This window comes from Nicotiana sylvestris, chromosome 6 (assembly GCF_000393655.2).
Source record: "Nicotiana sylvestris chromosome 6, ASM39365v2, whole genome shotgun sequence".
Classification (NCBI taxonomy): Eukaryota; Viridiplantae; Streptophyta; class Magnoliopsida; order Solanales; family Solanaceae; genus Nicotiana; species Nicotiana sylvestris.
The window spans coordinates 211068961-211141049 of record NC_091062.1 but is presented as its reverse complement, the minus strand read 5'-3'; the positions used below and the strand labels follow the sequence as shown (position 1 = coordinate 211141049).

Below are 72089 nucleotides of genomic sequence, written 5' to 3'. Positions count from 1 at the left end.
TTGAAACCTTATGCTCGTATGGAGCTGCAAAGACAAAGGGTAGATACTTTGCCTAAGGCCATCCAAGTAGCGGAATACCTTGGAGCAAAAACGTTGAATGGAAGAGAGAATCGTGTTGTGAGATAGAATTGTGCTTTAAAAATTAGCACAATCTTATTGTGAGAGAGGGAGATATCATAGAGAGAGAAGGAAGAAGTATTTTGCTGAGATTTTGAGAGAGCATAACTGAAAGAAAGAGAGAGAAATAGGAGTAGCGAATTTAGCGCCTTAACGGTAGTATATACCATAAATACCTATTTTGCTATAAAAAAATGTAGTTATATTAAATAATATTTTAAAATAATTTTGGTTTATAATAAATAGGGTGTATACCTTTCCTAAAATTCCCTAATTATTTTTGGTATGATTGGTCAAATGTTTTAAAAGGCCGACACATAAAGTAGGACATAGGTACAGAAAAAAGCTGTAAAATAGCACGAGCTAGCCAGTTTTCAGACCGGTCATTCAAAAATAGCCAGCGTTTGCGAAGTCATTGAAAAATAGTCACTAGTTTGCTGCAACACGGAAAGTTCCAGCATAATATACTGGAGATCGGTGCACCTGTATATGAACTTCCAGCATATTACGCTGGAACTCCAACACACGAAAAGTTCCAGTATATTATGCTGGAGTAATTTTTCGAATTTTGAACAGTGTTTTCGTTCAGATTTATCTTTATATAAAAAGTTGCTAAATTTTGATTACTTTTGAAACTGTGGCTACTTTTGAATGACCACTTGTAAATATTACCAAGCATCTTTCAAAAAGTATTTAAGAAAATGATATCAATTCTTGTTTATTCCATATATTGTTAATACCCAATTTTTCCCTGTATATTTTTTATATACAAAATACCTTTCAGATAGCATATGTATGCATATATAAGTATGCCCAAGAGTTTTCTTATTTTTCTTTAATTTTTTTTAAGATTTTTAAATCAATTTATTGATCTATTTTATCAAGAAAAGCCCAATAATTATTCCCAAAATTATCATTTTGGCAATTCACTTATTAAATTCTCATATTTATACTAAAATAGCTAACATAATTTTGCATATTTTTACAAATTTATTTAGTATTTTAAGCTAAATTGCATATAATTGCAATATTAGCCTATTTTAAAGTTTAATTGTGTTTATAATTATAAAATTGACTACAGTATTTTTATTTTCATAATTATATATTATTAATCATTTTAGTACCTTTAATTTACTCCTAAAAATTATTTTACTATTTTTTATAAATTAAACAAGGGAAATGTGGCTATTTAAATGTTAGACCATTTCATTTCACTTCTGGTCGGATTTGGCACCCCAATTTCAGATCTCATTACCCGGCCCAATTCCTAAAATTACCCGACTCACGACCCTTTAAAATAATCCACCCGGCCCCCCTTTTTAATCCCAGCCGTTGATCTAACAAATCAACAACTCACACTCTTCCTTTCCTTTTTAATTCCCCAAACCCTATTATTTCTCACCGGTAGCCGCCCTTGGATTCCCCATCTCCCAAATTCTCACGTAGAAACCTTAGCCACCTCCCTCTATTTTCACCCTAAAACCACCGAAATCTATGGCTTCCAAGGCAACTAAAGTCTTATACCGACCTCTTATAACTCCTACATGCCGGGTTATTGAAGATTCAAGGCCTGACCACGAAGAAGCTTGGTCCAGGATTTGTTTGATTCGAGTTCTATGGCCGTCTCCGGTCTTGTTCCGGCAACTCATGGCTGTTTGAACCTGATCTCGACTTCTCCTACTCAGATCAACGACTTTCCAAGTCTTTCTCACCATTTGGGTTCCTTTGAAACCCTAGCTTTTGAGGTTCTTCTGATTTCTTCAGATCCGTTCTAGATCCGTGTTTTCCGTCTGCGTTTAAATAATTTCTCAAGATTTCTTTCAAAAACTAAGCTTTCAAACCTTTATCTTTCCGATTTAGGGTTTTGTTGAGATGCTTCTCTGATTTTCGTTAAGTTCTTGTGTGTTTCTTTTACTATTAGTTTCTTCTACTGTGTTTCTCTCCTACTGTGTTCTTACGAGTTCTTCTACTGTATTTCCTATGTGTTTCTTTTACCATGTTCTTATGAGTTCTTCTACTGTATTTCGCATGTTGTTCTTTTACTATGTTTATCATGAGTTTCTTTTACTGGAAGATGCATGTTAAAGGTCTCAGTTCCTTTCTGAGATATCTGAACTTATTTCATTAGTATTTCTGCCTAATTTACTTGTTTTCGTCTCTACACTCGTTTAATGGAAAAACCCCTAGAATTTGGGGGTTCATCCTAGTTTTGAGACCATTGGCTATGTGATTTTCTTGTTCTTCATCTCTGAACTTGTTTGATTTCAAAAACCCTAACTTTCTTTAGACCTATTTGAAGTTTTTGAAGATTGTTTCATCTGTTGCTCAAATTGAGTCTTGAAATCTTTGTTTAAACCTTGGTTTCTTTATATGATTCTGATTCCTTGCTAACTTTTCTAAGGTCCTTCTACTGGACCCTTTGTATGCTATTTGATACTCTCTCTTCTCCATTACTGAGTTACCCTGTGATTACCATGTTCCTACAGTCTACTACTTACTGATTGTGCAATTGCATGACACTTTTTCTTCGTCCTAAATTCAGCCTCGCATGCCTAATACTTGTGTACTCTTTATATGTGCTGAACTTCCCCTCTAAATGGCTTCAATTTCTTGAATGATTTCAGACTTCCTTTTGTATAAGTCTGATTGATTTCTTTCCTTGTTTGTTGATTGCCCTGTTACTTGGTTTGAGTCTAAAGCTTTCCTTAGCCTTTCTGACTTGGTTTATTCATGGACCAGTAGTTACAAATCTCTGATTCCTTGATTTACTGTGTACTAATTGATTCTTACCTTATTTGTTTTAACCGTGTATTTCACAACTCTGCCTTAATTAACTCCTATGTATTTACCCCTAATTGCCTATTTTGCACAAGATGCTTATTTGATTTCTTTCCTTAAATAACTTTTGCTCATTACTGTTTAAGTCTGAATTCCTTAATTAAAGAAAGTTTGATACTAATTGATTTTAATTGATACATAGTTACTTTATTTTCTTACCTTCTTTCCGCCTATTTTCACACTATAAATACTTGCTCTTCATTGACACAGAAAAAACACTCGTAGCTTTTTCTGAACTCACACTCACACTTAAAAGTATTTTTCTTGTTACTTGTGTCTTGGTTGCAAATCCTGATGCCTGCTTCTCTCTCTATTTGTTTTCTTTAAACTGATATGTTCTAATTAAGATTTAGCACCACAACAATGTGTTTGCTTTACATTTTTTCCTCCTGTCTGCCTACTGCTTGTGTTTAGTTCAATACTTATTTAGCATTCTCTTTCTGCCTGTGTTGCCTCTACTATGTATTCTAAGTGTGTTTGACAATGATGGTTGTTTGAGGCATGATGACATTAAAATATTGCTATCTATGACTCAAACTTTATCCCCTAAGATCATAACCTCATGCTACCATTGTATGTTATATATTCTGTTGGCATAACAACATTCCCTATTGTTGCGTATGCCCAGAATCAATTAATACCCAGGCACAAGGGCCCTCTGCAATCTGTTCCCAAACCTGAATCCCTTTTGTGTGAAGTTATTATTTCTGTAGCACTCCTTTCCCTTTTCCCTTTACTCCCCTAGTTCTTCAAGTTCTGTTTCTGCACTTCCACTCTCTCTTAGCCTTTAAGTTTTGCCCCCTCTTGTGAGCCTTGCCTTGGGACCCATTGAGCTCCTTATGAACTTGGACACTTGAGGCCTGACCCTTCCACACTGCACTGACCCCCATTCTGATAATGCAATTTGGGTGTGAGCATTGCCTGAAGTCCCATTGAGGCTCTTAGGGAACTTTGACACACTCAAATGGGAGAAAGGCTTTGGATCATGGTCTCTTTGAGTTGGTCTATCTCATAACTCAGAGAGGAAGTCAAGAATCAGGCTTCCTCTGGTTGTATTTTTCTTTATAGTTTCTGATGTAATTTTATTTATTTCGGGTTGTAATAATTTGTAATAAACTCTTGGGGATGGTTAGTGAAAAGGGTGGGTAACTATGTATGCAAAGGGTAGATACCATGTCTATAGGTATTTTGAATTCTGCATACTCAAATGCATATAGAAATCATGCCTATAGGTTATTTTGAATTATGCATATCCCAATCTCATATAGATACCATGTCTATAGGTATTTTGAATTCTGCATACTCAAATGCATATAGAAATCATGCCTATAGGATGTTTTGAATTCTGTATGTTCAAACTTCACTTAGAAATCATGTCTATAGGGTTCTGCATATTTAACTTCATATAGAAATTATGCTTATAGGATTGTCCAATTCTGTATATTCCATTACATCTAGATGCCATGCTCATAGGTTTAAAAACAAATTCTGCATCTAGATACCATGTCTATAAGGTTTGAAAAATCAGCAATGTATAGAAAGCATGCCTATAAGGATTTCTAATAAAAAATCTGATTCACCCAGTAATAATGGCTACTATCAGTCGTAGGACTTCTAATCAATTCATCAAATCCTGACTCTCTTTTAACAATCTGATTCTATCACTTAGTAAGTTTCACGAGTATGCATTCAAAATAATTTACTACGAGCCTTGTTGTTTCATTATTTTCTGAATCCAGTAGATACCATGCTTATAAGATCCTTGTCCAACACTTAGGAAAGCCTTAGGTTGATAATTATAAGCTGAATCTATTTCTGTTAATGATTACAACCAGCAGGCAGGCCTAATTCGGACTTCTTATCTGAGTTATGTGATAAGCTGAAACTGTCTCAACAATTTCCTCTCCCTCGTCTTTAATATTTTTTTCAGACCTAAAACAGTATGTGAAAGTCATGTTAATTATGTGCTTCTTTGTTCAAGGAGGCATATCTGAGCCTCTGTTTGTTATGTGCTTTTCCCAACTTGCAATACGCATTTTGTATGTCGCCTTAGAGTTTTTACCTTTGAAACTACAAATAATCCCAATATCCCTCCCTTTTAGGATTAGTAGTCCTAAATGCCTCCGGGACTGATAGGATTGGGACGGGTAATAGCATGCAATAAGTAAACAAGAGCAACCTGCGCTTTAAATACCTTAACAGGTGGGAAGGATAGATATGGATATGATGACCACGCAATAACGTCACGTGTAGCCCCTCATTGAGGAGAGATTACCGAACGTTGTGTGGGGTGATCCATATTTTTAGTAAACCTAGGAACCCTCCCCCCCCCTTTCCTTTATTCTTATTTCTTTAACATTTTCATTCTAGAATCTGCTTCCTCAAATTGCTCTTTTAAACTTTGTCTATTTTCAAACCTTTATATGTGAAATCCCCTCCTATTTGAGCTTTATTTGTCTATATGTTAATGTACCCTAAACTCACAATAATTGTCTGGCCGGGAACTACACTAGTGAATTCTGAGGGGTACCTAATACCTTTCCCTTAGAATAATTTCAAGCCCTTACCCAATCTCTGGTTACTCAAATCAAACCCTCTTGGTGCCCTAATGCACCCTAATCATTAGGTGGCTACTCTTCAAATTCAATCCCAATTCCCAAATGGAATGAGTTGTCCCTCCAAATGTCATAAACCCAATTCCGCAAAGAAAAAGGGGGCGCGACAGCAGGGCGACTCTACTGGGGGTTTTTAGGCTTTTAACATTTCAGACTATTATTATGAATTTATGCTTCTTTATGCGCAATTATCTGTTTATTTCTTTCAAGCATTCAATTTTCTTTTCGATTTCAAAACTGAGTTGTCTTTTTGTTTCTTTCCTTTATTACTTTCCTTTACTGTTTTCCTTTACTACCGCTTTAAGTTATGAAAAACTGTTATATTTACTGCTTTCCTAACGTGCAAATATGTGACAACCTGCTTTAATTGTTCCATAATCATGATCAACATCATATTTCACTCGTGCTAAACAAAATACCATAGCAATGCTTATAATGAGTGGTTGCGCTCTTCCGGTACTATCACCCCCTAAATCCGGAAAAGGCATATTTGCGGTAAAACCAGTCGATCAACGGTGTATTCGACGGTTCCGTGCCTTTCCCCCTTGAGTTATCCGCTCAAGGGTACTAGTCTAAAACCCCATAGAAACCTTACTCTGTTTAATTGTGCATGCATCATGGTCAAACCTAGTCGAGTCAGTTATGTTGTCCGCATAATGACTCTTTAAGATAGACTTATCCAAAGTTCACTGGATTTCCCCAAAACCCAAACAGACACTACCACGTTCTGTGCATTTATTTGGAGAACTAAAGGCTTTATGCTAATTGTTGATGTTAAATAGTCTAGTCTGGCGGGGTAAGGGCCTAACCTTATTTGTCTTGCAGAAAATGAAGAGCGAGGTCCCCAGTTTTGGTACGGTTAGCACGCCCCTACTCTTTCTAGACTGGTGGAGGAGTTTTCCATCAGATGACCAAATCAATGAGTGGAAAGAGAGGGCCACCAGAGCTAGCAAAAAGTTGGAATATTTGGAATACAGTTTGTTGGAATTAGAAGGAAAAGTGAGGAAGATAGTCACCGACTGCCAGAACGCTGAGGGAAACGAAGGAGAATACCTGGCAAAGTCATTTTTACTGGTGAACCTACGCGAACTGGAGGATTTGATCAACGAGAGATTCAACCTAAGGAAGGTCCTTCTGGGACCAAATAGATAGGAGTTTTTCTCTTGTTTTAAGAAATGTAATAAGGCCAATGGCCACTAGTGACTTTTATTTCCTGTTATTTAGTGTCGATTTGGGATTCGTCTATTTTTCATCAATGAGATGAGGCATTTAGCATTCCAAGTTATCCAAATCAACTTGATGCTAGGCCTACCTCGGGCACAAAGAGGTTCCCAAATAGGGCACGATTTTACATTCTTGCACTACGTGTTTAATATCGCAACATTTTCTTATAATCCTCACTAACTTGTTACCTTTTTGTTTTTATTTTTTTATTTATTCCCCCTCCCCAAAGGTTAGTTCGTGCACTCTGGCAACATCATCTTATTCTACGAGATCCAGGGGCCCTCCACCCCCTCCTCCTCTTAGTCCTGTCAGAAACAAGAATAAAGGGAAGATAGAAGATCTGAACAACACCGGAAAGGAGAGGTCACTCATGCCCATGGTACTCAGGTTTCCAAAGAAATGCATCCCGACTGGAACAAAAGCTGCTGAAGTTCCAAGAGGTACTTGATCAGGTTCAGAATCTCGCAAATATGTCATTTTCCCTCACCACTCCAGATGTCAACTTCCCAAATGCTCAAAATCCCACACCTCCACAAAATATCCCAAAGCCACAAAACCATCCCACTCCTCGCTACCACTGCAACACCTGCCACACTTCCAACAATACTCCACTGCTCATCCCGAAACCCCAAAACTCCACAAATGACCACTTTCACACCCATCATAACACCCCCATCTACGTGGAGACCATGCCACACTCCACCCAACCCATCTCAAGCGCACCCGAGTCTGATGATAAAGACTTGCTCATCAGGAATATGGCTGAAGAACTCAAGAAATTGACTAGCCAGATTCAAGGCGTCAAAGGAAGCAAAGGAATTGAGGGGCTGAACTATGAAGATCTTTGCATACAGCCCGACATCGAACTGCCCAAGGGGTACAAACCTCCTAAGTTCGAGATGTTTGATGGTATAGGGGATCCGAGGGTCCATTTGAGAACATACTGTGACAAGCTAGTCGGAGTAGGGAAAGACAAGAGAATCTGCATAAAGCTGTTTATGAGAAGTCTAAAAGGAGATGCTCTATCTTGGTACATTAACCAAGATCCAAAAAAGTGGTCAAGTTGGGTAAGCATGGCATCCGATTTTATGGACAGGTTCAGGTTCAACACGGAGAATGCACCGGATGTGTTCTACATTTAGAACCTAAAGAAGAAGCCCACTGAAATATTTTGCAAGTATGATATTCGCTAGAGATCAAAAGCTGCTAAGGTTAGACCTTCTTTAGAGGAAGAACAAATGAACAAGTCTTTCGTCCGGGCTCAGGACCCGCAGTATTATAAAGGGCTGATGTTTGAGAACCATAAATTTTTTGACATTATCAAGCTAGGTGAAAGGATTGAAGAGGGCATCAAAAGCGGTATGGTTACAAACTTTAAGGCCCTGCAAGCCACAAATAAGGCCTTACAGTCTGGGGTTGTGTCCAAGAAATGGGACATAGGAGCCGTCATGATGGCACAGGGAACCAAATCTCCCATCAAATACTAAACCTACCCAATGCCTCCACTCACATACCAGCCTACTCCAAACTACCAAGCACTCTCACCCTCTTACCAAACCCCATCACTCACTTATCAATCACCTCCACATCCCATATATCAGCCTACTTCACCCAGATATTCCCAACCCGCACATGTTTACCAAGCCTACAATGCTCAACCATCCCACTATCAATCACCTCCTACATGCCAAAACTTCCCAAAACCTCGACCAAATTTTGACCGTAGACCTCCTAAACAGTATACAGCCATTGCCGAATCCATCGACCAGTTATACGAGAGACTCAAAGCCGCTGGTTATGTCACCCATATCCTTGCCATAACCCCTGAGAACCCTTCTCAATGGGTCAATCCAAACAAATCATGTGCATACCATTCCAGCATGAAGGGACATACCATCGACGAATGTCGTTCCCTGAAAGATAAGATCCAGGATTTGATTGACAACAAGATTATTGTGGCAAAGGAGCCCGCTCCGAATGTTCACAATAACCCTCTGCCAGACTATAAGGGTGGAGACGTTCACATGATTGAAATAGAGGATGATTGGGATCCAGAGGGATTGATCGGTTTGATCACAAAAGGTGATGACCCAAAGAAACCAATAGTTACTCCTAACCCGATCGTGGTCCAGATTCAACCCTCTAGGGATGCTGAGGTAAATATGTCAGTAACACTAGAATTTGAAACAACGTCATCTGCAAAGACACCAATGCCAATTAAGGTTGAATTTGTGTCTCCAGCAAATGCACCTGTACTATTCGAAGTTGCAGTTTTACCACCCAAGGAACATGCTCCGTTCGGAGTGAAGATATCAACGCCGATCCCAGTGGCAATGTCGCCGTGACACCATTCCATACAAAAGCTATACCATGGGACTATACAGCCGAGGCAAGGAGGAAAGGCAAGGTTAGGTTCGAGGAAACTGTTGCCACATAGGGTATGATGAGAACGGGTAGAGTTTATACCCCAGAACATCTAGCCGAGTCAAGCAAGCAGGCCTCCAATCGGTCACCCATTATTGAGACAGGTCCAGACGACCTTTGGAGAAAGATACAGTGATACGCTCAAATTACACTTTAGTAAATAGTGTAAGGTGGTCGATGTCAAATGTAATAACCCAACAAGGTTGGAGTCGAATCCCACAGGGAATAGGTGTGAAAAAGTTACTCGAATAGTGTGGTGCTCGACTAAAGTCGTAATTCTATCCGGTTAACAGTAACAAGAGTATGTGTTAATGGTAACAAGAGTATGAATTGAGTTCGGTTTGAAGTGATAGCTAATTTAAAGGTTGAGAATGTAAATAATTTGATTAAATAAACCAAGGTTGTGTCCCCTTTAATGAAGTGTAATGCTATCGGTATTAATATGATATATTTCTAATAGAAGGTCCTTTTGATAAGCAAATGATGTCTAAATAACTACCCAATATTTTCCAATAGTTGGGTAGTATTTCCTCTTTGTGATTTTTTCAAATATAAAAGAGTTGCAATTAAGAACAATCAATATATATGTCAAATAAAACCCACGTATTCCTAAGAGATTCCATTAAACAAGGTTTAAAGCCTTGAGTCTTTGATATTTACTTCTTCCAAATTTCAACCCACTTTTCCAAGCAAAGAAAGGATTCAGTGGCACTTGTTAATGTTTGTAACCACAAACAATCAATAAAGAATGAGAAGTAAATAAATATCAACCATATATATGGTTGATATTTGAATATATATGTTAAACACCCATTAACATAACACTCATTTAGGGTCCACAACCTTAGTATTTAAAGTTAGCTACTCATACTAAAATACAAAAGCAAGAGAATATTAAATGCTATAAAGCTTACAAAGTGAAAGATTCTTGACCCAAAAGCTTCCAAAAGAGAAGAATATTTAAGTCTTGTATTGTAGCTCCCAAAATCAGACCAATTACTACTCACAAAACCCCAATAAATTTATTTATAGAGGGCCAAAATTCGGGATAGAGAACAGACAAAAATACCCTTTCCGGTCAAATATGCAACCGCATTTCTGTCGCATAACAGACATGCGGTCCGCATTCTCGTCAAGCCCATCGCACTTCAGAACCCTAGTTTCCAGGCCTCCACCGGATTCATGGTTTGTGGTCCGCATTGTGGGAATGCGATGGCATTTTGCATCGCATTTTCTTCCTTCAGCAGCCTTCATGGTTAGTTTGCATTCCATTCTGCGGCTCGCAAACAGGTTGTGCGATCGTAGACTGGACAGCACTCTTGACGTTGAGCTTTGCCCAAAAATCTATTTTGATCTGCGATCTCAGTGTGGATTATGCGGCTCGCATGTGGGTTTTGCGATAGCATATCCATATTTGCGATGCCTTTTTGCTCTTTTCTTGTCTTTTTTGTGGCTTTTTGAACTCTTTTCCATGCTCTTATGTCCTTAAGCCTCATACACTGCAAAAACACTAAGATTACATAAGTACAAAAGGAAATTGCATTTAAAACAAGCTAAAATCTAAGCAATTAGTATCAAATGTGCCTAAATTCTCCGGCACATCATATAGGCCAAAGAATACTCGGTCATCGGCTTGTTGAACAAAACACTGGTGCAGATCTCCATACTTGCTTTGCTACAAAATTCTGAGGCACACAAAATGCTCTATTGAGGGTGCTGAGTGAAGCGTACGTGCCAAGCAACATCACTGGTAGAGAAATGGCCAACATGGTTGGACATGTATTGAAAAGTCACAAAATTACTTTTCATGAGGATGAGCTACCGCCTGAAGGGTTGGGTCACAACAAAGCACTGCACTTCACTGTGCAATGTGAGGACTACTTTATCACCAGGATCTTGATCGACGGGGGTTCCAGTCTCAACATTTGTCCACTGGTAACACTCAAGAAATTGGGCAAAGGATTGCACGAGATAAAGGACGGAGCTATCAATGTGAAAGCCTTCGATGGCTCCGAAAGATCCACCATTAGGGAGATTAGTCTGTGTTTGCAGATGGGTCCAAGTTGGTTCGATGTTGACTTCCAAGGGATAGATGTACCGGCATCTTACAATCTACTGTTGGGATGACCATGGATTCATGCTGCTGGGGATGGGGCATTGACACTGCATCAGGCAGTGAAATTTGAATGGAACCATCAAGAGGTAATCATTCACAGCGACGGAAGCAATCCTATATATAGTCGCCAGACCATTCCGTCAATCGAAGGAAGAAGGAAGCTAGGAGGGGAAACTTACCATCACATCAAAAGGGTGAACATTGTTGACAAAGATAAATTGTGGGATAACAAGATCGAGAGTATACTGAATTGGTATGGGTACGAACCTAGAAAAGGGCTCGACAAGTATCTCCAAGGAATCGCTAAGCCCGTAAAGCTCAAGAAGCATGGCACTACTTTCGGTCTGGGATATGAGTACACCTGGGAGGAATTCAACCATTGGTCGCCACTATGGCGCGGTCCTTACTATTTGCTGGAGCAGCCAATACCACACTTGGAGCAGACTTTCCAACCGGCCGGTGTAATCTATGGGTCAGAAGAAGAAGAAGAAGAAGAAGAAGAAGAAGAAGAAGCACTTGCAGCGGTGAGGAATTTGTTCCTAAAAGATAATGACATGGACTGTTATGTTGTTCTCGAGGAGGAGGGGGAGGAATTCCCTTCCATACAGGCCGTAAGCAGAAGGGCACGCCTCAATAACTGGATCATCAAGACAACCAGAGCCCAACGAGTCTCGGGTAGCAAGGCTAAAACAAGCATCATGCACTATTTTTATTTACTAAATGATTTTCCTTTCGCATTTTAATTCCCGCAATAAGATCTCCAATGTTCAAAACGATTGTGCAATTTATCAAATCATTTTTGGCTTTCCTTATGAATCAACACTTATTACTATTATATTCTCTCATTACTTTACTTATACAACATTATATTACCTATCTTCATGAACCAATGACTATGACGTGCAATGAGACAACGCAACAAATGGATACAGATTCAGAGGAAGATGAAATACTAGAAGAGGTTATTAAGGAAGTTAAGAATTTTGAGAACAGACCTAAGTCCAACCTGGACGAGACCAAGATTGTTAACCTGGGAGATGCAGAGAACGTCAAAAAAACGAGAATCAGTGTCCACTTATCGCCATCAGAAAAGAAGGAATACACAGGATTTCTAAGGGAATATGAAGACATATTCACTTGGTCGTATGATGACATGACTGGTTTGAGTACATCTATTGTGGCTCACAAACTGCCAACCGATCCAGCATGTCCACCGGTAAAGCAAAAGCTTAGAAAGTTTAAGCCTGACATGAGTCTGAAAATCAAAGAAGAAGTCACTAAGCAAGTCAAAGCCAAGGTTCTCAGGGTAGTAGAATACCCAACATGGTTAGCCAACATTGTGCCAGTACCAAAGAAGGACTGGAAGGTCAGAGTCTGTGTCGACTACCGGGATCTCAACCGGGCCAGTCTGAAAGACGACTTCCCCTTGCCAAACATACACATCCTGATTGACAATTGCGCCAAGCATGAATTGCAGTCATTTGTGGATTATTTCGCTAGGTATCATCAAATCTGGATGGATAAAGAAGATGCTGAGAAAACGGCTTTCATTACACCGTGGGGAATGTACTGTTACAAGATGATGTCGTTCGGCCTGAAAAATACAAGAGCCTTCTCTCCCAACTGGAAGGGTCCATACATGGTTCACCGGGTTCTAACAGGACGAGCCCTCATACTTGCAGAAATAGACGGAGAAGTCTGGCCAAAGCCGATCAATTCAGATGCAGTCAAGCGTTACTATGTGTAATCTTTATGCTTTCCTATATGATATAAATTAAACTACGCCTGACCTGATTTCCATATAAGAGGGGATACGTAGGCAGCCCTATGGGTTCGGTCACAATTCAATAAAACTTTTATTTTCCTCCGCAATTGGAAACTGGGGCAGAATTTTGAGGAGGAACCTCAAAATTCGGAAGCTAATTTCAGCCAATCATCGCTAGCAGTTGTCGAAAGCATCAATCCATTAAACTGGGGTAGAATTTTGAGGAGGACCCTCAAAATTCCGTAACAAGAAGGGTTGCAATGTCTTGAACCACGTCGCAGTCATTGGTTCATCAAAAGAAAACTATTTTTAATTATGTATTTATGTACGCCTTTACTAAATCATGCATGTCAATTTCTGAAATTGCCTTGTTTGGCAATGCTACCCCAATAATATATGCAGTATCACCAGATCAAAGCCGATCAGGTCAAGCAGAGCCAACGGGAATACGAACTAACCTCCCCCCTTTACAAAACTCACAATTTTTCTTTGGATGCAGGCACTTGAGTTGCAAAATCATCAAATATACTATACACTCACGAGACTCACATTGCTCAGAAATACAACTCTCAGAACCGTTGCACTTACTCACAACTGCTATCCGCATACAGTGTCCCCAGCAGACACAGTATCCTCAGCAATCGCAATCCGCTATCAGCTAAGAAATCTATTATAATTTGCCCTTTTACTTCTTGCATAAGGATACCATTCTGCCTTCCGAGGTTAAACTCTACCTCCATCTGCATTTCTGCATTGCATAAGGCAACCATTCTGCCTTCCGGGATTAAGCTCTGTCTCCATCTGCATTTCTGCATTGCATAAGGCTACCATTCTGCCTTCCGAGGTTAAGCTCTACCTCCATCTGCATTTTTGTATTACATAAGGCTACCATTCTGCCTTCCGAGGTTAAACTCTACCTCCATCTGCATTTTCTGCATTGCATAAGGCTACCATTCTACCTTCCGAGGTTAAGCTCTACCTCCATCTGCATTTCTGCATTGTATAAGGCTACCATTTTACCTTCTAAGACTAAACTCTGTCTCCATCTGCATTTCTACATTACATAAGGCTACCATTTTGCCTTCCGAGGTTAAGCTCTACCTCCATCTGCATGGATGAAAGATCGCCACCTTATTTACATTTGCATGGCTAAAAGATCGCCACCTTTATTATTTGCATGGCTAAAAGATCGCCACCTTTATATTCGCAACGACTGAAAGATCGTCACCTTTATTATTTGCATGGCTGAAAGATCGCCACCTTTACATTCGCAACGGCTGAAAGACCGCCACCTTATCTACATTCGCATCGGCTGAAAGATCGCCACCTTTACATTTGCATGGCTGAAAGATTGCCACCTTATTTACATTTGCATGGCTGAAAGATCGCCACATACTGCATTTGCATGGCTGAAGGATTGCCACTTTATCATTTGCATGGCTGAAAGATCGCCACCTACTGCATCTCATGGGCTGAAAGATCACCAATCATCTGAAGGCGTCATCGTTTAGAGGCACCATTTTCATAGCCCGAGAACACCATACCATGGCCTGAGGACCCCTTTTAATCTTTTGCATATCATTATTCAAAGGCATCATAGTTCGGAAGCATCATTCTCATAGCCCGAGATCATCATTTCATAGGCTGGGGATCCTTTATCATACGCTTCATGGCCTAGGACATCATGGTCTGAGGACGTCATCCTAACTGTCTAAAGACAGCATTCATGGTCCGACGTGAACTTGCATCATGTTTAAATTTTCGCACAATATACGCTTGTATTGCTTATTTGCAGGTAAACCGGCAAGCAATGGTCATCTTAGAAGGAGCGATCCCGCTCCAGTTCCCGCAACCCTATTAAACGTTAACCATTCATCCCAACCTGAATATTGCGTCCTTTCTTGAAAGGTCTCCATCGCGTACTCCGTTAACGGATCCTGAACTACATATGACCTGATTCCTATAAGACCAGGTATATGTAGGAAACTCAGGAACCAGAGCACGGCCAAACCTCTTCAAACCATTTCATTCGGTCAAAATTGACCATCATATCTTTACCCGACAATTCTTTCATCCTTTCCGGGTAAAGAGGGGCAGTTGTTGATACCCAATTTTTTTCCTGTATATTTTTCATATGTAAAATACCTTTCAAATAGCATATTTATGCATATATAAGTATGCCCAAGAGTTTTCTTATTTTTTTTAAAGATTTTTAAATCAATTTATTGTCCTATTTTATCAAAAAAAGCCCAATAATTATTCCCAAAATTGTCATTTTTGAAATTCACTTATTATATTCTTATATTTATACTAAAATATAGATAAAATAATTTTTTCATATTTTTACAAATTTATTTAGTATTTTTTACGCTAAATTGCATATAATTGCAATATTAGCCTATTTTAAGGTTTAATTGTGTTTATAATTATAAAATTAACTCCAGTATTTTTATTTTCATAATTATATTATTAATCATTTTAGTACCTTTAATTTACTCCCAGAAATTATTTTACTATTTTTATAAATTAAAAAAGGGAGAAAGTGGCTATTTAAATGTTAGCCCATTTCATTTCACTTCTGGCCAGATTAGGCATCCCAATTAAACCCAATTTCAGATCTCATTACCTGACCCAATTCCTAAAATTACCCGACCCATGACCCTTTAAAATAACCCACCCGACCCCCCTTTTTAATCCAAGCCGTAGATCTAACAGATCAACGGCTCACACTCTTCCTTTCCTTTTTAGTTCCCCAATACCCCCCAAACCCTATTATTTCTCACCGGTAGCCGCCCCTGGATTTCCCCTCTCCCAAATTCTCTCTCAGAAACCCTAGCTGCCTCCCTCTATTTCCACCCTAAAACCACCGGAATCTATGGCTTCCAAGGCAACTGAAGTCTTATACCGACCTCCTTTAACTCCTACACGCCGGGCTATTAAAGATTCAAGGCCTGACCATGAAGAAGCTTGGTCCAGGCTTCGTTTTATTCGAGTTCTATGGCCGTCTCCGGCCTTGCTCCGGCAAGCCATGGCTGTTCGAACCTGATCTCGACTTCTACCGCTCAGATCAACGACTTTCCAAGCCTTTCTCACCATTTGGGTTCCTCTAAAACCCTAGATTTTGAGGTTCTTCTGATTTCTTTAGATCCGTTTTAGATCCATGTTTTTCCTGAGCTTTTAAACGGTGTCTCAAGATTTCTTTCAAAAGCTATGCTTTCAAACCTTTATCTTTCTGATTTAGGGTTTTGTCGAGATGCTTCTCTGATTTTCGTTAAGTTCTTGTGTGTTTCTTTTACTATTAGTTTCTTCTACTGTGTTTCTCTCCTACTATGTTCTTATGAGTTCTTCTACTGTGTTTCCTATGTGTTTCTTCTACCATGTTCTTATGAGTTCTTCTACTGTATTTTGCATGTTGTTCTTTTACTATGTTTATCATGAGTTTCTTTTACTGGAAGATGCATGTTAAAGGTCTCAGTTCCTTTCTGAGATTTCTGAACTTATTTCATTAGTATTTCTGCCTGATTTACTTGTTTTCATCTCTACACTCGATTAATGGTAAAACCCCTAGAATTTGGGGGTTCATACGAGTTTTGAGACCATTGGCTATGTGATTTGCTTGTTCTTCATCTCTGAACTTGTTTGATTTCAAAAACCCTAACTTTCTTTGGACCTATTTCAAGTTTTTGAAGATTGTTTCATCTGTTGCTCAAACTGAGTCTTGAAATCTTTGTTTAAACCTTGGTTTCTTTATATGATTCTGTTTCCTTGCTAACATTTCTAAGGTCCTTCTACTGGACCCTTTGTATGCTATTTGATACTCTCTCTTCTCCATTGCTGAGTTACCCTGTGATTACCATGTTCCTATAGTCTACACCATAAATACTTGCTCTTCATTGACACAGAAAAAACACTCGTAGCTTTTTTTGAACTCACACTCACACTTAAAAGTATTCTCTCTTGTTACTTGTGGCCTGTTTGCAAATCCTGCTGCCTGCTTCTCTCTCTATTTGTTTTCTTTAAACTGGTATGTTCTAATTAAGATTCAGCATCACAACAATGTGTTTGTTTAACATTTTTTCCTCATGTCTGCCTACTGCTTGTGTTTAGTTCAATACTTATTTAGCATTCTCTTTCTGCCTGTGCTGCCTCTACTGTGTATTCTAAGTGTGTTTGACAATGATGGTTGTTTGAGGCATGACAACATTAAAATATTGTTGTCTATGACTCAAACTTGATCCCCTAAGATAATAACCACATGCTACCATTGTATGTAATATATTCTGTTGGCATGACAGCATTCCCTATTGCTGCGTATGCCCAGAATCAATTAATGCCCAGGCACAAGGGCCCTCTGCAATCTGTTCCCAACCCCTGAATCTCATTTGTGTGAAGTTATTATTTTTATATCACTCCTTTCCCTTTTCCTTTTTCCCTTTACTCTCCTAGTTCTTCAAGTTCTGTTTCTGCACTTGCACTCTCTCTTAGACTTTAAGTTCTGCCCCCCTCTTGTGAGTCTTGCCTTGGGACTCATTGAGCTCCCTCTAAACTTGGACACTTGAGGGCTGGCCCTTCCACACTGCACTGACCCCATTCTGATAATGCAATTTGGGTGTGAGCATTGCCCGGAGTCCCGTTGAGGCTCTTAAGGAACTTTGACACACTCAAATAGGATAAAGGCTTTGGATCATGGTCTCTTTGAGTTGGTCGATCTCATAACCCGGAGAGAAAGTCAAGAATCAGGCTTCCTCTGGTTGTATTTTTCGTTATAGTTTCTGATGTAATTTTATTTATTCCGGGCTGTAATAATTTGTAATAAACTCTTGGGGATGGTTAGTCAAAAGGGTGGGTAACTATGTATGCAAATGGTAGATACCATGTCTATAGGTATTTTGAATTCTGCATACTCAAATGCATATAGAAATCATGCCTATAGGTCATTTTGAATTCTGCATATCCCAATCTCACATAGATACCACGTCTATAGGTATTTTGAATTCTGCATACTCAAATGCATATAGAAATCATGCCTATAGGATGTTCTGAATTTTGCATGTTCAAACTTCACTTAGAAATCATGTCTATAGGGTTCTGCATATTTAACTTCATATAGAAATTATTCTTATAGGATTGTCCAATTCTGTATATTCCATTACATCTAGATGCCATGCTCATAGGTTTAAAAACAAATTCTGCATCTAGATACCATGTCTATAAGGACTGAAAAATCAGCAATGTATAGAAAGCATGCCTATAGGGGTTTCTAATAAAAAATCTGATTCACCCAGTAATAATGGCTACTATCAGCCGCAGGACTTCTAATCAATTCGTCAAATCCTGCCTCTCTTTTAACAATCTGATTCTATCACTTAGCAAGTTTCACGAGTATGCATTCAAAACAGTTTATTTCGAGCCTTGTTGTTTCATTGTTTTCTAAATCCGGTAGATACCATACCTATAGGATCCTTGTCCAACACTTAGGCAAGACTTAGGCTGATAATTATAAGCCGAATCTGTTTCTGTTAATGATTACAACCAGTAGGCAGGCCTGATTCGGACTTCTTATCTGAGTTATGTGATAAGCTGAAACCATCTCAACAATTTCCTCTCCCTCGTCTTTAATATTTTTTCAGACCTAAAACAGTATATGTAAGTCATGCTAATTATGTGCTTCTTTGTTCAAGGAGGTATATCTGAGCCTCTGCTTGTTATGTGCTTTTTCCAACTTGCAATACGTGTTTTGTATGTCGCCTTAGAGTTTTTACCTTTGAAACTACAAATAAGCCCAATATCCCTCCCTTTTAGGATTAGTAGTCCTAAATGCCTCCGGGACTAATAGGATTAGGATGGGTAATAGCATGAAATGAGTAAACGAGACCAACCTGCGGTTTAAATACCTTAATGGGGTGGGAAGGGTAGATATGGATATAATGACCATGCGATAACATCACGTGTAGCCCCTCATTAAGGAGTGATTACCGGACGTTGTGTGGGGTGATTCATATTTTTAGTAAACCTAGGACCCCCCCCCCTTCCTTTATTTTTTTTTCTTTAACATTTTCATTCTAGAATCCGCTTCCTCACATTGCTCTTTTAAACTTTGTCTATTTTCAAACCTTTATATGTGAAAATTTGAGCTTTATTTGTCTATATGTTAATTGTACCCTAAACTCACAATAATTGTCTGGCCGGAAACCACACTAGTGGATTCTGAGGGGTGTCTAACACCTTTCCCTTGGAATAATTTCAAGCCCTTACTCAATCTCTGGTTACTCAAATCAAACCCCTTTGGTGTCCTAATGCACCCTAATCATTAGGTGGTGACTCTTCGAATTCAAACCCAATTCCCAAAAGGAATGAGTTGTCCCTCCAAATGTCATAAACCCGATTCCGCGAGGAAAAAGGGGGGAGACATATATAACATATTCTTTTACAATATTAGCGCATGATAAAGATTATGTGTACAATTAATGAGTAACACAAATTATGGGATCAGTTTTATCCTTATTTATCTTTTTACATTCTCTCCTACAATTTTCTATTCTATTTTAGTTGCTTGATTTAGCATTCAAATCTCTCTTCTTCTTTTTTATTCTAAATTTCTTTCCTTTAATTTAGCATGCAAATATTCTTTGAATATTTATATGAGTAGTATAAATAAAATATGTCATATATATTGTTTATACATATATTGTATCGCATATATATATTGTTTATACATATATTATATCGCATATATATATAAAATACCATGTATATATTTAGTTATCTACTATTATTCCATAAAACACAATATATACATATAATGGCTGAAGGATTCACTATACTCTGTATATTAATATACTAAAAATACCATTGTAATGTATAAACTATTTAATACCATCATTATACTGTGTAAAAATTTATTTTGATATATAATTAAAAATAAAACTTTATACCAATAGTATATAAGAGTATAATTTTACCATTTAATTCGATATTGTTTGACAAAAACTTGTGCAGTCGTGTTAATCTGAACAAGTAAGATATATAAAAAAAATTCGAAAATAAATGTACAATATGTTTTCAAAATGTATTAGAGTCCATTAATCTCATATATGCACGTAGCAATAGAAAATGCATTAATCTCTTCATTATTGTTCGGCGATAATTTAGGAAGTGTATTCACTTAAGGAGAATCAGAACTGCTTTGGAAATTTTTAGGAATTGAATGCTTTGAATTTTTTGAAACGTGATTCTAGGCCCATATTTATAGCTTGCTGCTAAGAATATAAAAGAGAAATTTTCATAAAGCACTATATTTTAGTAGTAATTAGCCATCTATAGATATCATTTGCTATATTATGTTTCATAGATACCTTTTACATGGTTATAAAATGTATTTGATGTATGTAACCTAATGTATTCATGAATATAGTAGCAAAAATATGCGTGAATTAGGGAAGTCCAACTAATCTTTAGATGTATTCAACTATATTTACGAGGTGTATTAAAAAATACAGTAACATTATTAGCGTAAAATATGGACCTTTCAACTGGTTTAAAACGGAAAGGAAATCAATTTACCTGATATTCTCCTAATATAACTCAGCTAACACAAACTATTGCACCATAAATCTGTATTCCTCCATTCACGAAAGTTTTTCAATCAGAAAAAATAACCTAAAGCAGAGCAACATCTAGATTTTAAGTTCTCCCTTTTTTTTATAGTTCCAGTGCGTACCCAGTTATCTTTTCAACAACAAAAAATTGCGATTGATACAAGTGTATACATATGGCAAGTTTAATAGTGTTGTTGCAGCATTCTGGCAAGTGGAACAGTGAGAGCAATTACGTTGATTATTCAATTGAGGGAATACTGATAAAGGAGTATGCGTCGTATAATGATTTGGTTGCGTCAATCTCTAATCAACTGGGCATAGATTTGAGCTCAAAGTCCATTAAAATTCAATGCAAAGTAGAAGAAAATTGCACGCCAATGGAAATACACAATGATATGGGTTACAGGGAGTATGTAGAGTTAAAAAAAAAGAACAGAGAACTCAGGATGTATCCTTTGTGCATAACAACGATTGAAAAAGAACTTGTATCCGGGGGTATTTTAATTCAAGGTGACATTGTGCAAATAAACGAAGCAGTTCAAAGGTATGATTCCGATACAGATGATACACTTGCTCTAGAATTTGTCAATTCAGGACAAGCAATTGGAGTGTTCGAACTGGACAAGGATTTGATAATTTCAAAAACTAATCAAAGGGAGGCTATGGCTAGACAAGTATATAAGGATAAGGCTACATTGAAAGAGGTGATGAAGAATTATGCTATATGCCAAAGGTTTCAATTCGGGGTTGATAGGTCTAATTTTGTTAGGTTTGAGTGTATTTTATTATTCTTTATTTTTGTCGTATTTTGTATTTGTGGTTGGAGTTGTAAGTTATATGTTGATGTGTTTATGCATATTTGTAATACAATTGATCTTCACTTATGTGGTTAACTATTTTTTATGGTCTTCAAATACATGTATTCTTGTGTATTTTAATTGTATAAACTTATTACAGTGGATCTCATTGTTTTCCTCTTTGGTTTACTAGTTGTATACAAATGTATGCATATAACTATAAGTGTATTCAGTTGTATTATTTGCACAAATAACTATAGTCGTATTTGTATTCATATGTATATGAGTGATTTTTTTGTAAGCATTTATTCTAATCATATGTATAATGATAAATTCTTTGCAGCTATGCATTATTATGTATGTCAGAAGATTGTGAATGGAGGTTTAAGGCTTCGAGCATTAACAAATGAACTATTCAAAGTGAGAGAGTTCATTGATAAGCATACATGTCCATTGAAGGACAAGGTGTATGAGCAGCAACATGCAAGTAGCAGCCTTATAGGTGGTATCATTAGGCCCAAGCTTACTAATCATAAGAGAAAATACACCCCAAAGGATATAATTGATGGTGTGAAATCAGACTTAAGTGTAGATGTTAGCTAAATGTTGGCGTGGCGGGCAAAAAAAAAGGCAATGAAGTTTTTGAGAGGTGAACCGGCTGATTAATACAAAAAAATTACCAGGATACTTATATACAATGAATAAGACATATCCAAGTTCGCACGTTAGAATGGTAAAATCGCCCAAAATTGAGTTCATGTATGTGTACATATCTTTGTATGCCTTTATAAAGGGGTTTGATCATTATAGACCCACTGTGGTTGTGGATGGAAGTCACCTAAATTCTTACTACACCGGGATATTCGTCTCGGCCAGCACGTTGGATGGTGCAGGTGAGCACGTGAATTATAATAAATTTTGTTAATATTGTGAAGATTGAAATACATATTTTAAAAATATGTATATAATTGTCTTTACAGGTCATATATTGCCACTAGCATATGGTGTTATTGATTCAGAGAACAATGCTGCTTAGACGTGGTTCTTTGAGCAATTCAAGATAGCATATGGTGACAGGGAAAACATGTGCATCGTTTCAGATAAAAATAAGAGTATCATTAAATCTGTATCGAGAGTGTATCCAGATGTACCACATTTTGCCTGTATATGGCATCTATGGAACAACGTATATAAGAAATTCAAAAAGAGCCATGCAAAGTTGAGCGAGATATACTTCTCGATGGCAAAAGCATATACACAAGTTGAATTTGACAGTCTGATGGAGAAGGTGGAGAAGGTAGATATTAGTGTAAAAGAATACTTGGAGTTAGCTGGATACGAAAAGTGGGCTAGGTTGTATGCACCTGTTAACAGGGGATGGACCATGACGTCAAATATTGCTGAGTCAATCAATGCCTCACTAGTGTCAACAAGAGAATTGCCAATATACAACTTCCTCGAAGAAGTTAGGAAGATGTTTGGACGCTGGAATTGCAGTAACCGCAAAGAAGCTACACAGACTTACACAACGCTTGGAAACATATACCAGGAGATGCTGACTTTGAATAAGGCAATGTCTACACGCATGACTGTAAGTTTTATTTTAATATCATTGTATCATATATTTAGCTCTTTCTTTAGCTAGCTTAATTTTTTTATAAATAATTTATACCTTTTTTTAGATAAATGTATTCAGTTGTATTATCATGCAAAGCCTTATAATGTTTTTGTTTCTTTTTTAGCTGCTTAAAGTTAACTAGATTTTAGATGTATAATAGTGTATTCATAAACTAAGACGTAATTATAGTTTATAGTCTGTCGGTCTACATAAATGATTTATTTTTCTGTATTCAAATATTTCAGTTGTATTTAACTGAATAATTATGCATTATACATACAGAAATTCATTTGTTTAACTAAAATAATTATGCATTATGCATATATGATACATTATTTAACTTAATCATTCTGCATTATACATACATAAATATGTTTGTATTCAATACATATTTGATTTAATTCATACTGTTGTATATTTAATACGTCTATTCTATAGTATATAAATAAAAAAAAATTGTTTATATGTGCGCAAAACTTATAGGTCTATGTTTAAATGTAGGTGGTACCATCGACTGAATACTTAGATACAGTTACTGATGAAGGGAGGAATTACATCGTCTGCCTGTTAGAGAGAAAATACGTTTGCGGGAGGTTCCAAGTTGATGAGTTACCATACTCACATGTTTGAGCTGTATTGAAGAGCAAGTTTCTAATGCCAGAAGATTATTGCTCTAACTATTACAAACCAAATTCTGTTGTAATGACATATGATGTGCCTGTATACCCACTACCGGACAGAAATGAATGGAATATACCAGCACATGTTGCAGAGGAAGTTGTATTACCGCCCAAATGGAAAAGACCTCTTGAAAGGCCAAAGAAGAAGCGCGATAAACCTTTCAGTGAATTGATGCAGCCGAAAAATCAACATTCATGTAGCATATATGGGCAGGGAGGACATAATAAACGAACATGTAGAAATGCTCCATGTAAGATTTAGTTAACACTCTGACATGTATTAGTGCTCCAACGATTTGTCATTACTTCCAATGACATTATGAAATAATACATTTTGAACCTTTTCGTGAATAGATTCTGGATATAGTTAGTTGTAGTATTGTATTGAATACATTCGAATATCACCTTTCAACAAATACTTAGACAATCTATTATAGACAGTGGATGAGTTGTATATATATAACCAACCACAATACATCTGAATACAACTATATACTCAGTTATAATATAACAATTTCAATAAATACATATACAATCTGCTGAATATATAATTATAGCAATTGTATTATTCAGTCTCTGATTTGGATATACAATACAAATGTGAGGAGCTGATTACATACTAATATACAATGTTGAATACATACAAAAATACAAATTGTCTTATACATTATGTCTGCCTTGACTATACAAATCAAACCAAATGAATACAATTACTTATAGATTTGTATAAGTATGAATATAACCTGCTTAAGTAAAATAAATACATCAAGTTGAGTACATACATATAAACCTGTAACATACAATTTCTGACTTTGATATAAAAGCAAAGTGACTGAATCTTGATACATACTTATACGCCCTATTGAATACATATGAATATATCCTATAAGATACATATGAATAGGAACTGTAGACTAAGCATGAATACTTATGAACAAAACAATGAAACATAGATGAAAAGTTGTAATGGTTATATATGAACACTGTTGATAAAGTGATTAAAACATGGTTTTTTCTAACTGAATACCATCTTCACTAAAAAAACTATTCAAAAAATAGTATTCATCTAAAACAACCTTCCAAAACTACATTCACCTAAAGCTACTCTAACATTATCTTCAACTTTGAATCTGACTTTGTGATTTGCCTAGCAATCTTTGTGGGTGCTTCATTCGCGCCTATTGCATCAACGTCTATCTTCCGCATAGCATAGTCTTAGAGGAGAGCACCATATCTTTGACGGAGTAGATTGGAATCAAATGTTATTTGTGGAACCTCACCAAGAGTGCTCAGAAACTCTGCGTATGCCGCAACATGTACCCCACAATCCCTGAAAAATGTTGATTGAAACAATTAAAAATAATTCATACAGTTAGAGTTTTAAAATGATACAAGCATGATGATTGAATACATACATGCTCCCAGTTTTTTGTTGAGGCAGATTTGATATGAAAACAACTTCAAAAGGATCAGTATGTGACTTGTCAATGTATGTTGAGTAAGTAGACCAATCTATGCCTTGACTATCTTTGTATAAGCCACTGATTGATAGATACAGAGGTGCAAGCTTGGCATCATGACGTGCCGATCTATACGAGTCATACACTTTGATACATCTCTCCTTGAATGAGAGCACAGCCAATATCCAGTGTAGTTTGTCCTTCAAGTTGACTGGTATCAAGACATTTTCAACAGTATGCCTAGGTACATTAGCTAGCAATCTGTAGCCCTTTATGTACTCACATACCTCATCCTCTTCTTTGGCTACATTTGCATTACTATCTGTATCAGCATACCTGTCGAAGATTTCTGCGATTCTTGTCTTGAATATACAATCAACAATTGTATACTTGAAGTTGGTTGTTTGGTTATACTTTCCCTTCTTTTCCAGATAGTAGAATATGACGTCAATATGCTATATACAAATTTAATAACATAGTGTTAGTACAATGAATGAAATTAAGGAGAAGAAACTGAATATAATAAGTGAATACTTAGTTAAATACATCATACAGATATTGTTAAATAAATCTGTTATTAAAGCTACTGAGTACTGTTAAAATACATCTGAATACAGCTAAATACATTTGTTATTCAAGACAAATGAGGCCTTTAAATACATCATACATATTCAGTTAAATACATCTGTTATTTACAATTACTGAGTACTGTTAAAATACATCTTAATACAATTAAATTTATCTATTATTAAAGCTATTGAATACAGTTAAATATATATATTATTAAAGGTATTGAATACAGTTAAATACATCTGTTATTAAAGCTACTGAGTACTGTTAAAATACATCTGAATACAGTTAAATACATTTGTTATTCAAGACAAATGAGGCCATTAAATACATCATACAGATTTAGTTAAATACATCTGTTATTTACAACAAATGAGTACTATTAAAAATACATCTAAATAGAGTTAAATACATCAGATGTAAAAGATACATCTAAGTACAAATTTGTGTAAGAGATCAATTTATGAATTATATAATTAGAAAACCAATCCTAAAGAAATGAATTATAGTGGAGTTGGTAGGGTTAAAACTTACATTGTCATCCCATAGTTTATCGTCAAACTATAGAAGGTGTCACGACCCTAACCCGGACCTGGTCGTGATGGCGCCTCTCGTAAAGACAAGGCCAGCTGACACTTCCCAATTCAATTTTTAAGCAATTAAATAATATTATTCAAGTCTAAAGCGTGATAAAATAACCCAAGGTTTAAGCAGTCAACCGTACAAATATGCGAAAGAACAACCCAACACAGCCCGATACCGGGGTGTCACTAGTCATGAGCATCTAAAAGTTCTAATACAAGTCTGCGAAGTCTATAAACTATTACAAACTGTCTGATAAAGAGATAGAAATGATAAGGGGGAGAAACACGGGACTGCGGACGCCAAACAGCTACCTTGTGGACTCCGAAATCTGTCGAGAGCTCTCAACTCGCACTGGCAGGATCCGTAATGCCTGAATCTGCACACGAGGAGCAGGGAGTAAAGTGAGTACTCCAACTCAGTAAGTAATAATCATAAATAAAGACTGAAAGCAAAAAATCACGTAAGGCATATTGCATGCTATAATGAAGCAGTAAACCATTAAAATAGTGAATCGGTAAAGATATGAATAATCATATAAGTCAGTTAAACTTCAGGAAATACCTTTTCAACAATTAAACAGATAAATGACAGACAAATAAGACAGATAAGCACATAATGGTTTTTGCCCCTCGGGCACAATGTCAACAATACCAGCCCCTCGGGCTATCTCTCACATCATAATGGGTACCCACGCTCATTGAAGGTGTACATACTCCTGGAGGGGCCCCTTATGGCCCAAGCGCAATATCAAGCCATCTCGTGGAGTCATCACTAGGCTCTCGCCCTCATATCAACAAGCCATCTCGTGGCATACATATCTCAGGCCCTCGGCCTTATAATCAATATCAAATGTTTCCTCACAACATAGGCCCTCAGCCTTACTCAGTCAAAATCCTCACAAGCCACTCAAGCAATAGTAAAACACGATTCTTAGCCCAACATATCATTTAAAAGATCATTTAAGTGTTAAAACAGAGTAGACGTGGCGGAGTACGAAAACAGTGAAATATAACAAGACTGAGTTCAAGTATAAAGTCAAAACAGTGAGGAAATATCTGTAAAAGTCCCCGAAGGGTTCAAATAGTTGGCACGAAGCCCAAATATGGCATTCAGCGCAAATGATGATGACAGCAAATAGATTTTAGTCGAATACGCGGTAAAATAGTCATTCGGGATGGACTAAGTCACAATCCCCAACGGTGCACGACCCCACACTCGTCATCAAGCGTGTGCATCACCTCAATGTAGCATAACGATGTGCAAATCCGGGGTTTCATACCCTCACAACATCATTTACAATCATTACTCACCTCAGCCCGGACAAATCTCTAGCCTTTGCCCCTCAAATCGGCCTTCACTCGTGTCGAATCTATCCAAAATCAGAATCACGGTGTCAAAATATGCTACGGGAACGAAGCCCAAGTGAAAATAATCAATATACGACACAAACCCCGAAATTACCAAAATCCGACCACCGGGGCCACATCTCGGAATTCAATAATTTTTACATTAATAAATTTCTTATCTCCCCACGAGTTCATACATATCAAAAGTACCAAAATCCGACCACAAATGGTCCTTCAAATCCTTAATCAAAGGTCTAAGTTTTCAAGCCCTAGTTTTTCCCACACTTTGAGCCTTAAATTCCATTAATTACAAGCCTAATCCATGAAATAATATCATAGGAACGGGTTTTAGGTCCAAAATCCTTACCTTAATGAAGTTCCCTTGAAATCTCTCTTCAAAATCGTCCAAAGAGCTTTAAAGCCGACTCAAAATGGTCAAATAGCTCAAAAATCACGAAGGACATAATTTATACCTTCTGGCCCAGGAATTTTTCACATCTATGGCCAATTTACCGCTTCTGCGGTACAGCATTTGCATTCAAACAACTGCTTCTGCATTTTTTCACTTAACTTCCCATTTACCACATCTGCGATCCCATATCCGCATCTGTGACATCGCAGGTGCGGTCCTCCTAACCGCTTTTGCGGTTTCCTGCCTACTTCCCAGCTTCCGCTTCTGCAGCCATTTTCCAGCATATGCGGTGTCGCACCTGCAGTCCGCAATCTGCAAGTGCGGAAATACCAAAAGCAGAAAATTCTGCAACTTCACAAAATCTCAAACTCCTCTGTCAACCATCCGAAATCACCCCGAGGCCCCCGGGACCCCAACCAAAAGCACAAACATAACCCATAACCTTATTCAAACTTGTACCAATCTTCAAAACACCTCAAACAACATCAAATCAACCAATACACATTAGATTCAAGCCTAAGTTTCCAAAAATCTTCTAAATTTTGCTTTCGATCAAAAACCCAACCAAACCACGTCAAACTCTCGGAATTCCATTCCGACCCCTATATCAAAATCTCGCCTACCAACCGAAAATTGCCAAAATCTCAACTTCACCAATTCAAGCCTAAATCTACTTTGAACCTCAAAAACTCATTCTGATCACGCTTTTAAGTCCCAAATCACCTCCCGAAGCTATCCGAACCATAGGAACTCACATCCGAGCCCTCTAACACATAAGTCAACATAGGGTTCACTTTTCCAACTTAAGCTTCCTCAAAAGAGACTAAGTGTCTCAAACCTTCTCAAAACTTTTTCGAACCCGAGCCAACCAACCTGATCACTTATAGAACCGATAAACAAAGCAGTAAGAAGCAGAAATAGGGTAAACATAGCGGTAACTCATGAGACGACTGGCCGGGTCGTCATATCCTCCCCAACTTAAACAAACGTTCGCCCTCGAACGAGTCAAGAAACATACCTGAAGCCTCAAACAGGTGAGGATATCTACTCTGCATCTCCCGCTCGGTCTCCCAGGTAGCCTCCTCCACGGGCCTACCTCTCCATTGTACTTTTACTAAAACTATATCCTTTAACCTCAACTTGCGAACCTGACGCTCCAAAATAGCTTCTGGCTCCATATCATAAGTCAAATCACCATCCAACTGAACCGTACTGAAATCCAGAACATGAGATGGATCCCCAATATACTTTCGGAGCATAGAAATATGAAATACCATATGCGCACTCGACAAACTGGGTGGCAAAGCAAGCTCATAAGCCACCTCCCCAATCCTCCGAAGTACCTCAAAAGGCCTAATGAACCGAGAACTCAATTTACCTTCTTACAAAATCTCATAACACCTTTTATGGGTGAAACTTTCAACAGAACCTTTTCACCAACCATGCAGGACACATCCCGAACCTTCCTGTCAGTATAACTCTTTTGTCTCGACTGCGCTGTACGAAGCCTCTCCTGAATTACCTTCACCTTTTCTAAAGCATCCTGTACCAAGTTTGTCCCCAATAGCCTAGCCTCACCTGGATCGAACCAACCAACTAGAGATCTACACTGCCTCCCATACAAAGCCTCATATGGAACCATCTGAATACTCGACTGGTAGATATTATTATAAGCAAACTCTACAAGCGGTAGAAACTGATCCCATAACCCTCCAAAATCAATGACACAAGCACGCAACATGTCCTCCAATATCTGAATAGTACGCTCGGACTGCACGTCTATCTGAGGGTGAAAAGCTGTGCTCAACTCAACCTGAGTACCCAACTCTTGCTACACAGACCTCCAAAACTATGAAGTAAACTGAGTGCCCCTATCAGAAATGATAGAAACTGGGCACCACGCAAACGAACAATCTCCCAGATATAGATCTCTGCTAGCCGCTCTGAAGAATAGATGGTACACACAGGAATAAAGTGTGCGAACTTGGTCAGCCGATCCACAATCACCCAAATAGCATCGAACTTCTTCAATGTCTGTGGAAGTCCAACTAAAAAGTCCATAGTGATCCTCTCCCACTTCCACTCTGGAATATCCATCCGCTGAAGCAAGCCACCCGGTCTCTAATGACCATATTTCACCTAGTGACAATTGAGACACTGAGCTACAAATCCCACAATGTCTTTCTTCATTCTCCTCCACCAATAGTATTGCCTCAAATCCTTATACATCTTCACGGCACCCGGATGAATGAAATACCGCGAGCTATGGGCCTCCTCCAGAATCAACTCCTGAAGCCCATCCACATTGGGCACACATATCCAGCCCTGCATCCTCAACACCCCATCATCACCAATGGTCACATCTCTGGTATCATCATGCTGAACTCTGTTCTTAAGGACAAGCAAATAGGGATCATCATATTGGCGCTCTCTGATGCGATCATATAAGGAAGAACGAGAAACCACACAAGCCAATACCCGACTGGGCTCCGAAATATCTAACCTCACGAACCGATTGGCCAAGGCCTGAAAATCAACTACAAGAGGTCTCTCCCTAACTGGAATATATACCAAACTCCCCATACTCACCTCCTTTCGGCTCAAAGCATCGGCCACCACATTGGCCTTCCCCGGATAGTACAATATAGTGATGTCATAATCCTTAAGCAACTCCAACCACCTCCGCTGCCTCAAATTAAAATCCTTCTGCTTGAACAAGTGCTGGAGGCTACGATGATCAGTAAACACCTCACAAGACACACCATACAAGTAATGCCTCCAAATCTTCAACGCGTGAACTATGGCAGCCAACTCCAAATCATAAACGAGGTAGTTCTTCTCATGGGGCTTCAACTGACGGGAAGCATAAGCAATAACTCTACCCTCCTACATTAAAACACAACCAATACCAACTCTCAAAGCATCACAATACACGGTATATGAACCTGAAGCTGATGGCAGAACCAACACTAGAGCTGTGGTCAATACTGTCTTAAGCTTCTGAAAGCTCTACTCATACTCGCCCGACCATACAAATGAAGCACCCTTCTGAGTCAACTTGGTCAAGGGCGATGCGATAGATGAGAATCCCTGAACAAACCAACGATAATAGCCTGTCAAACCAAGGAAGTTGTGAATCTTTATGGCTGAGGACGGTCTGGGCCAACTCTGAACTGCATCTATCTTCTTTGGATCAACTTGAATACCCTCACTGGACACCACGTGCCCCAAGAAAGCCACTGAACTAAGCCAAAACTCACACTTGGAGAATTTTGTTGTCACGACCCAAACCGAAGGGCCGCGATAGGCACCGGTGCCTTACTCAATCGAGTACCAACGCAACATATATTTCTTATCATATTATCATGAGTAAATGAGCCAAAAAATCTGTCATGAGATAACAAGAATAAAACATAAGGGAATACTCAACATATGAAGACCCAACATGATATACAAACTTATATATGTAACATACGGGCCTATAAGGCCGACATGACCATTAGTAAACTCGAAACATAGGCCGAAAAGGCCATACAAGTATCCATACACCTGATATCTGTCTACAAGCCTCTAAGAGTACATAAAATCATAAAGGTCGGGACAAGGCCCCGCCATACCAATCAATATATATCCAAAGCATACTGACCAAATAGGCAACTCCGGAGCAAGTGGAGTGCACCAACACCTTCGCTGAGCTGATAGCCTACTAGGAGGACTGTCAAGCTATCAATCGGGACCTGCGGGCATGAAACGTAGTGTCCCCAGGCAAAAGGGACATCAGTACGAATAAAGTACCGAGTATGTTAGGCAGGAAAGCATAAACAAGAACAGTAATGTAAAGAGAGAGATAGAGGAGATACAACCTGTAACATCTGAGTGCCTCTGGGGTTACTGATATGAAATGCATAATACATATATATACATAAACTTTTTAAAACATTCGCCTCTGTGGGCATCATCATCATCATATCGTACTCGGCCTCAAAGAGGACTCGGTAAAAGTGTACCCGGCCATCATAAGGTTCGGCAGAATCGTACCCGGCCACGTGGAGCTCGGTAAACCAACTGATCAGTGGTTGCACAATAGGTGTCATACCCGGCCGACTATAGCGCGGCTCGGTAGAGTAAAATAGATACATATATATAATGCATGCTCAACTCATGGAATCACCTTCTAAACCTTTTGGAGTGACTTAAGAGCACTATGGACATCCATACCCTCAATATGAACCTTAGTAGGATTCAAGGATCATACACACTTGCTTAGAATAATTTTATAAGGAAAGAACAACATGGACAACCTTAGTTGCTAGGAGTAGATCCGTTATGAAGTAGCGTATTCATTTCACTTTAGATCATGCCAAAAGAAAGAAGAAAGTGCCTTAACATACCTTAAACCCGTTGAGTCCTTAATCACTTCCAAGCAACTCTTCAAACAAGTCAACTCAATCTATCATAGTATAAGGAGATTCAAAATCAGTGCTGAGCAAAGGCTAAGTCTATAACTTAAGCTAGTAGCTCGTTTACGTAAATTTTGGCAGCATCTCCCTTGTAACAAGGGCCTCCTCCAATACCATATACAAACAACAATGACCAGAGCAATCCATCAATACATAATTATCAATATCAAGACACCATATAACAACAACAAGTCACAACTACATTACGACGAGCGGCAAGCTCCGATTGGAATCCGTATACCCCTTATCAATCCTTATAGACTTCTTACTTCAACATAAAAGTATCATTAACTTGATAATGAAGTCATTAATCAATGATTCCAGCCTTATACCATATATTTATAACAACGAAAATAATCCACAACTTCAACTATCCCCAACTAGCAACTTTATTCACTAGTTCATGTCTAGCCCATCCATTTAACTTAATCAATATCAAGATAACCTTAGGCACAAGCAAGAACACAATATACATACCTCCTACAGTAACTTCAAGTCAAAATCCAAGTTATATTCATTTTACAACAACCCTTAATAGCAATACAACACCATAGAAGTGACTTAAGCTAATCCAAGTATTATCTTGTAGTTTATCATCCTAACAACTTAACCAACATACAAGAAAGCTTAAGCACAATTAGTAGGCTGTTATACTCACCTTAGAACGCAGCAACAACTTGTAATTTCATCCAAATACAGCCCACAACAATCCTCAATGACAACACAACCTCAAAGAGGTGTTGTTCTTCACTAGAACTAAGTTTTGATGTTGAAATATGGTGTAATCACTTTGGAATCACTTCAACCCCTTGTGGTATATGTGTTAGGAGGGTTAGGAGAGGTTTGGAGACGAATTTTAGTTGAAAATGAGCAAAAATAGGCATCCAAATCGTTTATAAATTGAAGTAGGTCAACCATCGCCTAAGTGGGTCCCATTGGGAGCTGCTTGCGCGGTCTCGCGAAAATGCAAATATCTCTCTACTCTGATGTCGTATTGACAAACGGCTTAATGAGTTAGAAACTAGACTCGTAGACCTTCAATTTGGTAGGTATAACACCCCATGATTCCAAGTATATTTGGAGAAATTATCAGATACATTTGACCTAAATTTCAGCAAATTTATGAATGTAACTTGTGATGACCTTTGCCAACTCTTGTTCCACAACTTGCTTGCCTTCAAAATGTAGAAAATGAATATCATACGACTAAAATAACTCATAGAATAACCTCCTTATCATGTTAATAACCCTAGTCTCACCCCAAAGTACATGTTATAACATTCGAAACTTGTCGACTTTCGACGAAACTTATTTTTTTCAATTGGTTTAGCTTCTAAGATTTCCAACCATCTTGGTAGTTATTCATGATCTTAAATATTTGTAACCTCCAAGGTAACATGATTAACTTACTTTATTTGATTCCAAATATAATCTCATTTCCGAGCTTACATCAATGACTTACGATGTACTCTCACGTATGAAAACTTGGGGTGTAACATTTGCATATAGCTTCCCCTCCCTCAATATCTGCAACACAACTCTCAAATGCTCTGCGTGCTCCTCCTGACTACAGGAATACACCAGAATATCATCAATGAAGACTATGACAAACGAGTCAAGATAAGGCCGAAACACACTGCTCATCAAATGTATGAACGCTGCTGGGGCATTGGTCAACCCAAAAGACATCACCAAGAACTCATAATGACCATATCAGGTCCTAAAAGCCATCTTAAGAATATCTGAGTCCCTGATCTTCAACTGAGGATAACCTGAATGCAGATCAATCTTGGAGAACACTCTCGCTCCCTGAAGCTGGTCAAATAAATCATCAATGCGAGGCAGAGGATACTTGTTCTTAATTGTTACTTTGTTCAATTGCATATAATCAATGCACATCCTCATAGTGTCATCTTTCTTCTTCACAAATAGAACTGGCGCACCCCAAGGTGACACACTAGGCCGAATGAAGCCCTTATCAAGGAGTTCCTGAAGCTGCTCCTTTAACTCTTTCAACTCTGCTAGTGTCATACGATATGGAAGAATAGAAATGGGCTGAGTTCCCAACACCAGGTCTATACCAAAATCAATATCCCTATCCAGTGGCATGCCCGGCAGGTCTGCAAGAAACACATCGGGAAAATCCCGCACAACTAGAATAGAGTCGATACTAGGAGTCTCAGCACTGACATCTCTCACAAAGGCTAGATATGAAAGACAACCCTTCCCAACCATACGCTGGGCTTTCAAGAATGAGATCACTCTACTGGGAACATAATCGGTCACACCTCTCCACTCAATCCGTGGCACACCTGGTATGGCCAATGTGACTGTCTTAGCATGATAGTCCAGAATAGCACGGCATAGAGATAGCCAATCCATGCCCAAAATGACATCAAAATCCACCATACACAATAATAAAAGATCCACATGGGTCTCCAGACCCCCAATAGTCACCACACATGACAGGTATACACGATCTACAATAACAGTATTGCCTACCGGGGTAGATACATGAACAGGTGAAGCACGAAACTCATGGGCGTACCCAAATAACGAGCAAAGTATGATGACACATAAGAAAAGGTGGAACTAGGATCAAATAATACAGAGGCATCTCTGTGGCAGACTGAAACAATATTTGTAATGACAGCATCTGAAGCAATAACATCGGGTCTGACTGGAAGTGCATAGAAACGGGCATAACTGCCACCTGATCGACCTCCCCCTCTGGGGTGACCCCTAGCTGACTGACCTCCACCCCTAGCTGCCTGCGGGTGGTGGTGAAGTAATTGGCGCTGAAGCTGATGACTGACCCCTCTACTGAGATAAACTCGCAAGACGACAAGGGCGCTACCTCCATATATTACCCATATCACCACACTCGTAACAACTTCCAGGTGCTGGAGAAGGGGATTGAAGGGAACCTCTCGCACCGGATTGACTAGCAGATGCACCTGGCATAGAAGAGTCCTAAACTGATGGAGCACGGGACAAACTCTGAGCTGGAAGGGCACTAAGTGATGACTGGACCTTATGAGAACTATGAGAACCATGACCCGATGATGCCCCATGATAACCTGGGCGAGCTGGCTGAGCATGCCTGAATGGACAGCCTCTGCCATGCTGAAACTAACCTCTCAAAGGAACACCACTATAGCTACCAGATCTTCGAGGCCTCTTGGCCTCCCTCTCCTCTCTCTCCTAGCGAAAAACAGACTCAATCTCAATGGCAATACCAGTCACACTCTCCCTAGTCATGAGAATATGAAGCTGATAAATGAGACCATAAAAAACCTCCTAATCCTCTCTCCATCTGTCGGAACCAACCAAATAGCATGACGAGCTAACTCGGAGAACCTCATCTCATATTGCGTCATAGTCATCTCTCCCTGACGCAACCACTCAAACTCCCTACGTAGATCCTCTCTGCGAGACTGCGGCACATATTTCTCTAGAAAGAGAACGGAGAACTGTTGCCAGGTAAGGGGTGCTGCACCAACAGGCCTACGCCTCTCAAAATCCTCCCACCAAGTGAAGGCAACTCCAGAAAACTGATAAGTAGTGAAAGAGACCCTGCTGGTTTCCAGAATACTCGTTGTATGAAGCATCCTCTAACACTTATCCAAGAAGTCCTGGGCATCCTCGCCTTCTGCACCACTGAAGGTCGGAGGCTAAAGTCTATCAAACCTCTCCAACCTACGTTGCTCGTCCTCTGGCATGTCAGGTACTACATAGTCCTGAGCAGTTGTAACCGGCTGGGCTGGATGTGCCCTCGGCATCTGAAGTCCCTACAAGACCTACTCAGGTGTACGAGCGGCAGGAGTCTAATTACCTCTCCCGCCCTGAGAAGTAACTGCGGCTGTAGTGACTGAAGACGCCTGAGCTAGGCAGGTGCAAACTAATAGAATCTGAGCCAAGGCCTCCTGAAGACCCGGAATCACAACAGGCACAGCTGGTGCTTGAGCTAATGCTGTTGGAGCGTCCACAGCTGGGACCTGATCCTGAACTAGGGCGGCTGGTGGATCTGCAATTGTTTCCCTAGCTACTGTGCGGCCCACACCTATGCAACTACCGCGGCGACGACCTCATCCTCGACTTCTGGTGGCCACAGCTGGTGGTACTGGTGGTTGTCTATCCTGGCCAGTAGCGCGTGTCCTCACCATCTGTGAAAGAATAGAACAAAAAAAGTTTAGTACTCGGATCAACAAAGTCGCATGACAAGAATTTCAAGAATATGAAGTTTTTCCTAAAGGTTCTGCAGCCTCTCTAGGATAAATACAGACGTCTCTATACCATTCCGTGAGACTCTACTAAACTTGCTCATGACTTGTGAGACCTATGTAACCTAGACTCGGATACCAACTTGTCACGACCCTAACCCGGACCCGATCGTGATGGCGCCTCTCGTGAAGACAAGGCCAGCTGACACTTCCCATTTCAATTTTTAAGCAATTAAATAATAAGATTCAAGTCTAAAGCATGATAAAATAACCCAAGGTTTAAGCAATCAACAGTATAAATATGCAGAAAAACAACCCAACACAGCCCGATACCGGGGTGTCACTAGTCATGAGCATCTACAAGTTCTAATACAAGTCTGCGAAGTCTATAAACTATTACAAACAGTCTAATAAAAAGATAGAAATGATAAGGGGAGAAACACAGGATTGCAGACGCCAAGAAGCTACCTCGTAGACTCCAAAATCTATCGGGAGCTCTCAACTCGCACCGGTAGGATCTTTAATGCCTGAATTTGCACCGGGGGTGCAGAGAGTAAAGTGAATACTCCAACTCAGTAAGTAATAATCATAAATAAAGACTGAAAGTAGGAAATCACGTAAGGCACATTGCATGCTATAATGAAGCAGTAAACCATTAAAACAGTGAATCAATAAAGATACGAATAATCATATAAGTTTAGTTAAACTTCAGGAAATACCTTTTCAACAATTAAATAGATAAATGACAGACAAGTAAGGCAGATAAGCACATAAAGGTTTTTTCTCCTCGGGCACAATGTCAATAATACCAGCCCCTCGGGCTATCTCTCACATCACAATGGGTACTCGCGCTCACTGGGGGTATGCAGACTCTTGGAGGGACCCCTTACGACCCAAGTGCAATATCAAGCCATCTCGTGGCGTCATCACTAGGCTCTCAGCCTCATATCAACAAGACACCTCGTGGCGTACATATCTCAGGCCCTCAACCTCATAATCAATATCAAATGTTTCCTCACAACATAGGCCATCGGCCTTACTCAATCAAAATCCTCACAAGCCACTCGGGCAATAGTAAAACACGATTCTCAACCCAAAATATCATTTAAAAGATCATTTAAATGTTAAAATAGAAGACATGGTAGAGTACGAAAATAGTGAAATATAACATGACTGAGTTCAAGTATAAAGTCAAAATAGTGAGGAAATATTAATAAAAGTCTCCAAAGGGTTCAAATAGTTAGTACGTAGCCCAAATATGGCATTCAGCCCAAATGATGATGATAGCAAATAGATTTCAGTCAAATACGCGGTAAAATAGTCATTCGGGATGAACTAAGTCACAATCCCCAACGGTGCACGACCCCACGCTTGTCATCAAGAGTGTGGTTCACCTCAATATAGCACAACGATGTGCAAATCCGGGGTTTCATACCCTCATATCATCATTTACGATCATTACTCACCTCAAATCGGACAAATCTCTAGCCTGTGATGCCTTTGCCCCTCGAATTGGCCTCCACTCGCATCGAATCTATCCAAAATCAGAATCACGGTGTCAAAATATGCTACGGAAATGAGCCCAAGCAAAAATAATCAATATATGACACAAACCCCGTAATTACCAAAACACGACCCCGGCCCATGTCTCAGAATTTGATAATTTTTACATTAATAGATTCCTTATCTCCCCACGAGTTCATACATATCAAAAGTACCAAAATCCGACCACAAATGGTCCTTCAAATCCTCAATCAAAGGTCTAAATTTTTAAGCCCTAGTTTTCCCCACACTTTGATCCTTAAATTCCATTAATTACAAGCCTAATCCATGAAATAATACCATAGGAATGAGTTATAGGTCCAAATTCCTTACCTCAATGATGTTCCCTTGAAATCCCTCTTCAAAATCGTCCAAAGAGCTTTAAAGCCGACTCAAAAATGGTGAAATAGCTCTAAAATTGCGAAGGACACAATTTATATCTTCTGGCCCAGGCATTTTTTGCATCTACGGCCAATTTACCGCTTCTGCCGTACCGCATTTGCAGTCAAACAACCGCTTCTGCTGTTTTTCACTTAACTTCCCATTTACCGCATCTGCGGTCCCATATCCGCATCTGCGACATCGCAAGTGCGGTCCTCCTAACCGCTTCTGCGGTTTCCTGCCTACTTCCCAACTTCCACTTTTGTGACTATTTTCCCGCATATGCAGCGTAAAACCTGCGGTCCCCAATCCGCAGGTGCGGAAATACCATAAGCAGAAAAATCTACAACTTCACAAAATCTCAAACTCCTCCGTCAACCATCCGAAATCACCCCGAGGCCCCAGAGACCCCAACTAAAAGCACAAACATAACCCATAACCTTATCCAAACATGTATCAATCTGTAAAACACCTCAAACAACATCAAATCAACCAAAACACATCGGATTCAAGTCTAAGTTTCCAAAAATCTTCTGAATTCCGCTTTCGATCAAAAACCCAACCAAACCACGTCCGAATGACCTGAAATTTTGCACACACATCCCAAATGACACAACGGAACTACTTCAACTCTCAAATTCCATTCCGACCCTATATCAAAATCTTGCCTACCAATCGAAAATCGCCAAAATCTCAACTTCATCAATTCAAGCCTAAATCTACTTCGAACCTCCAAAACTCATTCCGATCACGCTTCTAAGTCCCAAATTACCTCCCGAAGCTATCCGAACCATCAGAACTCACATCCGAGCCCTCTAATACACAAGTCAACATCTGGTTGACTTTTCCAACTTAAGCTTCCTCAAAAGAGAGTAAGTGTCTCAAACCTTCTCAAAACCTTTCCTAACCCGAGCCAACCAACCCGATCACTCATAAAACTGATAGACAAAGTAGTAAGAATCAGAAATGGGGGAAACTGAGCGGTAACTCATGAGACGACTGGTCGGGTCATCACAAAAGGTAAAACCAATGTTTTGAATTGACTTGATCAACTCCAAAATCCAATGGTATATGAAGTGTTGACTTGTTCTTCTTGTAATTGTCATCCAAATTACTTCTATAAGTATGATATAAAAAATTATTATATCCATTTTTAAATATATAAATACATAATAGACATACCGGGGAAGAAACTCACTTCTGTTCGTGTCTAGCGAGAAGACTATCACGAACCCATTTCTTGTATTCCTGAATGATCAATGCAGGATGTGGCCCCGTTATTGAATCATCCTCAAAGGGGGTCTTTTTTCAAATATGGAGGTCAACTTTACTGAGGTACCTGTTTTTTTATTGAATTCATGAATAGAGACTAAACATTATAAATACCATGGGGAAATAGATCATAAGTTTATAAAACACTAACCTACGGAGTCGAAGTTAGACTCGTAAGGCGAAGAATACTATCTACTTGGTCGCCGATTCCTATGAGATGGTAATGGGGTTGATTCAACATTTTTTGCACTATTGTGTATCACAATTCTAGTTTCTGGAATTTGACTTAGAAGAAACTTGTCGTCCAACTCAAATTGTGATACATAGTAATCTGTAGATACACCCTCTTGGCCTATAGGTGGTATGTTGCACAGCACCTCTAGTGAAGTATTCCCCTCAACTCTTGACTCCACACAAAGAGCATTAACCACTGTATTCTGTTAGACGTATACATCAATATTAGTGTATTATAAATGACCTATATACATATAGTAACTGACTGTATGAATACATATAAATACATATAAAGAGAATACATATTTGATCTTGAATTTGTATTTTCTTGAGGTTGTATTTAAGTGGAGAATTTAAATACATCAGACTATATGTCAAGAATATATCTAAATACATATAAATACAGTTGTTATTTGAGACAATATTTATATGCATCTAACTGCTGTGTAATAACATTACTATATAGAGGAAGCTTAAATATATACAAGTATCATATTTTAATATATATATATATATATATATATATATATATATATATATATATATATATGAATACATCTAGATACAACATGTGAAGATCACAATAATTATGTATAAATAAAGTCAGGAAAATACAAATGCATATAGGATTAAGATAATTAAAAATACTGAAATATTCTGTATATACTTGTATTTCATAATGTTACAAATTGTTTTATATATGATTAATCCGAATAAGAGCAAACAGGAGATATAAACATATACTAATGAAGTTAAAAAATGTTAAACCCCAACATTATCATCGACAGCTGTATCAGTATGTCTGTGACCCTTTGGAATATCTTGAAAGTTGGAATCATATGACATTTCAATACCATCATCACGTCTCCCTGTGGTTTCCTTTCTCTGGTGTAAACTTTTTTCTTGCTGATTGTCTTGAAGATGGTCAGAAAGCATCTTAAAGTTATCATTGATCAATGATCTCAGAGACTTGAACTCGCCCACAACCTTAGCAAGATAGAAATAATTAGAAAAGTGTGCCAAAAATATACGCATTCTTTGAATGAATTTAGGTCTTTCCTCAAAGAAGATACTTCATCATTTTTGGAATCTGCCGGCTGATTGCGATGTTCAACATTTTGTGCAATTTCAGATACGCCAATAGGAGGAATCTTTGATTGAGTCTCTATATTTGAGGGATAAATAATCTGTCATTTGCCTTTTTGTGGGGCGGTGATGAAGATGGACCAACACTTCCAGCATGTTTCTTCTTACACTAAAGATCAGGTGTAGGAGAAAAGTCATCTGAATCCTCTGCCGACTTGTCTGAATAAGTAGGAGTAGGACTGTTCTCAACAGCAATGCCTACTAGAGGAATCTAAATAACGGCAAGCTCTATATCAGTTGGATGTATGTCCTTGTAAACAATCTGAAAAACGAAATACAATCAAAGTCTTACTATAATAGATATATGCAAATATGGAATCTAAATGTAATTCATATTCAAATGAAGGCAGCAGTAATGATTAGTAAATTATATGGAACTGTATGCAGCAGTAATAATGAAGGCAGTAGCAACTGTATTCAACTTTATACAGATGTATGCAGTAGTAACTGTATGCAATAGTAATTGTATGCAACTGTATGAAACAGTAATGATTAGTGAATTATAAACTAGCCAGGATACAAATTGTAAATTACCATGTTTTCCTTGTCATTGAACATGCCGTTCATCAGATAAGCAAAGTTTGGCTGATTATTTGCACCATATATCAGTGTATATACTAACATATAAATACAACTGAATACAACACATATTTCATAGTACAACTAATATGAATACAACTAAATACAAACTGCAAAAATAAACTGGAGTAAGATATCAGTGATAGAAATATATGTACACATATAATGCATATGCATACAACAAATAAAGACATTGTAATTAGAATAAAACAGTGATGGGAACTTTGAAAATCCTTATAAATACAACTATATGCAATATGACAAGGTCAGTCTATTAAGGTAAAAAAAACAATGAAAGAACTATTTAAATACATCTAAATAAATCTAAAATGCATTATGCAACATACAATTCAGTAAAAGTGAATTTGCATACATCAGAATACATATACATATTTGTATCATTGATTTCTGTAAGTACAAAAATACATTGAATATCCTTTTTGAATAAAACTAAATACATGCACATGTATTTATATACATAAAAAACAGAGAAGTCAACAAGTTTATACATATAAATACAGATGAATACATCAACAATACAAATGAATACATCGGAAATTACCTTTTCTTCCAGTGTATCCGAGCTTTTACTTGCTTCAACCTCCTTCCCCTTGACAGATGACGCTTCAGAAATATGTTTTTTCCTTTTTTCCGCAATGGGAAGTCTTGTTTCTTTCAATGATTTCTCAACTTGGGTTTCTTTGAACTTGTCATGGCGAGATTTTGTTCTCTTCTCCAATGCCATATTTTTGGCTAAACCTGCATCCAATTCCCCTTGAGTGATTTGCAAGGAGAAAGTGAGCCCATCAAAAGTCAGAATTTTAGTGGGTATACCTCTGGTAATGAACTTGCGGGGTGTTGAATCAGACATTGTGAGGATACGATTGGATATTGTTGATTAGAGAAAACTTGGTGAGTAGACACGTTGAGAATAAACAAAAATAGCGTAAATCAAAAAATTTAAATACTTACCACACTAATTATAGAAACAAATGACAACAATAGAGAGAAAATTAGGGTTTACGTCGAGATTGGGAAGAAGGAAGTGGTGTGGGTGAGAGGTTTCTCTGGTTTTGGGCGAGTTTACAGGGAATGGGAAAGAGAATAAAGTGTATCAAAATAAGAGAGAGAAAGAACATGTATTGAGAAGTTTTAATAAAATACGGTAATTATGAGAGAGAAAAATCTAAAAAGGGAGAGAGAAAAATAAAAAATAACGTGTTTAGCGGCGTAAGTGTAGGAGATAACCAAAATTAGAAATTTTGCTATAAACCATAAATGGTATCTATAGAATATAATTTATTTAAATGGTATTTATTTAATATAAATAAGGTATTAACCTTTGCTATAGGAGATAAAAATTCCTATAATTATTAACTGTCTGTGCTGCTAGGTATCTGAAATTTTTTCTTAAATATTGCCTACTTATGCTTTTCCCTCTCCATTGGTTAGTTGCCGGCCTAGACCGAGTATAGTCCAGGCCCATTAATTCTCGGCCCAAATTGGCCCAAAATTCGGAGGATGGACGACTATATATAAGCCAGCTCACGAATTTAGTGCTCATTTGCTGAACTCACACAGAAACGCATATTTCATTCTCCTTTCAAATAGAGCAGTGATGAGTCGAGGAGGATTCAACGATTCGAGATCACTTTCAAATACTACAAGCTTATCGACTTCATGTATTTTCTCATTTTCTCGAACTCACTCTTTTACAATATATGTGTAACAAGGATCAGCAATTTGTTTTGCTTAAATATAGCAATTCGTATAGTTTTATAAATTTGATGTGATAAGTCTGAAGAATGATAACTGACTTTTTTGTTACGATGAATTTTAGTTTTTTTCTCTCTGTTTGTTTGAATTTTGTATGAAATACGTCTGTAATTTACGTAGTTCTGAATTTCGGGATTTGATTTAACGTACTTGAAGTAGAATTCTGTGTACTAACTCTATTTTCAAGTAATTTTCTTGTCAATTTTATTAGAATAATCTAAAATACATCTCAAAACGTGAATGTTATACTTCCAGTTATAAAAGTTCAAAAACTGGCATATTATTCTACGTATCTAATAAATTTGATTAATATTTTGGTTCGAAAAGTGGTGGATCAGCTTTAATTTTTAAATCTGGAATGATTTGTAAGGTTATATTCACTTTGTACATGACGCATTTTGAACTTGTGATATGCAGACTGGAGGCTTGATAAATATCGCGAACTACTGTGTTTTAGGCATTATTTGATGCATGTATAATTATTAACTGCCATAAGTTGCATTTTAGAAGTTTTTGTCTTAGTATATGTTAGGATGTTGTTGTATTGAACACTAACATCAATGTTTGGTGCTTAATTGTTTAGAGGAAAAATATTTTAACAGTAAATTAAACAAATTGCTTGAATATCTTCATTTGCTTATTCTTATCTTTGAATGATTAAGATCTATACTTATCATGTCCTGAAGAAAACTTTTATTTGCTTTCTTGCTCGTTCCATGTAAAACAATATTTATACTTCAACAATCTATGATGTTAAGGAGAATATGTATTTCACAAATAAGTTCTTACAAGGTTTTTGCAGTTCTTATCCCCAGGGAACAATATTTGCAGATTTATTTGATAAATAATATTTCCAGATGTTTCAATTGTTCTAGATTGTTGTTTTAACTGTAAGGATCAATGACACTGCAATTCGAAAGTAAATGTCTTACATTACCATCGACCATCAACTCTTGCAAGTTGCAATGGCGTTTGTGTGATGAGTAGCACATGGACGGGTTTGAAAGTAAATGTCTTACATTACCATCGACCATCAACTCTTGCAGGTTGCAATGGCGTTTGTGTGATGAGTAGCACATGGAGGGATGCACAGAATCTGTCCTTTCTCAATTTCATCTCTCGCTTTCTTAATGAAAGTTCTTTCCGTTTAAATATTCTTCCAATTGCACCAGTAACTACTCTTTTCAGCGGTGGTCTTCTTATAAATTCTTTTTTTCAGCTGTGGTGGTCTTCGTATAAATTCTTTCTTTTGCAAATGGCAGTAATAACATTTCCTATTCACAGGATTTTATCTTTATCTTTGGCGGTTTGTCAGTTGCTTTCATGTTTGTGACCAATTGGGATGTCATCGACAAGGAATCTGTCTTTAAAAAGTAAATGTGCTCTGTATCTCTCAAAATCCAATTTTGTACTTTATAAAAAATTGATAAGTTTGTGACTTGATGTAGAGCTGAGAAAGTGAAGGAGCAGTTTGCAAGCTTCTATGTGGTTATCACCCTCCCTTCAAAGGAACAGAATGATTCCTTCATACGCTTCTATTTCAAGTGAGTCAAATTTAACTTCGCCTTCTATCTGTAATCTCTATATCAAGGTGTTGCTTAATTTGAAGAACTTGGATAATCTCTTGATTTTTTTGAAGGTATGGAGGGCCAACATTTGTTCCTGTGCGAGACTTTGAGATGGGCTTTGAAAAAATTGTGAAGATAGCACATTCTCGTGGGGGTAAGATGTCAATTCTCCCAAGCTGAACAAAAGAAACTTAATTGTATATTTACTGCCATAAGTATCTGTTGCAGTGTGCAAACGACAGGATGTATTGGCAAAATTAAAAGCTGAGGTAAAGGGTTGATAGTTTTCCAGTCTTCTGACTGATAGCCAGGTGTTTTCTTGTGAACGTGAGACATTTTGCCTTGCTGTTAGAAGGAAAAATCAGTACAGGCAATGGAGATTTACAAACAAGTGGTTACATCAATCCCTGGAGTTGACAGCCATGATGCAAATGTGGTATTTTATTTAACGCTTTTCCCATTTATGTTCCATCTGATGTCTTGTACCATGATAAACCTTATTATAGCGAATCCTTTTCTCGATTACCTGTAAGTTTGTGCAGAATCATAGTATCACCTTTTCTCTCAATCTATGATTCATATGTTGAACTATACTAATTTGGCAATTTCAGAGTTTTCTTCCATATGTTTGTGGACTGTAAGGTCAGTTTTTAGGTCGACAATATCAAATATATGCCATTTTAGTTATTTGTCATTTATTTTGTATGAAAAGCCTGAGCCAAATCGAGGATTGTATCTATACCATCCAGGCGTGAAACATGCAACCGGTATTACTTGACTAATGAGTTTGAGTTATGACAACCTTTGAAATAAACCACAATTGGGTCAAATAAATAAAGTATTTAGTTTTTGAAATACCTTTTATCCTGTCCGTCTTACAAATTCTGATGCAAAAGCCTGAAGTAATTGATGTTGCTGCATTTTCACAATGATGCTGATACATGAATGAACACATCCCACTAATGATCCTTCTTGTCACTTCTATATTGCATATGTATTCTATGACATACCAAAATTATGGCACCTTTTCTTGTTTATAATATGTGCTTTAAAGAATGATAGTGTCGCATTATCAATTACATACATTTATCTGTCCAGATAGTTGTAGTCACTCTTTTCTCTTCTTTTGTCTGTTTCAGCTTTATCAAACTATTGGTTCAATTGAAGCAATAGCTAAGTCATCAAAGGAATACATTCTGGAAACAACTGATCTCTCACCCACGACAGCTGAGACAATCACAAGGTTTTTCAGGGATCCAAAGTTTTATCTTGGTCCCAAAATTGGCTGAGTTATGTTTTTAATTCTAGAGAATTCAGAGTCATGCACCCTGCAGAAGTGACTTTAGATATCTCAAGAACAACAGGTGGAAGTCGAAAGAATAGAAATCAGAAGGCTCTTCAAAACTTTCTTCTCTTACTTACGGAAATATGATCGTATATTTGTGTTAAGTTGCTCCAAGTTTACTGCAGTCCTTTAAAGAAAATCAGAATTGCAGCTGTATGTTGATGTTTGGTTTCTTCTGTGTTTCTTGTCTGATTTTCTGCTCCTTCCGTCCTTCGTATGGCTAAATCCCACGAAGAACCTGGTTTTAGTGACAGGTTTCAAGCGTTTATGATTAAGTTTCCCATGATACTGAAGGATAATCTGCAAAGGAAAAGTGCTGAACTTTTGTCCTTTTCTTTTAAAGGGGTAAATTCTGAAACCCCAGGTGAATTCCTTTATCTCGAGTCACCTCCACAATTCGGAATGATATTTTAACAAGTTAACACAGTGCATGACTTATAGAATGACAGAAAGGATCATTGCTTACTTTCCAGCCACAGATAGCCACAAATGTTTGTAAAGAACAATTGTATTTGGATTGGATGTTTGTCTGAAAGAGAAGTAAAGGTGCAATAACGCTTTCATCGCTCAAAATAGAAAGTAAAAATTACTACTAGGAAAGTGTATGTGAATATTTTTCAGACTGACCAGAACAGAAAGCACGTCAAATAAAATTACACACGTAGCTAATTCTCCGTTCCAGACCAGGTATAGGAAGGAAATACAGTCAAATATAGTAAAGCAAGGAAGTGCTACCCTTTGAAAAACTCATTACTCCCCAAAAAAAAAAAAAAAAAAGAAGTTATTGGTCTTAAATGGATTATTACCCCCCCCCCCAAATGACTTATTTTAAATTATAAACTAGTATTGTAATCAGTATAAAGCTGGTCCTCAGAGCCAATTATCTACAGATCTCCATAAGTTCTCGCGACTAAGTTATGAAGCAAAAGAATGCAAGGATACGTAATAATCAACAGTGGATACGCGCGCACACACACACAAAACAACAACAACAACAACAACCCAGTGTAATCCCACTAGTGGGGTCTGGGGAGGGTAGTGTGTACGCAGACCTTACCCCTACCCCGAAGGAGTAGAGAGGCTGTTTCCGAAAGACCCTCGGCTCAATAAGACAAAAGAAAACAATATTAGTAACACCACAGAAACAATATGAAAGAAATACATATATATATATATATATATATATGAAAAATAAGAACAACATGAAATCAAGAGGAATGATACCAAGCAAAAGCATATTAATCACAAAAAACATCAGCAAAAAGTTACACACAAAACAAAAAACAAAAAATCACAAAAGGAAACAATGCTTTTTAATTGCATTGACATACATCAGCAACCTGCTTAACTAACAGTATATCCTCTACAGGTACAGGATATTTCTATCGTGGACCATAATACAACTTTAGTATTATCAGAGTTATTCCTAAATAAGCAACCTATGAACTCTTCAATAGAAGTGAAGAGCCAAGTTACAAAGTGAACAACGCTATTAGTTACTGAAAATTACATATTAATCATGTAACTCTATAACGAAACACGGAATTATAGGAGCATGGGGCAAAGCAGGATACTGGTTTGCGATCCATGAATTATGAAGGAGCACCGAGATATGAGGCAAGTCGCAATATATCACTGAATATTCCACCGGCTGTCACTTCAGCCCCAGCCCCTGGACCGCGCACTATTAGAGGTTGCTTACAATATCTTTCAGTAGTGAATGCAATTATGTTGTCCGATCCAGAGAGTTGCGCAAATGGATGTTCCTTATTGTATCTCCGCAATTCAACAGTGCCTTTGCCATTGACAACATCCACTGCTCCAACATATCTCAAGACCTTCATGTATATCAACATTTTGAAGATGGATAAGCATAAATACAAGTACGGAAATATAAGCATTACACATGTTCTGCAGCTAAACTGGATTGAGAAAACATAGAGTTGATGCTTGTGACCACTCCAACAGAAATGAAGCACACTTCATAAATCAAAAGTTTTCTTAGCATGCTTCACAAAGACTTCAAAGAATCTATTTTTGGGAAGTAAGCGTATTTTGTTATGGAGCATTGTCATGCATTAAGATAGTGTTTGACATTACTAGTAGAGAAGTCCTCAGATGCAAAAGGATTATGTTGCATTGAGTATTTATCAGTTATCACATAGAGTTCGATCTAGAAAGACATAAACTCAGTACAAATGCACACAAACAGATCAGTCACTTTATTTTGCAAACAAGAATAAAAAAGATTGAAATCATATCAGCTGTCAATAATTAAAACGTTTTACCCAAAATGGGTAATCTGGTTCATAACCAATGACTACACAAATCAGTGATGTTCCCATACAAGATTTAATTGAGCAAAATGAACAATTCGTCCACACTAAGATACTAAGGGCTGTGGTTCCTATATATTATATTACTCCTATGCAAAATTAAATGTTTCATGTTACTTGGCAAAGGTACAAAGATGATGCTTGAAATTTTATTGTTTGACATGAAATGGGGCAATATGCAGAATGTAAAAAGTTACATTTGGTTGCTCAAAATATTCAGGAAAGTTCCAGGTGAATTGTAATTGTTATATAAGCGAAAGCTTGCATCAATCAACTATGCATCGACCCAAACTAATTTTAAAACTTGCGTGATTAGGAAAATTAAAGTAAACTTCAACAGTCTAAAAAGGTATAGAAAACATCAACTTCAATGGAGGGAGTATAGCAGGGTTCATTCAGACAACATTACCATCACAACACTCAAGCTTAATTTTATAAATTCGGAATACTCACTTCCCCCGCATCTTCAGCCTCTTGCCTCTGTTTAGACAACTCTAGATCAAATTGTGGCAGCTGCAGCAAAAAGTCCTCAGCAGATGCAGTAGCCTGAGAAAACCACCAAATATCACTTCACAGAGAACAAAATGCCCGTCCAACTAATGTTGCATGTATAAGCTAATCACTCACCCTTAATGGTTCTGGGACAAGGCTCTGAACCGGGATATCTGAAAGCTGTAGCTCTAATCCACTTTCTCTAGCAAGAATTATCACCTGGATCAGGAAGTTATTGCTTATTAAAAAGTCATTAAGCCATGATTTGTGTAGCATCAATTCCCAGGATGTTGGTTTTCTTGTGGAACTATTTAAGAGAGCAAAATGGCAGGGGAACCAGCAAACTCAAAATAAAATGTCTTTGTTTCTATGATGAGAGGTAAATCTGCACAAGTTAGCAAACACATCAAGGTGCGACCAGGATAGAAGTAAATTGACAGATGCTGTTTTGCAACACTAAGTCATACGTAGGGGTGGCAAATGGGTTGTTTGGGCTGTATTTCCGCAGGTCAAGATGAGTTGACTCATTAAATGGGTCATTGCCCAACCCTGCCTAAAGTTCACTTGGGTTAAGATGGGCTAAAGAATGAGTTGTAATCCACCCCCATCCCACCCCACCCAAAATGACCCAAATCTTTGCAATATTCTCAATTTTTAAACAAGCATATATAAAATATTCTCATATATATAACAATGATTTTTATTTTCATTTTTCGTAAATATCATTCTGGAATAGTTTATGATGATGAATTGTTTTTTCTTTTTTTTCCTGTTGTTTCTTGTCTTATGTTTTGGAATAAATGTCAATCCATGCCTAATGAATTATTTCCTCAATTAAGATTTTTAGAACTTTATTTGATAGTTATTTATCTTATAATACTAACAAAGATCAGAATAACAAAAAAGTAGTAAAATTAGAACTTTCCACCCACCCCGAACACACCTCCCACCACCCCAACCCCCACCCTACCCCCAAACCTCCCACCCTCACCCTAAAATAAAATATTATTTAGAGTACTTTGTTTTCATGTTGTAGATAAAGTATTTTCTTTTTCGTTTCAGCAAAATGAGTATTTTCTTTTTATGATGTAGAAAAAGTATTTTCTTTCATTTCAACAAAATAAGTACTTTCTTTTCATGATATAGAAAAAATATTTTCTTTTTCACAAAATGAGTACTTTCTTTTCATGTTTTAGAAAAAGTATTTTCTTTTATTTCAACAAAAAAAGTGTTTACTTTTTATGTTGTAGAAAGAGTACGGTTGTTTGTTTCAACAAGAAAACGAGTTTTTTCTTTTCAGTTATGAAGCTCAAATTCAAGGTTTTTCTTGTGTGAAAAAAGTAAAGCAGCACATTAGTTCATTTAGGTTTATGTCAATTTTTAAAAGAATAATTGAATTCTTGAAGAAAATAAAGTCCTGAAAACGTTGGGGAGGGGGGAGAGGGGCGCAGGGAGGGGGGGGAGGCACATGAAACATAGGGATTTAGGTGGAGGGGGTTGAAGAGAATAGCATAGAAAAATATTTTCAACTCTCTAACTAAGCAACATTAGAAAATATTTTTCGGAAAAAGTTTTCCACTCACCAACCAAACATGGTAAATTAAGTGAGAAAATCACTCATTTTCTAGGAAAATATTTTCCAAAAAATCTCCTTCATATCAAACACACCCTTAGAAGCTATAAAGGGCAATTGCTATTCATGGGTCAGTTTGGACTGAAATCATGGGCTAATTTGGGCTACTGAAAATAAATGGATTTAATTGGGTTGTGCCCAAACTTAGCCCATCATCAAAGTAGCTCATACCCAACCCATTAAAACCTGAGCGGGTTGGGCGGGTCAAATGGGTTTGGGCCACTTTTGCTACCTCTAAGTCATAGTTGGCATTTAAATCACTACTGGCGCTTCAAAATATTTTTGTCAGCTTCATGCAAACACTAAACCAAAGCAGTAAACAAATTGAAACTGAAGAATGAGATCTCGACTTGGGTTAACACTTGTAACAATGAACGAAACTTATCAGCAAATACCTTTCTGGCAACATCTGTCCCGGCTAGGTCATCCCTCGGATCTGGTTCAGTATAACCCGCCTCTTTCGCCTCCTTCACCACTTGGCTAAAAGCTTTTGTCCCCATGAAGTTATTGAATATGTAACTCAGAGTTCCACTGTCAAAAAAAGAAAAAGAAAAGAATACATGTATGAAATTAATGCAAAGAAATCGAAATACAGAGAGAAATTTTGCATTCGCTGGTGCATGTGGTAGCGAAGACAAGGATAGCGTCATTTCATCAATCTGCTACTTAGGATAGATGAAATTTATCCAAATACCAGAAAATGTATAATCTCAAACCTTAATATCAGTGATACCAACCTAAAAATACCCTCAATCCGCAAAATCTTGTCCCCGGTTTCAAGAAGACCACGTAAAGTGCTAATGATTGGTAGACCAGCTCCAACAGTAGCTTCATAGAAGTAATGAGTATATGATTGTCGCTGCAGAGCTCTCATCTTCAAGTACTGGAAACAATTGAAGGAAAATATGCAATAAAAAGGTATGAGTAGCTTCCTTTACCAGCTATCTATATAATTATCGACGCCTTAGTTGTCTTGTTTTGAGGTATTTTTCAAATAGAGATAAAACAGAAGTTTTTAAAAAGACTCATTTTTCCCATCTTTGATGAAGTGGAAAGCAAAATATAATTAGGAAATGGGGAAAATTTGATTATTGACTTAGTCGATCAAAATGCTTTTTTTCCCAGAGTATTAAGCACTTTTAAGAAGAAAAGAAAATCAAACATGAAAGTAATTAGTAACCTGGTCAAGCGGTCCTGAGTTAGCCTTTTTATTTGGGGTGACCACATGGATGCCTCTGTGCAACCAGTCATAGTATTGGCTTGCGATATGAGAGTCTGCAGTGCAATCCACCAAAACACTGTTTGGGATGAAATGATTTTCACCGACATGCTGAACAAACTTATTCAAGTCGGGCATTTCTCCGTTTTGACTTAGTAGCTCTTTCCATCTTGACAAATCAATACCCCTATGAACATTAACAAGAATGTCTAGTCATCGAGACCCCTGAAGACAGTTCAATAATATCTAAATGACAAAAAGCAGCAGTAACCAGCTGGAAAGGCTAGTGTGGCTTTTGGAACACAAAGCTTCAACATAGTAGCTAGTTGACAAGTTCTATAGCAAGAACGATGTAATGAACATTGGATAGGTGATAGTGAAAATTTGGGAGAAGGAAAGACCAGAAATTAAGTTCCTTGTTAACTTTAATTTAATCTCATTCATTTTCAAGAAAAAATATCTTTAATTTTTCAATCTCAATAGAAGATCTACCATGACTAACAGAAGATTGACACTGATTGAACCTCTGACTCATAAAAATCAGCAGCACAAAAGAAAACTTAGAAGTTCCTTGGTTGCATTGGAACAGAAAATGTCCAAGCTATAACCAAAGAGGACATGGGATCAGCTTAAAGGACCGGAAGAGAGGGAATAAATGTAGTAGATTAATGTGAGAGAGAATGATTGACACTCCCTCATTTCCAATGATTTTGTACAGTGTACTAGCGCATTCCTAGCTAGGATTATAGCATTGAAGAAGTAGAAATGAAGTATGAGTTTTGTTGTAAGGAGAATATGAGTCAACAGGCAAATTTCCAGAAGCAGATACTCCAGGCTTGTTTATATGAACCACAAAAGAAGTTTAGTTAGATGAACCCTTTAGGAACACCTCTTTTTTTATTTTATTTTTCATTTGCCTACTCAGTAGCTGCCCATGTGCTATTCTACTCAAATGCAATTGTTAATTTTATAAAAGAATTTCAAATCAAAAGTTTCCAATTAGCAAGTCCACCCTCCATTCCAGTTTCTGTGACTAACTTCCCCTTTGTCACTCGAAGAAGATCTATCCCTACAGGTAAAGTTACTTGGAAATTCATAAGTTGAAAGAAAAATAATTATCTCTACAATGATTCAACAGATTCGGATAGTTGTCCATTAGAATAGCAATTTTTAAAACCTTAGGTTAAGTTTCTCTGACTTTTTGCACTTTATTGTTTTTTCCCGTACCGCCTTAACGTAACGGGAAGGACCGCAAGATGGTTACTGCTTCTGTCTGAATTCGACATCACGTATGTAACCAAAAAGGAAGGGCGATAGCAGAACACCTTGCACCCTATCAAGGAGGAACATGAGTTTAAGGATTGCTTCCCAGACGAGGAAATAGCTGTCACAGAAGAGGAGGGCATGGAAATTTGACTTTGATGGCACGACTAATCAAAATGGGTACGGAGTAGGGGCATTGCTGATTGCACCTGGGACCCTCCAATAAGTCTATTGGAATTGGCTCTGTATCAATGGAATCTCATCATCCATACATAACGAATTGGTGTGGTATATTCATATCATAATATATGAACAGTAAGAACTAGCATTCTTATTGAGACTATAACTCATAGGGAAGAAAATCGATTTATGGATGGAATCAAATATGCAGTATTTACAGACAAAAGTATTCTGCTTCCATTCATTCTAAGCAGAAAAAGACTCAATCAAAAATTCAAAGCGGCTAAAGAACGCATCTGTCCGATATACATCACTGAGCATTTAGAAGAAAGATGGATTTTCAAGACTTACGAGCCGCTCAATATCATTGAATCTATTCCAATTATACCCATCACACGCAAGTCAATGTTGAACTTTTCCTTTAAGATAGCTGTCTGCCAATGAAAACAAAAGGTGTTAAAAGTGTCTGTTACAAAATTTCATTGAACACTTGCCAAAAACTATTCTTTTCATCATTAAACAGAAAAGAAAACAATTATTAAGAACATTGTTTCCCGAACCTCAAGAACATTCATCATATAATAGCAATAAAGTACCTGAAATTATAATCAACTTTACCAAGCAAGACGCTAGAGCTATCAGGAAAAAACGAGAGCACAAAAATTCAACACTGAGCTCCAGTGTGCAGAAAGGATCAATACATAAAAAACTTGATAAAATGATATACTTATGGACTACTAGGTATGCACTAAGCAATGCAAGGGTGGTAATAAAGAGTTTCTTAAACTTACACAATATAACCCACAAAAACCATGCTTGATATATCCTGAAATATATTTATTTCCGATTTTACGGTTCATTTCATTTTCGGATACCCTATGGTAAGAAACTAGTTATCAGTGGGTGGATAAGTCTGAGATCTGGAGAGTCGCTAGCTTTAGTGAACCCTAATTCGTCTGTAAGATGAGTACTACGAATTGAAATGAGAGATACCTCAATATATCAGAGCATACAAGGAATCCAACAAATTAGAGATTAAGCATGTTAGTTGATAATCTTTGTTTTCCTTTTCTCCTTTTCCTTTTTTAAGGAAGAATCAGAATGCATCACGAATTATAGTGCATCCCTTTGACAGCAACAAGTGGTTAAGCATCCAAGATAGCATTATTTACACGGCTAAAGAATATGAGTGCAAAAATTCCAGTGTTCTGTGTACTTGGTTTATACCACTAGTGACAAAAAAGAATGTGGCAACAGAGGAAAGTTCTTATATTACAAGGAGATGATCCATGATACAGGCAAAGAATCAGAATAGCCGACAAACATCATATATCATATAAAAGAAGGAAATACAAACGCAAGATGGCAAAATGTAAATGAATTTCTAGCAGCAAGGACAGTTCAAATAATTCCATTATCCATTATAAGTGGTAATTAAAAGTTGAAGGCGACACCTAATTATATCCTGAACGTTTTACCAGTATGATGACTCTAAAAGGTTGTGAAATTGAACTTAGGCTTTGCCTGGAGATGACTGCATACTTTGCTCCAAAAATCTACCTTTCAAATTGTGAAGGATATTTATATTTGGAAGGGTGGGAAATATTAATATGCTCTTCTTAATTTAACTTATGGACTTTAATAGGAGAAATAAATGATACCCAATAGAAGAAAGCATATTTAAAGTTCAATAGGTGTAGAGAAAACAAAATATAGAGATCGAAATAGCATTAACTTGAATTGACAGACCTGATCCTTGAGCTGGTCTAGCAAAGTACCCCCTATCAACCCTGGTCCAATAATGCCCACAGCAATAGTAGTTCTTGACAAATAAAATCTTGAGTGCACAGCACGTAAAGCCCTCACACAGTGTTCGCGTTTAACAACTACTGTGACGTTGTACTCTGAGCAACCTTGAGCTATAGCACGGATATTGATATTAGCCTGCAAAAATGAAGTGCTGAATCTTGAAGTTCTTATGAAATTCAAGAAACTAGAAGAAGTTGAATTCTATACTCATATTCCCCTCGTCATCTTTCTATGACTCTCGATTGACTTTTATCATGTCCTTTTTTGATGAAAAGCATCATACAAATTGCCAAAAGCAGCAGCAATCAAAGCCAAGTTAAAAGCTCATAAAAACTGAAAACCAATTTACATACTAACAAGAACAGTATGGTAGTTAGCTACGAAATCCACCCATGTGAGCTTCACATAGCTGGTACCAAATCTGCATAAAGGAAAAAGGGTTGCAGTAGGTTGACAACCTACATAAAAGTAGTCAAAATATCATAATCCTCTAACGGTGAAGTATTCAAATGAAATCGGCCCTATAGAGTGGAATGGATACAGAGATCAATGTAGTGGGCCTCAACTAATTTGGTAATCTTAAGGAGTAGTTGATTGATTGATATCGTAATTAGAGAATCCTTATGGCATAGATCTAAGTGCTCATAACAGTCGCAAAATAACTGTAGATGAAATGCAGGAGAACATTAACTCCACAGAAGATACAACCAAACAAATCGTCAAACATAAACCCTTTTTAGAATTTAATGTGGTTTGAAAATTTACCACTTAACTCTACACAAGACACACCTATATACAATAGATAAATTTTGTCTTTTTCAGTTTAAAAAGACTGAAAATTACCAAACCTTAGCAAGTGCACTAAAAAATGTAGCACAAACTCCAGGAGTGCTTGCCATTCTCTGACCAACAGCAGCCAAAATGCTACAGTTCGGAATCACCGAAATCTGGGAAGAAATGAAGTCATTATCACGGTGATCAAAGAAGTTCTTAATAGGATAGATGAAAATAATGTTAAAACACCAAGTAAGTGACACAGAGAAGCAGAAATCAATGAGCTAAATACGATATCTGAAATTACGATTTACTGTACCCAAGATCCCACAACTAATTTTCGTTAAGTATTTAGAAAGAAGCACATCACACTGCCCCAAAACCAAGTTCAAATTTCATAAAAACCTACACCAAAACCGGCTGAGATTTTTGAGATTCTAACAAATGGAAAGAGTTCTGAGTTTCCTTATTCGTCTAAGCTATGCTTTTAACAGAGGGAGGTTTGGTGAAGCAGCATCATGTGCAAGATTAGTTTCTTTCTTTGTTGCCTTTACTTTGTATAGTATTTTAAGATGGAAACACCTATGGAGTGTTTGCATATGGCGAAGTTTTTACAAGAATTAGCCCAGAAAAAATGTAGCAGTTCTGCCACGCGTTCATTTCTGAGATGTCTATGGGATCTGAAAGTAACTACCATACTTTTCCTCATTTCTCCTCCTCTTTTCTGCAATTATAAGTTTCACACAGTTCATGACTTCAAGATCCTCTCTTTGCTTTCAATTGCCTGATCATCCTGTCTTCATTATAGCAGCATCAAGCAGAGTTTAATGATTACATCACTGCTCAATGCTCATCAGCACCCTAAAAGCTGTTGTTCCAGTCATTCCTTTCTTATGTGCATCAAACCACCACTAGACTAATACGGCTTTACTAATTCTTAAGCTTTCTTGATTGAGCTTCTCAAGTCTTAAGTTGGAAAAACCGGAATCTACAGCCCCAAAATCCGTCTTTTCAGATCTGCTAGTTAACTAACTTGTTTAGTGCAACAAGAGGAACAACTTTCACGGATGTTCTATCTTGGATGGAGATAAAGGCTCAATCACAATAAGTGTTTTTTTGGTCTTTCCAATATAATTAGCACCATAACTTTTTGTGGAATTCTTCTGAAGTATACAACTCATCATCCCTATAGCTCTGAGCCACATGATGCGTACTGATCATCAACATATGCCCTAAAGTCTCCTCAGAAACAACTTCTGAAGCTTTGTCACAACACTTCTTTATTATGTATTTTTCTATTTGCCATTCTGGAACATCTAAAACAAACATGTTATAAGATAACAGGTATAGCGGAGCGTATATAGGGTTGACCTTGCAACCGCAATCAGGAAACAGAAGGCGCAATACATGCAAAATGTTAACTATAAGATGGTGACAAGAATTCAATATAACATCATTCCTGCTTCTTCTTTTTTTTTCCCTTTTGCTTATGCAGATCCACAACCTTTATAAATTAACTATACAAATTGAATCAGAAAACGCAGAATACCTGAGAAAGGCGCCCGGCACTCAAAGCCTGACCAAACCTAGACTCTAAAACATCAGCAACAGCTTTCACTTCTTTTTCAGGCACAGCAAAGCACACTGAATGCTCACTACTAGCCTGTATCATAGCACTCAATTCTATTTCATGAAGTTATAAGCATCATAAGTTTAACCCGCTATCAAAGAATTAATTTACCTGGGATATCATGATTACGTTAGCACCAACATCTTTTACTGCAGCAAAAATGTCACTAGCTGTACCAGGAACACCAGTCATTCCGGTTCTGCAGAAGGTAACCGACTTTGTGTAAACAAGGAAATTTGTGAATATTGTTATAACAAACAGTATGACTGGATCCAGTGCAGTCCTAATCCTCCACATTTCTTTTTGACAAGTAAACTAATAGTCCTACCCCTCAACATTCACTAGAGCCAGATTGTCAATTGTTGCAAATCCTTTGACAGGGAATACTGATCTCTGTCCATCCTCATATTCATTATCAGTGGATCGGCAGATCATTGTTCCAGGTGCAGCGAGGTTAAAAATATTTTTTATAACAATCGGAATGTCATATTGCATCACTGGAACAATTGTCCGTGGATGCAAGACATTTGCACCAAAATATGACTGCAAAAAGATAAGAAATTTGATATTAGAAAGTGCCCATGACATCTCTTGTTAACTTCAGCAATCCCATAGAATCACGACTTCACCATTTCCCACGCCTCTTGATAAGATAGTGTCTTCAGGATTACGGCCTCACTTACTGCAAATGAAATATTGTTTTAGCTGTCAATCATCGTAAACTTCATTTTGGAAGTTCATCATTGATTTAGAAGTAAGAGGGAATATTTGGGTAACAAATAGAGAACAATAATACTTGATATAATATTTAGCTAGGGGCACGTCTTAATATGTTTCAGATCGGGAAAAGCATGCAATGAGTGAGGAAAAACCTTTTCTTGGATCAGCACTATAGACACCATCAACATCTGTCCAAATTGTGACTTGACGTGCTTTAAACAATGCCCCCATGATAGCTGCAGAGAAATCACTTCCATCTCTTTTCAAAGTGGTAGGAATATTTTGGGGAGTGCTAGCTATAAAACCAGTTGCAATGATAGTCATTGATGGATTCTTAGAGTACCATTTCTCAAGTCTTTCCCCTGACTTTAGATAATCTGGATCAACTTGATTAGAGCTCGTTGGGTTCACAATGAGTACCTCTCTTGTGTCCATCCATTTAGACTCTACACCATTCTGCAAATATAGGAATTTGAAAATTTGCATCATAAACATACAAAATTTTAATTTGCATAACTAGCAGATACAAAGCTTTCTTAAGACCAGAAGAGATCAATGTGAGAATCACCATTCTGACAACGGATGACAACAACTGAGCAGACCATAACTCCCCATGCCCAGCAACAAAATCAGAGAAAGATTCTGTTGCATGACCAGCTGCAATACAATTAAGCTATTTTGTGTCAGTTGAAAGCAAAAGAAAGAGGTTTGGTTCAAATTCAGATACTTCAGGAAAAACCTAGTCAACTGAAGGAACTTTAGCATGGATACAATTAAGTTCTAGCAAAAACAAGAGACTGAAGAATGACCATTATGCCAACATTAGCTTCATAACTACAGCTCTGACAATAACCAGAGAGTGAAGCAAAGACCATATTGCACCATTTGATGTCCTTCTTACCCGCATGCAAAGTAGTGGAGGGAAAAGACAATTCAAAATACTCCAACAGAATCTTGTTTCCTTTTAAGTATTATACAAAAAATTAATAATATCTGACAATGGAGCTTTCCACGAGTAGTCTCTGTTAATAAGTTCTTTTTCTATTGATTTTTCCATATTTATGAGCATAGAGGCTCTGGCAAGTGTTTTTGTTGAGACATTCTACAAATAAAGAGGGAAAGCACAAGCTACCAATATATATTGCACGGAGCATGGCTTTTAGGTTGTTGATGTCATGATGAAGACGAGATAAGAAACTAGCAAGCTCATCCCCATCAAGTAGATCAATCGCAGTTAATTTGTGTTTTTCTAGAACAGCGTCCAATGCAGTTAGGTACGAGTCATCTCGTGACCGGGCCTTTTGAATCAGATCATACATCATATCTGTGACTTTTGACATTGCAGACACAACCACCAACTTTCTTTCTGATTGGTCCTGAACTATTACATTAGCAACGTTGCGAATTCTTTCAGAGGTTCCCACACAGGTACCACCAAATTTATGAACAGACCAGCTGTCACCTCTAGGAAGCTGAGAACTTTCTATAGCTCCATCCAATAAGTATTCTGCCAAAATATCAAATGGGAGAATGGGAAATCAATAACTGAAGAAAATCACACAAGGATGATACTCAAGGTTTCAACATATATTAACCTTCACTTGTAACAGCAGCACGTATGCCGAACTTCAACTCTGCTCTTTCCCATTTTGAACTAAAACACATCAAAACAAAGAAAGGCGTTAGCAGTATATAAAACATTAAGCTATAAGAAATTCTCAAAATAAAAAGAAAACTTGGCGATCATATCATGGGATACCCATTACTTACTGTTGAATCGTGTGTCACCTCACAATTGTATGATAGTTGAAAAGGAAACAGGTTATTATTCATCAGTTGCTCTCGGACTCAAGAATATGCTCGAGCAAAATTTTGGTTTTACGTCACAAAGAACAAATCTTTGTACTATCACATATAGAACATGGAATTAGGATAAATGAATATGTCTATTCTCATGCCTTAGATACCTTAATATGATTACCGTTGAGACAACTAATTAACTTGTTGAAACAATTTTTGTAACACTTCTCATTAGTTGGATGAAAATATAGATCACTTCATATAGCAATAATTCCATATACAATATTACAAAGCGTAATCTTGAAGCTTAAAAAAAATAAAACAAATAAAAACTTTAAACTGAAGTGCAACAGGGTAAAATTTTAAAGTATAGTCAAAATAAGAGGGATAAATTTGGTGCTTTTTCCAAAGTATTTGTGACACATGATATCTACAGCTCCCCAGTCGATGCTGGAGCTCCATTAAGGTTAAGGGCAACAATTGCTAATGGCAAAGGTACCAACAACCAAAAAGAAAAAACCGGTGTAATCCCACAAGTAGGGTATGGAAAGCAGAGGCAGTGCCAGGATTTGAAGCTAATTACTTAATAATTTGTGCATATTCAATGAATTTCTTAAGACAAATATAAGGTTTGGACCAAAACTACTGGGTTCGGCCGAACTGTAGCCGAAGGTCCAGCTCCGCCCCTACAGGAGATAATAGTGTATACGCAAACCTTACACCTACCTTGTGAAGGTAGAGAGGCTCTTCTCAATGGACCGTCAGCTCAAGGAAAGCATGGAAAAACATGGAAAAGAAATACGGCGGTGGAAAAGCCCCAAAATATAACAAAGTTTAAAATTAAGATACTTCATTTGAACTTTTTCTCTAAAATGTTCACAAAATGTGAGAGGGAATATATATATAAAAAAACACTAACATAAATACACGTAAAGTGAGTACCCACAAATACATTAGAGAGTTGAAAAAGAAAAATAGAAATAACGAAGTTTACTTGAGAAAAGGAGAGCATTGCAGTTGCAGGAGTGAAAATGGATGTGTCCTGTTAAAGGCAGCCATTTTCTTCCCCTTGGCCTTCAAATACGTTCGTCGTAACAATGGCGGATTTGAGGAGAGTTTACATGAATAACATGGCGAAATGGAGGATGATAACGCCATTGTTTTTGTTGATTGAGAAAAAAATGAGAGTGACAAGTACCACAGTGAGTGGGTCACTATATATATATATATATATATATATCCCCCTCTCCCTCTCTGTTTGTTATTTGTTGTATTATGTTACTTTAAATATAACATTTATTTTAATTGTTACTATTTAAATTTTATTGTATTATAATATTATATTTATTGTTACGTAATGAGGAAAAAGGAACGGTGTGGTCGCGTCATTATTGTATTTTTTCTCTTATCTTGCCCTTCCTTATTTAAATAATTCTATTTTATCATTTATCATATATTTTTATATAATAATTCTACCTCGTATCTTACTTTTTCTAATATTGTAAGTTTATTTTTTATATTATTGATGTTTGACATTATGAAACTGTTGGTATATACTATTAACCTTGCGGTTTAGACATAGTATTTTGTTTTATTCTTTATGTAACAATTGTTTATTTAATTCAATAAAGTACTATTTTAAATAGATCATTTGTTACATGTGTGTCCTTTTAGTTATGTAGTAGATAATTTAGTGTATGGAGTCTTAGCTCATGCAGAGAAGATTAAATTGTCGGTTCTCACAATTAATAAATTATGTTCACAATTAAAGATATTATTGTACAAAATATCTTGATGATTGTAGCACAAAATTATAGTATAATTTGTCTTTGATTATGGGAGTTGTTTTATTCCAACTTCTTGTGCTAGTATACTTAGTGTATATTGAACGGACCAAATAGAGAAAAGATAGTTTTGTACTAAATATATATAAAAATATTTTCTCTAATTCATTAAATGAGCTTATACTCTTAATCTTGATATAATTATTATGATCAATGTAATTTGTTTATTGTTTTAATTTATCAAAAGGTACGACTCTATTCAAAGTTAGTGTATGCCTAATAGATTGGACAATAACGAATAATATTTGTGAAATAATAATTAGTTGATAAAATCCATGATTCGGTTTTGAGTTTGATGATATCCATTTATGTAAGCTTATAAGTTTTCATGTGAAACCCCGACCGATGAATTTTGTATCCGTCACATGAAATTGTTTAAGCGGAATTGTAAAGGATTTAATTAGTTGATTAAATTAAATTTTCAGTAATTTAATTTAATTAATTGGTATTTGAAATCTTAACATGGGGAGTTAAAATAAATGTAACTGAATTTTCGAAATTCACATTGAGGAATTAATTCATGTTAATTTCGAATTAATATTGTAATTAGTAGTCTCTTATTATTTCTGTGGTCCCTCTATCTAGTAAAAACCTGGACTGACTTGGGTAAAAAGTAACTTGGGAGAAAAGTCATCTTGTAGAGTTAGAGTAGGATTCTAGTTGTGAAAGCAGAATCTTATACGTTTTTGGAGCCCTATTTTTGGCTAAAAACGTGTCTGCTTAAGGAAGACAATATTCACACAATAACTTACCTTTTAGAGTTGTATTGTTCTTCCCACTCAAACCAAACTCGTCCAAGATTTTACTAGGCATATAACAGAAGAAGACTGCAGCCCTAAATTCTTGTTGTGTGGAGAATTTATCCAACGATTCAAGAGGTTAGTGCTTCTAATCTGAAAATTATAGCATTGTCTAGTTTACATGTATTTGATGCCTGAATTGTATGCTTGCTCCCGCTGCGCATATTATATTAGAAACGAAAACAAATAATACAATCTATCCAAATATTATGTACATCAATATAATGTAGTAAACACAATACATTACTATACGATACATTATGAAACGATACATAACAACCATCCTAACAAGCTATAAAACAAATACTACTTCTTTCATCCTGCTGATTTAATTAAGTACAAAGTTTAAATAAAATTGTGTTCATAAATTATAAATATTCTTATAGTTATAAATTATTTCATTACGAATAAAATAAAAAATTTAAAATTAAGTAGGTATAATATTTTTTTAATAGATTAAAAGAATAAAATAACACAGAGAATGGAGGAGGAGTATTTTTTAAAATTACTTTTTCGAATTGCTTTACTTTTCAACACGTGGGTTCAGTGGTGGGATTGGTTCGACTGATAGTTAGCAGTATTTTTTTAATTTTATGCAAAAATAATCAGATAATAATATATTTTTTGTTGTTCATTTTTTATGACAATAATATTCATTCAGTTTGCAAAGACCTCAATTATTTCATAGGCTACCTTACATATATGAAATATCCAACCTTGACTTAATTTTTGAAATGCAAATTACACACCTTGATTTTGTAATCAAATACTCTTTTCTATTTCATACATTCTTCCTTTAAATTAGTTGCAGTATTGAGGGGTTAATTTTACTGATAGTCACTCAACTATGTTTTAATTTTACTAAAGTCACTTAATTATTTTTTTTCACTTAAAAGTAACTAAACTTTCACATTGTCACTTAAAAGTCATTTTAGCTCAAACCCCTACCATAAATGTGACATGGCATAAAATTAAATGAAAAAAATCCAAAAATAAATATCACATAAGCTTAAATGGATCATACCCACTTTAGATCCATTTCTTCCTTAATGTGATTTGACCCATAACCCAAATGCTTTCAATAAAAAAATATTAAATTTCACATTAGTTTAAAATGATTATCATATACTACAAAATTTTGCCTTTTCTGTTACATAATGTGCATTTATATTATTCTATACTAAAAAAATTCTTATCTTGTTTGTATGCCCCATCCGAGTCATTTTATAACTCTACTGAAATTAAAATACTACTATATCCAACTCATATAACAAATTTATAATTTTCTACTGAAATTAAAATAGTATTATATTCATCTTACATAACATATTAATGTATCATAAGAATACAAGAATAATAATAAGGCTAATAAGAGTTTATTTTCACAATGAACATGCAATTACAGACAATCTATTGCAATTGTTTAGATAAAAGAAATATTGTATTTGTACGATAAAAGTCCCACAAAAAAATCACAAGACCTAATTTTATTAGTGCTGTGTGTTTTTTCCTCCTATTGAAACCCATTTGGGTTATGGGTCAAATCACATTAAGTGAAAAATTGATCTAAAGTGAGTATGGTCCATTTAAGCTGATGTGACATTTACTTTTAGATTTTTCTCATTAAATTTTATGTTATGTCATATTTATAGTAGGGGTTTGAGCCAAAATGATTTTTAAGTGACAATGTGAAAGTTTAGATACTTTTAAGTGACAAAAAATTATTAAATAACTTTAGTGAAATTAAAACATAGTTGAGTGACCATCCGTGAAATTAACCCCAATATTGAGCACAATTGCTGCAAATTCGATAGACATGAAGTTACGTCTGGCTAATATACAATTAAATTTGAAGATTCCACAGTATTTTTTTTTTTTTTTAAAAGTAGTATTACAATAGTTACTTTTTAAGTACTAGCCACATATTAATTCATTATTTCTGTAACTTTCGTATTATACAAATATAAATTAAGGGGGAAATTGTGTTTGGTATAGGTCTCCACAATTTTTTTTTTTTTTTTTTTACGGGCACACAATTCCTACAATCAGGAAAAAAAGTAAAAATAAAAAAGCGAGACATTAAATACATGGTATGTGTTTGACTAAAAGTGTTAGACCTTTTTATTAAACTAGTTAAATAAGAAGATTTGAGGCAAATCCTAGCCATAGATAATTTATCCTAGATATGAGATAGAAGATAAGAATAAACAAGCATAGCTAAACATAAAATTTGGCTATAATCACGATTGAATTCCATAATGTAAGAAAAGGATGGTTGCTTCCATATTATTAAATGATAGCGAAGAATACATAAATGAAAAGAGTCACCATTCTTGAACAAGAGTGACCTCATTACATTTGACATAATTAAACTACAGATGAATACCGAGATTCTAAACTCTTTTCTCCTTTCTTCTTGGCGAGGAACCTGAGATGAAGGCCCATCTTCATCTTGGGAGACATGTATGTGTGTGTTCCTTTTAGCCCCTGGCCTTCAGTTACTCTCTTCCATGATATTTATACAAAAATACTTTCTTTATCTAGCAGTCCTTAACCAGAGTACCTAAGTTCTTAGAATATATTGTAGAATATTCCTCTAAAATGTCTAAATGTTAAACTAGCCGTTCGAGTTGAATTGAATACTCGACCTCGACCGTAGCTGAATCATGTATTGCTTCCCATACGTGACCTCAGCTTGGTTAATTTTTGGTCCTTCTTATTTAATAAGATTCTTTTGTTCAAATTTTGACATATACAATGTGAAGCATAGTTGATTGCTTCAGATATATATTCTCTAAAAATTGAAAGCAATAAATACAACAATCATACTCATTATCGAAGGCTAGACCTGCCCCGTTGATTCTACCACATGTGTAATAAACATATCATACAAAACCCAAAATAATTTGGTATTAATAAGTTTTAATTATATATACGGAAAAGGACCTAAAATGTCCCTTTACTATATGAAATAAGATATTCTAGCCCTCGTTAAAAGTTGACCCCTTATCTGTCCTTGTCGTCTAAAAATGGACTCAAAAAAATCCTTCTTCTCCACTAACGGAAGACTCTAAAATCCACGTGGAATTACATTTGCCTAATTAAAAATTCCAATCCTAATTAAAATGCCACATGAATTTAAAAATACCCCAACTCCTCTTATTTCCCTAACCCCCTACCCCCCGGGCCCACCCCAAAAAAAGCCCTAGAATTCCCCATTCGCACCCCAAACTCCAAAACCGCCGAGCCACTTTCCTCCGCCCTCTCGCCGCCGTTGAAGCACCTGAGAAGGTAGTCCAGCTCGGTGATGAAATATCCAATTTAAGCCTCGCTGACGCTCAGAAACTCGTCGAGTACCTCCAGGATAAGCTCGGTGTTACAGCCGCATCCTTCGCTCCCGCCGCCGTCGTCGCCGCCCCTGGCGCCGCCGCCGAAGCTGCTGCTGTGGTAGAGGAGAAGACTGAATTTGACGTAGTTATTGACGAAGTTCCGAGTAATGCGAGAATTGCTACAATTAAGGCTGTTAGGGCTTTAACTAGTTTGGCTTTGAAAGAGGCTAAGGAATTGATTGAAGGATTGCCTAAGAAATTTAAGGAAGGTGTGTCTAAGGATGAGGCTGAAGATGCTAAGAAACAGCTTGAAGAAGCTGGTGCTAAAGTTTCTATTGCTTAAAATATGAATTTGTGGTAAATGTTTTATTCTTATTTTGTTTTTGATTATCTTTGGCAAAATTGTTGTACTTTTTTTGTGTTTTTGTAAGAGAATTCAGTTGTTAGATATAGTTTGTTCCCAATTTTCTAAAATGAAGATTTTCTAGCCGTATTTGCTTATGGTTCTGCAAAGTGAAGGATAGAGCTTTGGTTTTTGAGTTCAGTTACTCAGTATTTTCCTCGACAACGACGACGACGACCCAGTATAATCCCACAAGTGGGGTCTGGGGAAGTAATATGTACGCAGACCTTACCCCTACCCCGAAGGGTAGAGAGGTTGTTTCCAGGAGACCCTCGGCTCAAAAAAGCAACAGGAGCCGATATATTAGTACCATAAAAATGCATAATAAAATACCAGTAATATAAGAGATATGAAATACAGAATACGAAATAGATGGTTGGTATAGTACAACTAGCAGGTAAAGCTCTGCATCAATAGACAACCAATGACATTCTTAATCTAACTCCTAACTGGCTAGTCTCACTCTATTGTGCTGTAGAAATATTCACAATCAATATTTTCCTCAACAAACATAGATATATGTATGAAAAGTCACAAAAATTTCTACAATTATTTGATTCAGGAATATAATTTCAAAATACAATGAGTTTAGTGTTAAAAGCTCGACAGATTAGATTGCCCGGGGTAGAGGTTGGGGTATTTTTAAATCCATGTGGCATTTTAAATTAGGATTAGAATTTTTAATTGGGCAAATGTAATTCTAACTTTTAACAGAGAGCTATGATGTCCTATTTCATATAATAGAGAGGTATTTTAGGCCCTTTTCCGTTATATATATTATATGATGGTATTTAACTACATATAAAGTTTAATAGTTACTTAGACTTTATATATTATATTAGTAATAACAAATTGTGAAAAGAGTGAGTCAAAGATAGTTTGACAAAGAACATCATACTAGGATTTAAAACTTAAATAATTTAATGAAGTTAACTCTTAAAATCTATGAAAAAAATGATAACAAGCATTTTGTCTCATTAAGTAAAAGTATTAAAAGAAATATATAATCGACAAATACTGTGAGTTGAGGTGTATTTGACGAAGCATATATATATATATATATATATATATATATATATATAGATGAAGATTGCTCGGGCCCAACATATTAAGCATTCTGTTTGTTTTTTATGTGAGTGTTCTGCTACCAACATCATCTTCAAACGTATGTAAGTAACATCACATAAACACATCCTTCTTACTTTTGATAAGTTTGATATCATATGACAGAAATGAGACGGCCATGTTGTGGAGTTACTGATATATTTTTGTGAATTTTGTTCATAAAGAAGGGAATAAAACTTTATCTATACCAAAATAAAAGAATAAACAAATGCAACATACATACATGAAAAAACTAAAAATCAAATATACAAGGATATAGAAAAGCAGTTATTCATGTGAACAGCTATGCATAAATTATTAGTAAACTATTTCCGTTTTGTTCTTTTTATCATTCAAATAAAAATGATATAAAATGGATAAATCTATCCCCGCGCTAAACACCAAGCCAAGAAAATTCATTTCTTATTATCCATAAATGGAGAAAAAGTTAATTTTTCCTTTACCATAAATTTCAATATATTAATATTGTCTAACATGGTTAATCTTTTTAGAAGTTAGCAACTTTTTCTTTCTCTTTTTTGGAACCATCCAAATCAAGAAGCAGACATCACAATATTAATATTTTTTTCCTTTAACATGAATTTTGATATATTAATAAACATCTAAAGTGTTTTAACTTTATTTGTTACTTAATATTTTTCATTTTCTGTTATAACCATCCAAATATGAGGAAAGGTTTAATGTAACTTTCTATAATTGAATAAAAACGCGGTTGTTCATCACAGTTATAGTAACCAGTGAAAAACTAACAACTGAAATCTTTCTTATTTGCAATGTAGTATATACATTGATGTAGGCCGGAGATTTGGTATCAATAAAAAATATCAAGATCTTTTATTTCTCTGTGCATATAGACTTACCAGCTTCATAATTAACTCAAATTTTTTTAGCAGATTATCTCTTCGAGAGGAGAAAAAATGATTCCTTTCTGGACTGAAGTTGCAGTAAGAACTGCGTCTGCGTAACAGAACAGAAGATATTCACTTGCTATACCTGGAAGTGCATACCAAAAAAACTATGAAACTTACCATCAGGAACAATAAAGCTTCAAATTTTATGGATTGCATCAATGAGCCTGTGATTCTGTCTATATCAAGAACAAGTATATGTTAGCTGACAATGGCAATCCCAATTTATAGTTATTTGTAGACCTTTTTCATTTAAGTTACTATATTTAACTTTTAAACAGGGTTGATTTATAAGTTATATTACAGTTTGACTTAAAAAAGTAAAGATTCATCTGTAAAAGCTCATATAAATAGGTTGATTAAATGAGCCTTTGACAAAGTCTGCATCAGTTTGAGGGGATCCATCAATAAGAAACAGAAATTTCTTCTAACACTTTAACTATAGGACAAGGGTATCACTATTTTTATTTGGATTTACAAAGCAGTAGTTACTTGACAGCAAAAACATATAACATAGTATTTATCTCTTTAAAACCGAAATTTTGAATAATGGAGCTTAAAACTTTGTTTGGAAATTATAGTAGCTAATACCAACATGAGTTACTGTTAAAGAGTTTTAACTCACAAGAATTTTAATTCACTCTATCAGTTGTCTCCATTCCCATTAATTTACAGCAGTAGTCTTTGTTGTTTTGCTGATATATTCAAAAATTGATGATTGTGGTTGGAATGCCGCTGGACATAGCGCTAAAATCTCCTTTTAATGAATTCTTTGAGTCCTCACTTATGGAGATGGAGCTGCTATGAAAAACATATTAACAAAGAAAAGATAAGTTGGCTGAAACACCAATTTCTCTTCAAGCAGTTAATTTCACAAAATCAAAAAGGATTCAACCATTACTTTAATAGAGCAAATATGGAACTGCAAAATACCAAGCAAAGCACCTGATTTCACTTCTGCCAAAAGCGAAACAAAATCGTCGGTGGCCCTCAATGGAGACTGCAAAATTACATATTTAGATTTTCTCGGGAAGACACAAATCAGCAAGTGCAGGGACACAAAAGGAATTATACCTAGCACAGAAGTAGTACAACAACAACAACAACAACCAGTATAATCCCACTTAGTGGGGTCTGGGGAGGGTAGTGTGTACGCAGACCTTACCCCTACCCTAAGGTAGAGAGACTGTTTCCAAATAGACCCCCGGTATCCTTCCCTCCAAGAACTTACCACATTGCTCTTGGGGAGACTCGAACTCACAACCTCTCGATTGAAAGTGGGGGTTGCTTACCATCAGAGGTAGTAGAAAGATCAAATTGCCCTATGTCAGCAAGCAGGGATGTCAACGGTCATGTCGACGGTCTCCTGCCTTCTTTTTCTGTTAAATATATAATATGATGTCAATTATTTGTATGTATGCATAATACTTGAATGAATATAATAAAGACATTAAAGAAGATTAATTGGATAACTTCCACTAGTAAAACTAATCACATCATTGAAATATGCAAAGAAATCCATATAAAATCAAATAATGAAAAAATCTCTAAGGTAGAAAATGAAATTACTATATCAAAATTTGGTTAGTGTGACAGTACCTTTTAATACCAACTTGCGAAAACATTTTACTTTAGAAGATCTCTTTAAAATACCTGCAACACAGATTATACGTGTTAGTAAGCAGTAAAAGAACATAAAGACATCAAAATAGAAGATGAATAAGTTTTTAACTTATTTCTCATTTCGTTTCTTAAACGAACAATAGATTTTTTTTCGCCAATATATTGAATAGTGATGTATAAAAATTTATAAGAGGAAATTAGTAAGTACATTCAAATGAAGAAATAAAATACAATTGTTATTACCAATAGATAATAGACCCTCCTCCTTTGTTCGGGCTTGGGACCGACTGTTTTACAATATAATTTGAACACAGGCGGAGCTAAAAACATTATTTTTTTCCTGATGTCAATGTCAGCCAGCTTAGCTTCACATAGTTGAAAAAAAATCATATAAATATGCAAGTAGCTTTTGTATTTATAGATTTGCAAAGATGAATGCTTTGACTTATTGGTTTTGGAAAGTTCACAATGTAAATAATTTGATTTGTATATTGTGCATCAAAAAACAATATCAGATGAGTAAAAGTTTAGGAAGGATTTGCAGATACACAAGCCAACTCTTATTTAGCACATAGTAAATTGCAGATAAATTATCTCAAGTCTCAAGAAAATTATTGAAATAAAGAATAGAAGGTTAAATCAGGAGTATAAAGAAGAAAGCTACAGACTTATAGAAGTGCTTTTTGAATGATTTCGTTATACACTATGTTATATGTAGAATGGTCATCATCGTTATCTATGGTAGGTGGTCGGATTAATATTTTAATACAACTTGAACTCTTTGCTCTGAATAAAGCAACATATAGCTGGCCATGAGAAAACACTGGCTCACGCAAATAATTACCAACATAATTTAATATTTGCCCTTGCGCTTTATTTATCGTCATTGCAAAACACAGGCGTATTGGAAATTGAGTTCTTTTAAATGGGATTGGTAACTTCTCATCATCTGAAGATAATAATAGTATTTTGGGAATAAATACATGTGTATCTTTAAACCACCACTCGCAATTTTAGCGCTTATAACACGACTCTTAAAATCACAGCATATCAGTCGTGTACTGTTGCATAAACTTTCACAAGGATTCAAATTTCGTAGCAACATAACATGACAATTTTCCTTCAAGATTAATTTATAAGGAGACAAACCAGCAGGGTTCAATGAATGTAAAAAATTCTCAAACTGGCTCTGATCATTTGGTTCAACAGTTTCATCCATTGCAATAAATGTTTTAGCTTCTTTAGGGAATTGAGCTATAAGTTTCTCATTTATTTCATCAACAAAGTCATTTTTTGTCGTCAAAATAACACGTGAAGTTAAAAAAGGAGAATTGTGAAGAGACATGTGCAAATTAGGATATATTATGTTGAATAAAAGATCCAAAGATTCTTTTCAGTAATATAAGGAACAATGAAAGACCTCAGAATTTCTATTTTATTATCCATGTTTGTTTTTTCTTTTCCATTTCCAATTCATATTAAATATTCACAAAAAGAGAGATCAGTTTTG

The 72089-nt window shown here is 36.6% G+C and overlaps 3 protein-coding genes and 1 pseudogene across 3 annotated transcripts; 3 read left to right on the top strand and 1 right to left on the bottom strand.

Moving 5' to 3' along the window:
- The first annotated feature begins 22578 nt into the window (after positions 1–22578).
- Positions 22579–24054, top strand: LOC104245384 (uncharacterized). Its single transcript, XM_070149950.1, has 3 exons — positions 22579–23085; positions 23614–23670; positions 23755–24054. Exons 1-3 carry the CDS (start codon positions 22579–22581, stop codon positions 24052–24054), a joined length of 864 nt encoding a protein of 287 aa, XP_070006051.1.
- Positions 24055–43580: 19526 nt separating this feature from the next.
- On the top strand, positions 43581–47117 carry LOC104249652 (protein PARTING DANCERS homolog). The gene is made up of 8 exons (XM_009806127.2): positions 43581–43684; positions 44825–44949; positions 45063–45151; positions 45227–45322; positions 45418–45500; positions 45575–45615; positions 45699–45782; positions 46486–47117. Exons 1-8 carry the CDS (start codon positions 43621–43623, stop codon positions 46633–46635), a joined length of 732 nt encoding a protein of 243 aa, XP_009804429.1. The 5' UTR covers positions 43581–43620; the 3' UTR covers positions 46636–47117.
- Positions 47118–47982: 865 nt separating this feature from the next.
- Positions 47983–61736, bottom strand: LOC104249651 (bifunctional aspartokinase/homoserine dehydrogenase 1, chloroplastic-like). Its single transcript, XM_009806125.2, has 18 exons — positions 61542–61736; positions 60343–60401; positions 59880–60254; positions 59316–59404; positions 58900–59203; positions 58657–58709; positions 58356–58570; positions 58139–58226; positions 57947–58060; positions 56472–56570; positions 55564–55758; positions 54166–54248; positions 52333–52558; positions 51890–52035; positions 51548–51683; positions 49655–49738; positions 49481–49573; positions 47983–48529 (listed from the first exon to the last, which is right to left on the bottom strand). Exons 1-18 carry the CDS (start codon positions 61703–61705, stop codon positions 48284–48286), a joined length of 2769 nt encoding a protein of 922 aa, XP_009804427.1. The 5' UTR covers positions 61706–61736; the 3' UTR covers positions 47983–48283.
- Positions 61737–66339: 4603 nt separating this feature from the next.
- On the top strand, positions 66340–66994 carry LOC104249654 (large ribosomal subunit protein bL12c-like; annotated as a pseudogene).
- The last annotated feature ends 5095 nt before the right edge of the window (positions 66995–72089 follow it).

Coding starts and splice junctions, on each gene's coding strand:
- LOC104245384 (XM_070149950.1), top strand. CDS start 22,579: ATGTGCATCGTTTCAGATAAAAATAAGAGTATCATTAAATCTGTATCG. Junction 23,086..23,613: donor CAATGTCTACACGCATGACT/GTAAGTTTTATT, acceptor GTTTAAATGTAG/GTGGTACCATCGACTGAATA. Junction 23,671..23,754: donor ATGAAGGGAGGAATTACATC/GTCTGCCTGTTA, acceptor GCTGTATTGAAG/AGCAAGTTTCTAATGCCAGA.
- LOC104249652 (XM_009806127.2), top strand. CDS start 43,621: ATGAGTCGAGGAGGATTCAACGATTCGAGATCACTTTCAAATACTACA. Junction 45,616..45,698: donor TGGCAAAATTAAAAGCTGAG/GTAAAGGGTTGA, acceptor CCTTGCTGTTAG/AAGGAAAAATCAGTACAGGC. Junction 45,783..46,485: donor ACAGCCATGATGCAAATGTG/GTATTTTATTTA, acceptor TGTCTGTTTCAG/CTTTATCAAACTATTGGTTC.
- LOC104249651 (XM_009806125.2), bottom strand. CDS start 61,705: ATGGCGTTATCATCCTCCATTTCGCCATGTTATTCATGTAAACTCTCC. Junction 58,710..58,899: donor TAGTGCTGATCCAAGAAAAG/GTTTTTCCTCAC, acceptor TTTCATTTGCAG/TAAGTGAGGCCGTAATCCTG. Junction 49,574..49,654: donor TTGTCCCAGAACCATTAAGG/GTGAGTGATTAG, acceptor TGGTTTTCTCAG/GCTACTGCATCTGCTGAGGA.